The sequence below is a fragment of the Eleutherodactylus coqui genome, chromosome 8, assembly GCF_035609145.1.
Source record: "Eleutherodactylus coqui strain aEleCoq1 chromosome 8, aEleCoq1.hap1, whole genome shotgun sequence".
Lineage (NCBI taxonomy): Eukaryota > Metazoa > Chordata > Amphibia > Anura > Eleutherodactylidae > Eleutherodactylus > Eleutherodactylus coqui.
This window is the reverse complement of record NC_089844.1, coordinates 178,461,950-178,534,038: the sequence shown is the minus strand read 5'-3', so window position 1 is coordinate 178,534,038 and position 72,089 is coordinate 178,461,950. Positions and strand designations below refer to the sequence as shown.

The window sequence follows — 72,089 nt, the reverse complement described above, 5'->3', positions numbered from 1 at the left end:
CATTGCAATAAAAACCTTTCCTGGCACTAACTGCAGCACTGATCATGAACTTGCAGTTAAGATCAAGATCAAATTCCGTAGCATTAGAGATATGGCATATCTACACTTCAGACACCAGGAGCTACAGCCTGGTCTTCTCTCTATAGTTTCCCTATTGGCTGTGCTGGCATGGCAACCTAAATACTCACAGTAGCTATCCAGCATGTGATGCCCCAGCAGTTACTGAAGACTCAAGACTCAAGACATTGAATTTTTTTAAATTTATTTCTGGCGCTATCTTCTGTGCGCAATACCTTATTTATTTTTCCGTTGATGTAGTTGTGCGAGGGCTCATTTTTTGTGAGACGTACTGTAGTTTACATTCGAACCACTTTGAAATGCATACAACTTTTTGATGACTTTTAATTGCATTTTTTCTGGGAGACAGGGTGACTGTAAAGGGCATTCCTGGCGGGTTTTTTTAGTTTTTTTCGGACTACATTCATTGTGTGGGGTAAATAATGCACTACTTTGCTAGATCAGACTTTTATGGATGCGGCAATACCAAATATGTATTATTGTTTTATGTGTTAGATTTTTTTTATTATGGATATGGCAAAAGGCGATACTTTGATCACTCCTGCAGTATTATGTAATGCTACAGCCTTATATCAAACTGCGATCTTACAGGCAGTCTATCAGGCCTCCCAATGGGAATGGCTTGATAGACAGTCTGCTATGGCAGCCCGGGCTGCCATGACACCCACACATCTTCCTGCGATCTCATTGGGGTGGGGGGGGGGGGCATACGGGATCCCAGAACATTGTTCATATTTGACAGTGGCATTTAAAGGGTTAATAGTGCTGTTGAGCCACGTAGCCGATTGCAGTTATTGCCAGCGGGTGTCGGCTGTAAAAAACATCTGGTGCCCGCACTGTATGAAGTGAGGTCGCACCGCAATCTCTCTTCATATATACCCCAATGCTGCAAGACGTAAATGTATGCCCTGGAGAGTAAAAATGGTTAATATATACTCACTTGCAAAATTATCTTAACTCAGGGAACCTAAACGTGGCCAAGAGTAAGTGGGAGGTGGATATGGGATCTATAGAAAACTCGCAGTGGAGCGAAACTGTGCAAATGACCCCCAAATTATTGCTCAGTGAGTCGCACAGACTATCACAATTGTACTTACTGCACAGAGTGTATCATACCCCAGGTTTCCTGCACGAGATAGAGGTGAGGGACAACCCATTATGTATGCAATGTAAAAAGCATACTGTTCTAATGCACATGATATAAAATTAGATAGATATTGGACTGAGGTCCACTCTCTGATCAATGCAGTGTATGCTGTCAACTTGGAACTCACACCACTAGTATGGATCCTGGGATATGTAAGTAATCTACCAGTGGAAGAACAAGAACAAATGGCAATAGCAAAACTCCTATATTGCCAGGAAGCTGATAGCACAGCATTGGTTAGATGAGTCCCTCACATTAGGAGAGTTAATAGATATGGTTAACAGATTATTGCCATGGGAAAAGGGCATATATCCTAAACGGAAAGCAGGACAAAAATATTATAAGTTATGGTTAAAATGGTTGATTACTCCAGGACTTGATTGTCGCAAAATATAAGGCAAATGGGTAATTGGAGGGGAATGCTAAACGACATGGAGAGTGAATTATGGCTATAGAGGGGGGAGGATATAAAAAGATCACAAGTGTCAATATCACATCGTCAAATTGACTGCATTCTGTGAAGCAATTACTACTTCAATCATATGGTGAACTGTAACATGAAATCGGTATTCATGGCAGGGAGATGGTTGGAGCAGAGACAGTCATCGAATTTCCAACAAAACATCTATGAACACCCAAAGAAAGAGGACCGGACTATACCAAAGTGGAGGCCTACATGGATACTGAGCAATATTTCTCCTGTTAAAAACACAAAATGGATAAGACATTAAGGACAAAGACTACATCTAAGGGCACTATGCAATGAGGGAAATATCTGCTGAATACTATGGTTGATGTATATGAAGCAATATGCTGATTTCATTGTTGGGAATGTGAGAGAGAAGGAAGAGGGAGGAGGGAAGGAGGTTAGAAATGTATGTTTATGTTTGAAAAAAACTCAATAAAAATATTGAATTAAGAAAAGAAGCCCTGGTGATGATCATACCAGGTTCCTGTTTCAAGGAGTTTTGCAGGGAAACACTATTGATGACCTATAATCGGGATAGTTCATCAATAGTTGATTGGTCCCATCGCTCTGAAGCCTGACTGATCAGCTGAGTGGGCATATGCTGTCAGTGGCGTGAATGCACGGAGGTTGGAGTGGAAGCCTCCGCGCCGACCTCCATTTAGTGGCCGGCGCTTGTAACTGCCATTCAATGGGAGCCGTGCCTGCAGTCACAAGTGGCGACCACTACACGTAGGTTGGCATGGAGGCTTCCGCTCAGACCTCTGTGTATTTGCGGTGCTGACAGCATGCACCCGATCAGCTGATGAGTCAGGATTCCTAGCAACAAACCCCAGCCGATCAACTATTGATGATCTATCCTGATGATAGGTCATCAATAGTAATTCCGTGGAAAACCCCTTTAATTAAAACATTGGGAGCACCTTTATATTTCCCAGGTTTAAACCTCCCATATATAATTGAACAGGTTGCTCTTTAGTAATGTGTCACTAGATACATGCTCACTACTCCAGGATTAAAAATTGAAGGGATTGGGGGGCACATCTATTTATAATGGGGGCATTGCTAATGGAACTATTCTTCATCACAGTCACACTATCGCGTTCTATGAATAGCACTGGTTCGCAATGCAATCCTCAGTTTGCCAGTGATATATGGTGTAAAGATGCTGCTGTTATGCTTACCCAGAAGAGTTATTTGATGTTAATATTACAGGTTATTTTCAAATTATAGACAGTATATGATTTAGTTGTTTCACTGTTCAAATCCAATATTGTAAATTCTGCCCTCATAACACAGGAATACGAGGCTGGTTCATACAGAAGAGTTACAAATGCCACTGATTGTGGGGAATGGAAATGCATCAATTTATTCTCCATTAGGTCAATCAGTTTAATACCTATATATGCAATCAACAAGATATAAGTTGCATTATGGAAATAAGGATATATATATATATATATATATATATATATATATATATATATATATATATATATATTTATATATATCCCAAAAATAAATGTGCATGACACAATATCAGATAAAGCATGTATTTGACTGGACCTCATTAGGGCCCTTTGGCTCCATATTCTGCAGCTAAAAGTCCATTGGGCCTCTTTTCATAAAATAAGATTGCCTCAATTTCCGCCTGTGATGGTGATACAATGCAGTCTATCATATGAAACTTTAGGGATTTACTATCACCTAATTGGCAGTCATTCACATGTTTCGTCAACGATCTGTTTCTTTTATTTCTAATATCCCCAATGTGATCTCCAACACATCTACAAAATTGATGTATTGTTTTGTTAACATAGTTTTTTGGACAGGGGCACGTAACTTAGTAGACTATGCCTACAGATTCACAATTTGTATAGTGTTATTATTTTCATGCATCTAATTATATTGCTATAAATAAGAACCCAGGATTAGTACAATTATCAAATTGAAAGTTAGGTACTTATATACATCTATTTAATTCATTGTTTGTTTGCTTGTGTTCTTCATTTTTCTACTTCTTATCTCTTATAAATTTCTTTTTTCCCTATCATAAATGTATATTTTATGCAATTACCCCACTATTTATCAAACATATTCCCCATTATATGTACTGTGTGTCCCCAGCTAAAATACTCAGTGGCCCTGAAACGAGTCTATTATGTGCTGGATTAACTAAATTAATAAAAACAGAGGAGTCAATCATGAAAATTTGTCTCTTACCTCTCTGAGTAAAAAGGAATTGCACCTATGACCACATTTTTTTCCTACAGTAATCTCATGTACTTGCACATCTCCCTTTGGAAGGTTTGATGTTTCATTGTCTGGCTGTACCCTCTCAGACTCGTCAATAATTGATCAATCTCACTCCCATTTTTGCCTTCTCATCTTGTATTATACATTTTCTGTTCCCTCCTGTGTGGTATAGCTGGCTGGGAACTGCAGAAATTATATAATATAGTACCTGCAGACGGTGCTGTATACATCCGCTGTTATGATAGATATGTTAATTACAGGTGATGCTGTATATATATATATATATATATATATATATATATATATACACACACACAGTGGGGGGGGGGGAGTATTTAGTCAGATACCAATTGTACAAGTTCTCCCACTTATAAAGATGAGAGAGGCCTGTAATTGACATCATAGGTGGATCTCAACTATGAGAGACAACATGAGAAAACACATCCAGAAAATCACATCGTCTGATTTTTAACAAATTTATTTGCAAATTATGATGGAAAATAAGTATTTGGTCACCTACAAACAAGCAAGATTGGCCACCCCGTCTGCCCAAAATCCTGCATTTAAATGATAGCACCTGCTGACCCGCCTACTAAGTCAGCTGCCCGGCCTACTCAAACATGGTGCTGCCGGGACTGTGCTGATGTGAGCGGTCCCAGCAGCGCAAAGAAGTAAAGAGCACTGATCCAGATGCTGTAGCACACGATCGTGTGCCCTGCACAGCGAATATATGTCACGCGATAGCGAGCGTATATGTGCTTATGCCTGGACGCCCTTAGAAAAAAACAACCATGTAAACAGACCCATTGCAAAAAATGGGATCTATTTTGGGTGTCTCGCAACAAACAAAACTCAGACAATAAAAGCGACCGTGTAAATACAGCCTAAGGGTATGTCTTTATGGGACGAGTCTCCTGTGGATTTATTGTACAGGAAATACCTCACTAAAGGCGTTTTTATTTTTCAGCTGCTGTAGTTTCTGTGGATATCCCGTCCTGTTTGGACACACCCTGGGGAGTGCGCCATTCTGCAGTTCTTACACGTGCTGCTGCAATATCCGTTTCTATAGGAGCAGTAAGCCGCAGTTCTTGGGTACTGCGGTGTGGTGACATTGTATTTTATCCTACAGCCGTTGTTCTCTGTACAGGACATTAATAATAATAATAATAATAATAATAATAATAATCTTTATTTGTATAGCGCCAACATATTCCGCAGCGCTTACATTGACAGGGGGAATACAGTAAGACAAAAATACAAACATTACAGAACCGCGGTTACATATAGTAATCAGTTGATTGATACCATAGGGGTGCGGGTCCTGCTCCAACGAGCTTACATACTACAAGTAATGGGGTGATACAGAAGGTAAAGGGGCTGGAGATGTGCACGGTATGGCGAAGTGGAGTGTGACGGATGCTACACACATAGACAATGGTCAGACATTTGGCCGTGTGATGGCAGAAACGGTATGACTGCAGGAGCGGTTTATGATGGCTAGCAGGGATTGCAGTCAGTAGGTCAGGGAGCATGTTATCAGGCGGAGTACAAAGGGGTTTATTTAGGGAATGCGGTATGCCTCCCTGAAGAGGTGCGTTTTTAGAGCACGCCTGAAGTTCTGTGAGTCCTGGATTGCTTGGGTAGCCTTTGGTAGTGCGTTCCAGAGGACTGGTGCTGCTCTGGAGAAGTCTTGGAGGCCAAAATGAGAAGTTCGAATTAAAGGGGCGCTCAGTCTGGCTTCGTTAGCAGAGCGGAGAGCCCGCGCTGGGAGATGGATTGAGATGAGGGAGGCAATATAGGGGGGCGCTGCGCTGGGGAGGGCTTTGTGGATGAAGGTAGCGAGTTTAAATTGAATTCTGTATTTAACAGGGCAGAGGCGTCCGAGGAAGATGAGCCTGGCTGCCGCATTCAGGATGGATTGGAGAGGGTAGAGTCTGGTGCAGGGGAGGCCAATCAGCAACAAGTTGCAATAATCGAGCCGAGAGTGGATGACGGCAACAATAAACGTTTTTAGTGTGTCCATAGTGAGAAAAGAGTGGATTCTTGCGATATTCTTGAGGTGCAGCTGACATGTTCGGGCCAGAGATTGGATGTAGGGGGTAAAAGAGAGATCAGAGTCAAATATGACCCCAAGGCAGCGGGCATGTTGTCTAGGAGTTATGGTGGCGCCACACACTGAGATGGAGATGTCAGGATGAGGTCGGTTAGTGGAGGGTGGAAATACCAGTAAGTCAGGTTTAGAGAGGTTTAGTTTTAGGTAGAGAGAGGACATAGTGTTATAGACAGTGGACAGTCGGTGATGTTTTGGAGGAAAGGTGCAAAGATATCACGGGAAGAGGTGTATAGCTGGGTGTCATCAGCATACAGGTGGTATTGGAGGCCAAATCTCCTGATGGTTTGTCCAATAGGGGCTGTGTAGATAGAGAAAAGGAGGGGGCGGAGGTCCGAGCCCTCAGGGACCCCAACAACAAGGGGAAGAGGAGGGGAGGTAGAGCCAGCAAAGGAGACACTGAAAGAACGGTCAGATAGGTAGGAGGAGAACCAGGAGAGAGCAGTATCCTTTAGGCCAATGGAGCTAAGCATACTGAGGAGGAGTTTGTGGTCAACAGTGTGAAATGCTGCAGAAAAGTTACATTACATGGATGTCAGCAGAGATTAGCTATGCAGGAAACGGTATCCTTAGCGATGTCATTGATACATCTCACTGGTGATGGCAGCGTCCGTACGGCTCTGGTCGCTGCTGTCAGGGTGTCTGTCCTCACAGATACATCACATCCATACTTATTCTCCTTTATAACTGGTCAGATATCGTGGAGACTCGTCCCATAAAGACATACCCTTAGGTCGTATTTACATGGTCAACTTTATTGTGCGAGTTTTGTTTGTTGCAAGACACCCAAAATAGACCCCGGTTTTTGCAATGGGTCAATTTACATGGTCACTTTTGTTTCTAAGGGCATCCAGGCATAAGCGCATATACGCTTGTTATCGCATGACATATATGTACTATTCAGGGCACACGATCGTCATTGGGTGGAACCGCTGAGCTCTCCTCCAAAGAGCAAGCTGATGAAGAGAACCGACACAATGGTAACAGAGGCTTTATTACACATGACCAGAGTCATTCCGGACCCCACATGACCAGGCCAACCTTCCTGCCCGTCTCATTCCTCATTATCAGCTCCTGATACCTCAAACCTTTTTATAAATCTTCATTATTTCTAGAAAATCGCATAATGTCACTTTCACTTTCACCAAGGTATAACTTCTCCTTCCTTACTCTGTCCGGTAACTGCTGAGTAGCTGCAGATTTCTTTTTCTATTGGAGGAGAGGACACCTACCTACCATTAAGAGCTCAGCTTCCCCTCCAGTGTACAGAGTTACTGACTGATTACCTGCTCCAGTTGTGTTTGTCGTAGAAGAAGTTGTTTATGTTTTCTTTACTCGGGGTCCCCACTATATCAGGAGGAGGAAGAATATGTTTCCCCCTCATTGTGCTTCTCTTTTATTCGTCTTCAGTGTATTGTGGTGAGTACAAAGGGGATCAAGTTATTATATCGCTTATCTTCAGTGTATTCTGGGGAGTATGGAGTAGGCCAAGGACTGCAAGAAGTGTGTCGGAGCTCCGGAAAGCAGCGGGAGGAAGGGATGTGGACCAAGCCTGCTAGGTAATGTATTCTTTTTTATATATAATGCAGCTAGGGCTTTTTTTCAAGGTAGGTCTTATATTTTGAGCCTCCATGAAAATACAAGAAAACAGGGTAGGGCTTATTTTTGGGGAAACATAGTAGATATGATATAGAGAGATAGATAAGAAATACAGAGATAGATATGTTATATCACTTATCTTTGGTGTATTCTGGTCCGTATGGAGGAGGATCAATTATTACATCACTTATCTGCTGTGTATTCTGGGGCGTATGGAGAGGCATCAGTTATTATATCACTTATCTGAGGTGCATACTGCTTAGTACGGAGGAGTATAAGTTATTATATCACTTATCTGAGGTGCATACTGGTCAGTATGTAGGCCATCAGTTATTATATTGTCTGCAGTGTATTCCAATGAGTGTGGAGGGGGATCAGTTTTTAGATCACTTAACTGTGGTATATTCTGGGTCACAGCTTTACGATGGCCACAGGGCTGCAGTGTACCGGCCGCGAGTTGGAAATGGACTGACAGTAATAGGTCAGTCCGAGCCATGTTATGACACTTTGTGATTGTATGTTTGTTATTCCCTTGGGTTTCCCTGTCGTTGATAAAGAGTTATTGAGAGTTGTTTGCTGAAACTCCCCTAGGTGGTTTGTGCTTTGAGTGCAGGTTTATATGTTTCAACCTTTGCTCTCAGCAGTTACTTATATATTATTTCTCTCTTGTGGTGACGTTTGTCTGGTTCATGTCCCCCTTGGAGTTGTCATCCTGATTCCGTAGCTAGTGTATTATTTGTATATGTGAGTTACTCCTGCCATCGTCCCTGCTGCTTAAAGTTGTTATTATCTGTACTTAGATATCCCTGTTCCACCTAGGGAAAGTGCTGATGGCCCCTAGGCTCCAGCGTGGGGCCGCCCCTATTGGGGTGATTGCTCTACTTTAGGGAGGAGTTTTTCCGTCTTCTGGCTGTTAAGACTAGATTTTCCCTTTTTCCCCATTGTTTGTGTTCGGTGTTTTACATAAGACTAGAGATGAGCAAGCATGCTCGTTTAAGGAAATTACATGAGCGAGCATCGTCATTTTCAAGTAACTGCCTACTCGTCCGAAAAGATTTGGGGAGAGAGCAGGGGGAACGGGGGGGGGATCTCTCTCTCTCCACCCCCCCCCCAACCTCTCGCTTACCCCCGCCGCTCTCCGAATCTTTTCGGACGAGTAGGCCGTAGGCAGTTACTTAAAAATGCTGATGCTCGCTTGAGTAATTTCCTTAAACGAGCATGCTCGCTCATCTCTACATGGGACCTGCAGGTGTTTATTTTTCCTGTGTGAACATTGCCATGCTTCCATGTTGGGTGTGGTGCGTGAGCTCTCAGCACGGATGTAACAGCATGGAGGACGATCAGTTATTATACCACATACCACTGGTATATTTTGGGCAGTATGAAGGTGGTCAGTTATACAGTGCTGTGTGTGCGTAGTGTGGTATATGAGGTGTATACATTGTGAGGGGGGGTGTATACAGTGCGGGGTTTGTGTGTCTACATATTGCTGGGTGTGTATATGTATACAGTGCTGGTGTGTGTGTTTATGTAAGTGGCAGCTGCTTGGATGCTCTGAATTGACTCCCTGCCATGTGTGACATAGCCACAGTGGCCTCTTTGTGGGGTTATTTTCTTACTCTCACTTGTCTGACTAACTCCTCTCAACTACAGACATTGTACAGTCACACTGAGCAACTATATGGTTCACTTGTTTAACCCTTTGCAATCCAATTTTGGATTCAGGGTTTCCTAGGGGGCTTTCTCTTTCTGGCATTATACAATCACGCCATCTGCTGGTTAGAGCCAGTACTGCGGTATGGAGCATGCTGGAGAGGCCCCCGACAACAGAGCAGCCAGTAATATACAGTAAGAATACCCTGCCGGATGTCTTCCAACATCAGAGCTGTACAGTCTTCAATCAGAATGTCTTCAGACGTCAGACAGTGGATTGGAAAGGGTTAACAGCCGACTTACTGACAAACTCTCTGCGCACTTACTGGTCTGATCTGACTGAAATCTCACTGACTAACAATCTTCTCACTATTACTACGACATGACTCCTCTCATACCGCGCTCTCTCTCTTCACTCCCCAGACCTGCACGACTAACTGATTCTCAACCATCGCTCCACTAGCTTGTAGCCAATCCGAGTTCAATCTGTCGGCAACCAATGAGAATCATCTGTCCACTTGGCAGATTATTAATAGCTCTTTTGTAGGACAAATTAAGTAGTGGTTAACCCCTGCTGGTTATACATGAACTGAGCGCCACCATTTAAAAGCAAGGCGCTTTTGTAGGACCCATTTAGGCCACTACAACTATGATGCAGTGTGTTTATACTGTGTGTGGGGTTTGTGTGTGTATACAGTGTGGAGTATGTGCATATTCTGGTAGTGTAGTATCAAGAGTTGCCTGTAGGAGGCCTCTGAGCACAGTTATTAAGGCTCTTTAGTTAACCTGCACCTGGAAGGGGGCAGCTACACAGATTAAATTTCCACTCCCTATGTGTATAGACAGTGCATGGGTACTGTTGTGTCTTGTCTCCACCAGCAGCTGGTGGCAGACTGGCCTTAGCTGGAGGTAATGCCCCTGTTACGCCCTTAGCTGCCAATTGGCTCCTGGGCTCTGTTGTCTCCCATCCCCACTGTTAATTGCCGGCCATCCATCGGAGGCCAGCAGTGAGAAAATAGACAGCAAAGTCGGGAGCACAGAATGGCGGCTGGTGAGGACACATGCCAGCGGAGATGGGAGGTGCTGCTGTGCCGAGGACCGGAATGTAAGCCGCTCAGGTGCTGCGGTCCGGCACTTTGCTAGGCGCTTGAGACTAGTTGTGCAGTGAACCCTAACCAACAGCGCTCCTGCGCTGACAGTCCCCCTACCCCCTGTCAGCTGTAATGTGTGCTGTCGTCGCTGAAGATGGCTGCGCTGCTACCTTTCTAGCCCCAATGTCTGTCTTTTTGTCCCCGTCCCGCAGTGGATGTCATCCAGTTTCTTCACCCTCCGTTCTGCATTTACCTTGCCGCCCCTGCTGTCTCAGTTACGGTCCCCCATCGGCTGTCAGATCTCCTCGACCCCGACGGCTGTCAGTCACTTTCTTCACCCTCTGTCCAAGTAGCCAATTGACACATGTGGGCATTGACTATAACTCCACCCCCAAAATCCCAGGTCCCCACCCATAGTTCTAGTGTGTGTACAGTGTGGGAAGTCTGTGCAGTTTGGGGTGCGTGTGTAGACGGGAGGGTCTACAGTGTGGGGGGTGTGGGGGGGTGTGGGGTGTGTGTGTGTGTATATATACTGGGAGGTGTGTTTGTGTGTACAGTGTGAGTGTGTGTGTAGACAGTGCTAGGGGTGTAGATAGGGTGTGTCCAGTGTGGGGGAGTGGGGTAGACAGTGCGCGTGTGTGTGTGTGTGTGTGTGTGTGTAGACACTGCGGGGGTGTATCTCTGTAGATGGGGGTATCTAAAGTGCGGGGGGGGGGGGGAGACAGTGCATGTGTATAGACAGTGCAGGGGGGGGGGGTGTATCTGTGTAGATGGGTGTGTCCAGTGAGGGGGAGTGGGGTAGACCGTGCGTGCGTGTAGACAGTGTGGGGGAGTGCAGTAGACAGTGCATGTGTATAGACAGCGCAGGGGGGGTGTATCTGTGTAGATGGGTGTGTGTACAGTGCGGGGTTGTGTGTGTAGACAGTGCATGTGTATAGACAGTGCTGGGGGTGTAGCTGTGTAGATAGGGGTGTAGTGCGGGGTTATATGTGTAGTGTGTTTTTGGCTAGATCACTCTACTACATGTTAATATTTGAAAAACCCTACGTGAGATTTAGGCTGGGTTCACACGTGGTGAATTGCCATGGAATTTCTGTGCAGATTTTGCAGCATATTACCGTATGGTCGTGTAAGCCCGGCCTAATACAAAATCTAGCTGCTGCAGAACATCTTTTCAATGAAGCAGACAGACTTCTTGTAATTTATTACAGATTGATACAAGAATTTCACAAGAGGTTCTGCAGCAGATCAGTGTGCACTAGACAGTAAATAACAGCAGCTGCTTTAGAGCCTCTTTTAGGTCTCTTTCCACCCTAAATGTGTGTGTCTTATTCTCAGCACTCACCACAGATACATGGTGGGGTGTTACTTTCCTAGCTATATCTGCAGCTGCTGTGGGTGAGGTTCCCAGAAGTGGGAGCTGCGCCGTCCTGCGGATGCGCCATAAATGTTTATGACTGTAATAATCAATTAAGCAAGTGACAGAAAGCTCCTACTTGGGCTAGTTCCACAAGTGCGATATCAGGCTGTGATACACAACCCAATATCGCACTCGCAAACCTGTGATTTCCTCTTATGCTGTGAACCGTGGTAGGGAAACAGCATGGGACTAGGGACAGGCAGGGTAAGGGTTAAGTGTAGCGAACGAAGCAGGGGGTGGGGGGAGGAGCTAAGACAGGAAAAGCAGAGGGAGGGGGAGCGGAAGAAGAAGAAGACCAGAAGACGGGAGACACGTGGAGAGGAAAGAAGTCTGGAGCAGAAAAGAAGAACGAAAGCAGGAAAAGGAGCCATAAAGAGGTGAAAAGAAGAAGAACAAGAGCAGAAGAAGTGACAACAGCACAGCAAGTACAAGCGGTGTACAGAAGAGTCGGTGTGAAGAGAGAAGCCCCAAGAAAGATGGAGGACTTACAGCGGCAGATACGGCAAGCGATCCAGCTTGATGGCGCGGAGTGGCTGCAGGACTTCATCGTCGGCTGCAGGTCGGAATCCGAATCCGGGAGGCCGGCGGAGGAGCCGACACGGAAGACAGGAGAAGCGGAAGAAGCGGCACAGGAGGGGGATGCCGGGCGAGGACGCCCGAAGCGCAGGAAGAATCCACCGGCGAGACTTAGCCCGAGTCCAGCAGCAAAGCGAGGCGGCCAGAAGTCCGGTCGTGGCGCCGAGAAGAGGTCGGGAGCGGGGCGCACAGCAACAAATTTGGCGCCAAATTCAAACCGCGCGGCGGGAAGAGCGCCCGCGGAAGAGACTCGGGCATCACCAGCTGGCAGTCCGCCAGCAAAGAGGGGGCAAGCGGCAGCGTTGAGGGCACGCTCCGGAGCGAAAGACCAGCGCGCGACAGGGCGCACGGAAGCCGAATCGGCCAGGAGAGAGGAGCCACACAGAAGGTTGGAGGCGCGCGGAGGCGCGAGGCAACGGCACAGGCTACAACAAGATGGCGGCGCAGGCGAAGAGCACGCACAGGTAGGCTCTGCAGGGCCAGGCAATAGAGCGCGAGCTAGGCGGGGGGAGGCAGGCCGTAGGGGCACACAGCAGACCCATACCAGGGGGGGGGGAGAGGGGGAGGGAGAGAAACAGCCCAGCAGTTAGTGTAGGCAGCAGCACAGATTGCAGGAGGGGAAGCAGGCAGAGCAGCGGGGACAGGGCCACTTCTTCAAGGGGGAGCTCGAGCCCGTTGTCGGGCAGCTCGTTTGAAAGGCCCCTTCCAAGTCACTACCCGGACCAAGCCCCCATAAGGGGTCAGGGCACTCGATCCCGGCAACCACCACCACCTTCTCGTGCATACAGACACGATATTAGCGAGCACTACTTACGCGGTGCACGCAGTAGATCACCCGCTCAGCAGCAGTTGTACGCGCCCCCAGCACCGCGCAGGCTCTGCTACGTTAACCCACGCTTCGTGGGTCCCCCTTCCTCGGGGGGTGGCGAGTCTTCCTATAGTTACGCTAGTCATGCCAGCAACAACAGACAAGGCAAGGGCGCTAAGCAAAGGCAGAGGGAGAAGGCTAGGAGAGAGCGTTACCAGCGCAAGCGCGACAGAGAACACGCTAGGCTAGCGGCAGAGGCAGATAGAGAGCCAAGGAGTGACAGTGTAGGGAACGTGGGCGACAACGCCAGTGGCACGGAGCATCGGCACCAAAAGGAAAGTTACCGCCATGCGACCGCATCAACAACAGCAGCGGCATACAAGGACTATTTACGCCATGGGAGGCGGGATTTCTCAGAAGAGCGGCCGGAGCGGGGCCACCTTGGAGCAGAACACGAAAGGCGGGCGCTAGAGGCTCCGCAAACAAGTACGCGGCAGCAGTCGCCCAGCTGGGGCAGAAGCCCAGGAGGAAGACCGGTAAGGACCACGACCTTGGCAGAGCCGGAGGACGGTCAAGCCGGTGAGTTGGCGTGTTTAAATGCTTGGAAAAAAGTGATGGATCCCGCCGCGGGGGCGGATAAAAATGATTTGGTTGTGGTTTTAAAGTCACTGTTGAGCAAGGTTGATCAAGGTGATGTTTTTTCGGTGTCCGGCGGACCCCCAAGGGGTGTAGTACCACTTGTGGGGCAGGAGGTTGGAAGCTCAACAGTCGGTGGTGACCCTACGGAAGGGTTGCGATACACTGACTCGTTATTTTGTGGTGTTGCCCCGCTAGGGGTCGGTCTGTCAGACGAGGTGGTTGAGAAGATTCGAAAAGGTATATATGTGGATATATGGTCCTTGCTGTCGGCGGACCACGTAATTGTGGACAAAGAGCGAGTGTCGGAGCGCGGTGCGGATAGGAAGCCGAAAGTCGCTAAGACTTTTGGCAATTGGCTGCAAGCGTATATGGTACTGGCATACATTGCATGCCAGCACCAGCCCAAAAAGGGTCCTGAGCTCATGGTTTACCTCAATACGATTTATAGCGCTTATAAATTGCATGGCGGCGCCGCGTGGTGGCGATATGATGAGGACTTCCGACGACGGGTCTCGGGGATTAGTCATATCAGCTGGGCGTCAAAGGCAACCGACGTCTGGTTGCAACTTATTTTAGCACAGCGCCCACAAAAACCGACATTTCAGGGGGGAGCCGTGGGGGGCGGGCAACAGCCCCCTGCGGCCTCCCCAAGACCGAATGGATCCTGCTGGCTCTACAACGAGGGCCATTGCAAGTTTTATTCAACCTGCAAGTTCAGACATGAGTGCTCTGTCTGCGGGGGTCAACACGCGGCGGTTCGTTGCTTTAGGAAGCAGCGAGCTACAGCCGGGGGCGGCGGTGCCAGTGGAGCACCAAACCCCAGTGAAAAGCCGATACCTCTTCCTGTGGCTCGACAAGTACCACAGGAGGGAGGAAGCAAAAATACTTAGAGAAGGTTTTACCGTCGGTTTCGTTATTCCGTTCACTTTTCAGCCCGCTTTCATGTCTTGTCCTAACCTAAAGTCTGCGACGGACAACATAGAGTTAGTTAAAGAAAAAGTTCAAAAGGAGGTATCAGCGGGCCGCATGGCGGGCCCGTTTGATGAGCCACCGTTCGCCAATCTGCGAGTTTCCCCGTTGGGGCTAGTCCCCAAAAAGGAGGCTGGCAAGTTCCGCCTGATACATCATTTATCATTTCCAAAAGGGGAATCGGTAAATGATGGTATCTCAAAGGAGCAAGCTTCGGTGGTTTACGCTTCATTTGACCAGGCGGTGTCTCTAGTCAGAGCGGCGGGAAAACGCGCGCAATTAGCGAAGGCTGATATTGAGTCAGCTTTCCGGCTGTTGCCAATTCATCCGGAGTGCTTCCACCTTCTCGGTTGCAAGGTGGACAATCAATTCTATTATGACATGTGTTTGCCTATGGGTTGCTCCATTTCATGTTACTATTTTGAGCTTTTCAGCTCCTTTTTGGAGTGGATGGTAAAATATGAGACGGGCATCACATCGGTAACGCATTACCTGGATGATTTTCTGTTCATTGGAACGGAAGCATCGGGTGCGTGCGGGGTTTTGCTAAATACATTTCGGTGCCTTATGCGGCAGGCGGGGGTTCCGTTGGCGGAGGACAAGACGTTGGGTCCGGTCAGTAGGCTGGTTTTCCTTGGAATCGAAATCGATACCGAGGAAATGGTCTTCAGGTTGCCAATAGATAAGATAGCCCGCCTGCGGCAGACGGTAAAAGAAATTGCGAGCGGTAAAAAGGCCACGCTGCGCCAGGTTCAGGTCCTGTCGGGTTTATTGAACTTTGCCTGCAAAGTTATACCCATGGGCCGTGTTTTTGCCAGAAGGCTGTCGCTCGCGACAGTGGGAGTAAAAGAGCCTCACCACTTTATAAGGATCACACAAGGTATCAAAAGTGATTTACATGTGTGGAGAATTTTCTTGGAAACTTTCAACGGGCAAGTGGTGTGCCCTAAGGAAGAGTGGGCAGGACCCGAGCTCAGCTTGTTTGCTGATGCAGCCGGGTCGGCCGGTTTTGGTGTGATTTTCCGGAACCACTGGTGCAGAGAACACTGGCCAGTATCCTGGATGAAAAGAAAGTGGAATAAGGACATAACGCTTCTGGAATTTTTCCCGCTGGTGGTAGCATTGGAGCTATGGGGCGATGAGCTCCGGGACCATAAGTTGTGTTTCTGGTCCGACAATGTGTCGGTGGTTCAGATCATTAACAGACAGTCTTCGGCTTCATTGCCGGTGTTGGCACTGCTGAGGCACACGGTTTTACGATGTCTGTAACTGAATATATACTTGCGTGCAAAGCATGTGCCGGGTTATAAGAACTTAGCAGCTGATGCACTCTCTCGTTCGCAGATGGAGCGTTTCAGGGAGCGGCACCCGCTGGTGGACGCCGAGGGGGTCCGCTGCCCGATTTTCTTGTGGAGTCTGGTCGAGCGGAGCTGCTGAAGCTGGTCGAGACATCAGTAGCGGTCGGGACATGGAACAGTTATAAAGCGGTCTGGCAGACATGGTTGAGTTTCGCCGGAGGTTGTGTGGCAGGGGGCGATAGGGCCCGCTCGGCAACTTTGGACATGCTTGTTTTGTTGCGTAAGAAAGGGTCATCGGCTGATGCGGTTAAAAAGCATTTGGCGGGAGTCGCGTTTTTATTAAAACTACACGGGTTAGTCGATGTCACAAAACAGTTCGTTTTCCGGCAGATCGTGCGGGGCTGGAGGAAGGACAAAGTCCGGACGGACACGCGTCGTCCCATAACGTATTTTGTGTTGTGCAAGTTGTTAGAGGCCTTGGAAGTTGCCTGCAAAAATGGGTCAGAAGTATTGTTGTTTAGGGCGGCTTTTTCAATTGCGTTTTTCGCCGCGTTGAGGATTGGTGAGCTGGTTCCTGCAAGTAAGCGTAAGGCGGGCGGGCTACATTGGAACGATGTTATTATAGTCGATACGTCGTTGCGCGTCAGGATCAGGAAGTCCAAGACCGATGTGTACGGCAGAGGTGAGTGGGTGACTATCAGTCGTCTCGGATCGCGATGGTGCCCAGTTGACACTGTGATACGATACATGGACGACAGGACATCGGGAGAGCAATTTTTCGTACATTCGTCGGGCTCCCCTCTCACGCGGTTCCAATTTGCGGCAGTTTTGCGTTCGGCTTTAAAAGTAGCGGGGTTCAACTCAGCGGAGTTTGGAACACATTCTTTTAGAATCGGCGCGGCCACATCGGCAGATGCGGGTGGTATGAATGAGGACGGGTTAATGAAACTAGGCAGATGGAAGTCGCAGGCATATAAATCTTATGTCAGACCGGATTTGGCGGTGGGCGACTTTAGCAAAACGGCGGCATTGTAGAGGAATTTTGTGTTAGGTGGAGTTAAATAGCCTTGGTTCTTGTATTTTCTTTTCTTTGTTTTCTTTTGTTCTCAACTGCAGAGAAATGGAAGGCGTGCATTGTGGGACATTCCTACGTCTATTGGGCCCAGAGGAGGGCAGCAGTGCGGCCATTGGGATCGGACCTCGGCTTACCCGGAACACCCGTAACCTGGCACGGAGTCCGGGGGCTAAGATGGCCCGACATGCTAAAACTAATAACGGACATAAGCAGGTCCAACCCTCGGAGAGTGATTTTGGTAATTCACGCGGGAGGAAACGACCTTGGTAAAATTAAGACAAGGGACCTTTTGGCTATCATGAAGCAGGACATTTTACGGTTTCGCTCATGTTTTCAGGAGGTGATAATCGTCTGGTCCGATATAGTTGCACGAAGGTATTGGAGAGGTGCAAGAAACGTGGAGGCGATAGAGAAAGTGCGAAAATTAGTGAACATGAAAATGTCGCAGTTCGTGCAGTCCATTGGAGGGGTGGCGGTTCGCCACTGGGAGCTGGAAGGTAAAGAGAGGGGGTCATTGAGGGAGGACGGGGTCCACCTCAATGATCTGGGACTTGACACATTTTTATCTGGCTTGCAGGACGGCGTAGAGGCAGCTCTAGCCAGGGTAGGTGGGGTGGGACGGAATGAGCCGCAGTAATACGGCACATCCCGTGTGGCCCGGAATTATCCATGCTGGTTAGGGATGATTGAGGAGGGTTTGCAAGCCAGAGGATCGTGGGCTTACAAACGTCCTCTGGGACGTTTTATGGACTGAAAAGTTAAACTGCATACAGCATGGATAGGTTTCGTGAAAGTTCAGGATTAACGTTACTAAAAGGTTGTTTAATAAAGCTGTGGCCTACCCCACATTTGTTCAGCAAGAAGTAGTCGAGTATGTTATTTACTAGGTAAGTGAGCTGTTTAGAATTAAGTTATTGTCCCTAGTCTCTTATGCTGTGAACCGTGGTAGGGAAACAGCATGGGACTAGGGACAGGCAGGGTAAGGGTTAAGTGTAGCGAACGAAGCAGGGGGTGGGGGGAGGAGCTAAGACAGGAAAAGCAGAGGGAGGGGGAGCGGAAGAAGAAGAAGACCAGAAGACGGGAGACACGTGGAGAGGAAAGAAGTCTGGAGCAGAAAAGAAGCCCACCCACCCTCCCGGAAGGCCTGGGCAAGGGAGGAGAAAGAACAGGGTTAGGAGTTAGTTGAGTCCACCTTTTTAATTTTAATTTTTCTTTTTTGTTTGAATTTTAATTTTTCTTTTTAGTTTTTCTTTTCGGAAGTTGTCACAGCTAGTGGTTGGCCCGGAATTATCCATGCTGGTTAGGGATGATTGAGGAGGGTTTGCAAGCCAGAGGATCGTGGGCTTACAAACGTCCTCTGGGACGTTTTATGGACTGAAAAGTTAAACTGCATACAGCATGGATAGGTTTTGTGAAAGTTCAGGATTAACGTTACTAAAAGGTTGTTTAATAAAGCTGTGGCCTACCCCACATTTGTTCAGCAAGAAGTAGTCGAGTATGTTATTTACTAGGTAAGTGAGCTGTTTAGAATTAAGTTATTGTCCCTAGTCCCGCAGATGCAAGGCGTTTTTGTATCAAAAACATCTCACATTACTTCAGGGAAGTAGCAGTGCTCCGGCGGAGAACTGTGGAGTGTTTGCCAGTATTTTCAATGGGGAGACCTGTTGTCGTGCACCTATCATGTGGTGCGATGCTTTGCCAGCTCCATGGAAAACAATGGGCGATGCGATGTGAACGCATGCCAAAAGATAGGACCTGCCACGATCCTTTTTTCCACATCATGGTGTGATGGAATGCCCGTCTATGACTCCATTCAAAAAAATATGGCTCACATTTGTGAGTCTCGCAATGCATAAATCTCACATGAGATTCTTGGCCATGTGAAACAGGACTAATTCTTCAAAAGGAGGTTCTGCAGCATCTGAGCCCTGTTGTAATGTATCACCTACTGTAATCAGTAACTACAGTATCCTATATAATACCAAAGTCCCCCTTGAGGTTATTTCCTGTGCAGTGTGATAAGAGACAAGAACTGTTATGATCATGTGGGTAAAACTAACAGGGCCCCCGAGATCGTACCCAAAGGGGAATGGGATGGACGCACACGGTATTCACACGGGTTTCAGGCAAACTTACCCTGAACTACGCGGGAGGATGGCATGGCCCTACCTAAGTGGGGGATTCACCCCAATAAAGGGCAGCCCAGCGGTCTTCGGAACTGGGCCCTAGCTGATCCTAGGAACCACGCCACAGAACAGGAGACATACACATGCCAAATGACAGGGACAGAACAGCAGGACACACGGAGCAGAGAACACAGCATGCAGCAGCCAGAATGCAAACCCTAGTAACAGATGAAAAGCTGAATATTAATACCAGGTATTGGTTGACATTTTGTACTACACTAACCAGGAGTCCAGCAGAACCAGACAGAGTTTACACAGAAAGCTGCAACAGGATAGGGCACAGATCGCAGGTCATACAGCAAGCTGAGACTAAGCTAACAGAATTTAAACGTACAAACAGACATGAACCAACAAGACACAGATCACACAGCAAGCTTGCAACAGGACACAACAGAGCACAGGGCACACAGCAAGCTAACTGAAAACGGACAGGAAATAAACGTACAAACGGGCATGAACCAGCAGGTCACAGATGACACAGCAAGCTTGCAACAGACAACCAGGACATGGACTCTACCGGCTCACATGAACACAGATGAAACTCACAGCAAGTCTATGTGTCCTCATACCAGGGGGGATAGACAGCCAACAGAGCTGACATAGGGGAATGTGTCAGGGATCCACCAACTGACACACTGGAAGAAGAGAGACAACAGACCTACTTGCAAACACAGATCAGAGTGGGAACAAGCTGAACGTAACTGATAACAAGTTACAGACCACAGAAGTAACATGACTGCTCACCCTGGGACCCAGCCAGCGACTGACCAGGAGCTGGGTTTATATGTGAACACAGACTCAGGAGATTGGCTAGGAGGAAGTACCACACCCAGCCAGCTCAATTAACCCTCAACCACCTGTAGCTGTGCTGCTAGGAGTACATAGTACAACACATCCTAGCAGCACATCCTGACAGTACCTCCTTTTTAAAAAAAAAAGGGGCCTCCGGACCCTTTAAGCATAACAAAATTTATGCAACTCCTCCAAAAGACACAGAAGCAGTACAGGACTTATCACTACGGGCCTAGTACTGCCGAACATGTCACCCAGGATAGGCGTAGCACAGGACTTATCCATACGGGCCTAATGCAAACACACAAACACCTGTGAAGGAGGGGGCAAACGTAACACATAGCGTGCACGAAACCAGAGGGGAAACATGGCAACCCTCCCTGCTGACATAACGTGCACAGGAATTATCCATACGGGCCTAGTGCGGACGGCAGCCAGTCAACAGGGGAAGGGAAAAAGCTCAGGTACATACTATACAGGGGTCTACAGAAAACGGAAAGACTGGTCATTCATTACGTCCGCAGGGCGCACCACACCACAGAACGGATACCAGGACAGGAATACAGACTGCATAACGCAAGACAGGTAACAGACAGAGCTGGAACTCAGACAAAACAGGGAAACAGACCAAACAACCCCTAATATCCGCCTACCAACGGACAAGGGGGCAGAATACGGATTGGGCGTTCGTCCACCAACGGACAGGTAGACATACAGGAACAGGAATCAAGCGTCCACAACCAATGGACAGGTGGCTCAGACAGACAAGGCCCTACATCCGCCTACCAACGGACAACGGGACAGGATACAGGTCAGGCATCCGCCCACAAACAGACGGGTAGCTATACAGGAACAGGAATCAGGCGTCCACAACCAATGAGCGGGTGGATCAGGCAGACAGGAAACAGAGACTATCAGAAACAGACACAGGAAACAAAACTGAGCCTACATGCATACCAAGAAGATACCCAACATACTCAGAACATACTAACATATCAACAAACGACATAACATATGCATACAACATACTCAGAACAGAACAAGAACATAGTACAACATACTAAGAACAGAACATACTAACAGATGCTGTACAACATACTCGCATTGCAACATAACATAATGCAGAACATAGTGGCATAGCAACATAATGCACCCCCTTTCGTAAGTGGGGGAGCATTATGTTACGATCATGTGGGTAAAACTAGCAGGGCCCACACGATCATACCCAAAGGGGAATGGGATGGACGCACACAGGTTGCACACGGTATTCACACGGGTTTCAAGCAAATTTACCCTGCACTATGCGGGAGGATGGCATGGCCCTACCAAAGTAAAGGATTCGCCCCAATAAAGGGCGGCCCAGAGGTCTTTGGAACTGGACCCAAGCTGATCCTAGGAACCACGCCACAGAACAGGAGACATACACATGCCAAATGACAGGGACAGAACAGCAGGATACACGGAGCAGAGAACACAGCATGCAGCAGCCAGAATGCAACCACTAGTAACAGATGAAAAGCTAAATAGTAATACCAGGTATTAGTTGACATTTTGTACAAAATGTGGAAGCTAGCGGGCCAACTTCATGGTTTCTGGTTATACCGCTAGTCCCTACACTAACCAAGAGTCCAACAGAACCAGACAGTTCACACAGAACGCTGCAACAGGATAGGGTACAGATCGCAGGTCATACAGCAAGCTGACACTAAGCTGACAGAATTTAAACGTACAAACAGACATGAACCAACAAGACACAGATCACACAGCAAGCTTGCAACAGGACAGAACAGAGCACAGGGCACACAGCAAGCTGACAGAAAATGGACAGGAAATAAACGTACAAACGGGCATGAACCAGCAGGTCACAGATGACACAGCAAGCTTGCAACAGGACAGACAACCAGGGCACAGAGTCTACCGGCACGGACTCTACCGGCTCACATGAACACAGATGAAACTCACAGCAAGTCTATGTGTCCTCATACCAGGGGGAATAGACAGACAGCCAACTGAGCTGACATAGGGGACTGTGTCAGGGATCCACCAACTGACACACTGGAAGCAGAGAGACAACAGACCTACTTGCAAACACAGATCAGAGTGGGAACAAGCTGAACATAACTGATAACAAGTTACAGACCACAGAAGTAACATGACTGCTCACCTGGGACCCAGCCTGCGACTGACCAAGAGTTGGGTTTATATGTGAACACAGACCCAGAAGATTGGCTAGCAGGAAGTACCACACCCAGCCAGCTCAATTAACCTTCAACCACCTGTAGCTGTGCTGCTAGGAGTACATAGTACAACAGATCCCAGCAGCACATCCTGACTAGAACAACATAAAATATACAACAGAGAAGATCAAATCATGTAACATTTTCTGCACTGAACAAACATATGTATACGACTAATGCCCTGTCACCTGGACACTAATATATCTGAGACCTGTCACCTTCACACTGTAGATATATATATATATATATATATATATATATATATATATATATATATATATCTATGTGAAAGCTCTCATTGACTTACTTGCCAGTAATTTTCCAACTTCCCGTTGTTGTACAAACATGAAATTTGGCACAACCATTCTTTAGGCCCGATATATAAAGTAAAGGGGTCACAACTTGATTATTCAATCCTAAGTTCAAGAGTATTGGCACTCCTATGTAATGTAACTTCCCGGTGTCGTACAAACATGAAATTTGGCAGGAGCATTATTTAGAGCTTAAGTAGGAAACGTAAAGGGGTCACAACTCGATTATTCAATGATAATTGCAAAAGTAAGTGCACCACTATGTTATATAACTTCCTGGTGTCATACAAGCGCAAAGTTTGTCGCGAGCATTCTTTAGGTCCTAAGTGAGGAGAGTGGGAGGGGTGCACATTCTGCAGAGGGACATCGTACATGCAGCCTGAGGGGAATCTAACACTCCTCTATGTGTACACCTTGGCTTCTCTAAAGTAAACTTGACTTCATACAATTTTTCGTGCGAACAACAAGTAAACACCTTTATCAAATTAACTGGGTAAAAAAAAAATATATATATATATATATATACTAGATTGACCCAATATTCACTATGCGAACATAAAATGTTTCAAAGTATGGTTGTTGTGAACTTCTAAATCTGCTTGGTTAAGTGATTATTCAGAGTGTTATTTTGTATTTGGAGCAGATATTTAATATAAAAAAGCCTACAGGTCTCTGTTTGTCTTTCTCTTTTTCTGTATCTCTCTCTATGTCTCTCTGTCTCTTTCATTGTCTGTGTCTCTGTCTTTCTATCTGTCTCTCTCTATCTCTTTCTCTCTGTCTATCTCTGTATCGCTCTGTCTCTCTTTTTCTGTCTCTCCCTAGGTATCTGTCCCTCTCTGTCTGTCTCTCTCTCTCTGTCTCTCTATCACTCTCTATATTTCTCACTCTCTGTCTCTGTAGCTCTCACTCTTTGTTCGTCTCTGTATCACTGTCTCTTTTTCTGTCTATCTCTCTGTGTATCTGTCCCTCTCTGTATATTTGTCTCTTTCTGTGTATCTGTCTCTCGCTCTCTCTTTGTCTCTCTATCGCTGTCTATCTCTCTCTGTCTTTCTATCGCACTCGCTTTCTATCTTTCTCTCTATCGCACTCACTCTCTATCTGTCTCTCTACGCTTTCTCTCTGTGTTTCTCTGTCTCTCTATCACTCTCTCTCTCTGTTTCTTTATCTCTCTCTCTGTCTGACTTTAGAGGAATCAAGGAATAAAATATGTATACACAGAGGAGTGTTAGATTATCCTTAGGCTGCATGTACTAATGTCCCTCTGAAGAATGTAGCACCTATTCCACTCTCCTTACTTAGAACCTAAAGAATGCTTGCGCCAAATTCCACACTTGTACAACACTGGGAAGTTGTATTACATGGGTGTGCACTTACTTTTGCAATTATCATTGAATAATCGAGTTTGTGACACCTTTACTTTTCCTGTTTAGGACCTTACTTATCCTATTTAGCGCCTAATGCATGCTCCTGCCAAATTTCACGCTTCTACGACACCGAGAAATTACATTACATAGGGGTGTACTTACTTTTGCAATTATCATTGAATAATCGAATTGTGACCCCTTTACTTTTCCTATTTAGGACCTAAAGAATGGTTGTACCAAATTTCATGTTTGTACAGCACCGGGAAGTTAGAGAATTAGATTAGGTACATTACACAGGGATGTAATGTAATACAATACTTTTGCATTTAGAATTGAATAATCAAGCCCTGAGACTGACAGAGAAAATGACCCTAGACTTTTATCCTGATGGGGTACAAATAAACTGTGTGTTGTATGCTGTACATGTTTGCTGTGACTGGGAATAAAACTGGCAGGCATCAGATTTAAAAGAAATACAAGTTTCTGGACTGTTTCTACATGTGTGGCAGCATTCTTGACTGAAAGGTTGACTATCCAAGAGGAGAATAACCCTGACTTGCTACAGTACATAATAAATAAATAAAAAATAATAATGTGCAGGTAACATTCTGTATCTCTCTCAGACAGTCACTCTCTGCGCTATTGTCTGACTGCGGTCTCTGCTCCAGGCTTCGGGATACCTGAGTATTCTGAAATAGGATATGTAAAATCACAGAGGTGAGGAAAAAGAAAAAAAACACATTATTCACTGAAAAAGCCAAAAATACAACACCTGAAGGTCTGCAAAGCAGACACGGTCGCCATAGGCACGATCGCCACCGGCACAATCGCCGTAGGGCAGGCGCAATGGCCTTAAGCCCTGAAGATATGTAGTCAGCCAGACAATAATGTGTGGAGGAGCAGCTTGTTCCTGGCAGGCTAATATGCAGTCACCCACTCAACCCAGCCCAGATTGGGGAGGAGTGACTGCATATACTAATAGCCTGCACATGTGAACGATACCAAAGATGTCAGCCATAGATGGGTGGTGACCCACCATACAGGATATCAACCCTGGCTGATATGACAGCGGGTTGCCCTGTATCTCCAAGGTGGGCCACACTGGCTGACATCTTGGGCTCCCCCAACAACTAGCAAACTACATACAAAAATACTAATGCATACTAATAAAATGCGGGTGTTGGTACTGCATTTTGGCCAAAACGCATAGGCTGACGGACCGCGTCGAGGTCACACCGTTTCCGTCAGTACCTACGCTAACTCACAATAAATTACATAAAATCACAGAGGGGAGGAAAAAGAAAAAAAACACATTATTCACTGAAAAAGCCAAAAATACAACACCTGAAGGTCTGCAAAGCAGACACGGTCGCCATAGGCACGATCGCCACCGGCACAATCGCCGTAGGGCAGGCGCAATGGCCTTAAGCCCTGAAGATATGTAGTCAGCCAGACAATAATGTGTGGAGGAGCAGCTTGTTCCTGGCAGGCTAATATGCAGTCGCCCACTCAACCCAGCCCAGATTGGGGAGGAGTGACTGCATATACTAATAGCCTGCACATGTGAACGATACCAAAGATGTCAGCCATAGATGGGTGGTGACCCACCATACAGGATATCAACCCTGGCTGATATGACAGTGGGTTGCCCTGTATCTCCAAGGTGGGCCACACTGGCTGACATCTTGGGCTCCCCCAACAACTACATACTAGATTGACCCAATATTCACTATGCGAACATAAAATGTTTCAAAGTATGGTTGTTGTGAACTTCTAAATCTGCTTGGTTAAGTGATTATTCAGAGTGTTATTTTGTATTTGGAGCAGATATTTAATATAAAAAAGCCTACAGGTCTCTGTTTGTCTTTCTCTTTTTCTGTATCTCTCTCTATGTCTCTCTGTCTCTTTCATTGTCTGTGTCTCTGTCTTTCTATCTGTCTCTATCTCTTTCTCTCTGTCTATCTCTGTATCGCTCTGTCTCTCTTTTTCTGTCTCTCCCTAGGTATCTGTCCCTCTCTGTCTGTCTCTCTTTGTCTGTCTCTCTCTCTCTCTCTGTCTCTCTATCACTCTCTATATTTCTCACTCTCTGTCTCTGTAGCTCTCACTCTTTGTTCGTCTCTGTATCACTGTCTCTTTTTCTGTCTATCTCTCTGTGTATCTGTCCCTCTCTGTATATTTGTCTCTTTCTGTGTATCTGTCTCTCGCTCTCTCTTTGTCTCTCTATCGCTGTCCATCTCTCTCTGTCTTTCTATCGCACTCGCTTTCTATCTTTCTCTCTATCGCACTCACTCTCTCTCTGTCTCTCTACGCTTTCTCTCTGTGTTTCTCTGTCTCTCTATCACTCTCTCTCTGTCTGTTTCTTTATATCTCTCTCTGTCTGACTTTAGAGGAATCAAGGAATAAAATATGTATACACGTAGAGGAGTGTTAGATTATCCTTAGGCTGCATGTACTGATGTCCCTCTGAAGAATGTACCACCTCTCCCACTCTCCTTACTTAGAACCTAAAGAATGCTTGCGCCAAATTTCACGCTTGTACAACACTGGGAAGTTGTATTACATGGGTGTGCACTTACTTTTGCAGTTATCACTGAATAATCGAGTTTGTGACACCTTTACTTTTCCTGTTTAGGTCCTTACTTATCCTATTTAGCGCCTAATGCATGCTCCTGCCAAATTTCACGCTTCTACGACACCGAGAAATTACATTACATAGGGGTGTACTTACTTTTGCAATTATCATTGAATAATCGAATTGTGACCCCTTTACTTTTCCTATTTAGGACCTAAAGAATGGTCGTACCAAATTTCATATTTGTACAGCACGGGGAAGTTAGAGAATTAGATTAGGTACATTACACAGGGATGTAATGTAATACAATACTTTTGCATTTAGAATTGAATAATCAAGCCCTGAAACTGACAGAGAAAACGACCCTAGACTTTTATCCTGATGGGGTACAAATAAACTGTGTGTTGTATGCTGTACATGTTTGCTGTGACTGGGAATAAAACTGGCAGGCACCAGATCTAAAAGAAATACAAGTTTCTGGACTGTTTCTACATGTGTGGCAGCATTCTTGACTGAAAGGTTGACTATCCAAGAGGAGAATAACCCTGACTTGCTACAGTACATAATAAATAAATAAAAAATAATAATGTGCAGGTAACACTCTGTATCTCTCTCAGACAGTCACTCTCTGCGCTATTGTCCGACTGCGGTCTCTGCTCCAGGCTTCGGGATACCTGAGTATTCTGAAATAGGATATGTGGACGATCAGGAGATTGTGAACTATAATTCAGTCAGCAGGAGGATGTCACCGAGAGTGGAGTGGATGAAGATGGAGGGAGCAGAATACTGGGAGGACAGCACAAATAGAGCTAGAGGAAATGAGGCTGTATTCAGATTTAGGGCGCCCACCCACTGGCGTTTTTTTACCTGCGTTTTGCGTTTTTCCTGCACAGGCATAGAGATAACATGTGTTCCTGTCCACTGGCGTTTTTTTTACGTTGCGTTTGCGTTTTTAACATAGGAACATGTCAGTTGCATATGTGTCCTTATTTTTCTCCTAATGCACCCATGAAAATCAATGGAAATTAACGGAAAAGCCGCGAAAACGCCGCGAAAAACGCGCGGAAAAATCGCGGGAAACGCGGCGAAAACGCTGCGTTTTTTTCCCGCGGAAAACGCAAATGCCAGTGGGTGCTCGCCCTTAATGTGAAGATACTGATGGAGCGCTTCAACCAGACAGGAGGTGAGAGACAGATATACTGTATACACTGTACTGTATGTGCAGCATCCCGTAGGGTAAGCCCAGACACAGGGCGCAAGTTGAGGAGCAGGAAAGGTAAGATACTGGCTTGTCACGGCGGCACTTACCTTGCTCCCTCCCAGAGGGACGCACGTAGCCTCGGCAAGAGCAGCGCTAGGCCTCTTCCGGACACCCCTAGGAGAGGGATGCCCAATAAACGGTATAATGAAAACAAAGGTTTGGTACCGTGTTAGCCAGTAGAACAAAATGTGATTGTTCCCAGCAAGAGAAACAACGTAATCTTGTAGATATGATACCTTTTAATGGCTAACAAAAATACATGATGTAATAGCGAGCTTCCGAACCAACGCAGGGTTCTTCTTTAGCCTTAAATGGAATAGATCTGAAGAGGCATGAATATTTATACACACTTATAACATACATACTTATGACAAGGCACAGATATGGATGTGATTGGTTCGCACTTAAAAGGAATTCTGCAACAGCAAACAAACTTTTTTTTGTCTAGGCACTGATAGTGGAGTGAAAGTTTTATGGTCCCTAAATTACTGTTGGGAGGGGGGGGGGGGGAGGTCGTCAGGCTAGAAATGCTACAAGAGGTACACAAACATTTTTAACTAGACACTGATAGGGGAGTGAAGGTTTATGGTCCCTGAATTACTGTTGATGGGGGTCTTATCTGTGCAATAAATGTCTCACACCTCCCATTCACCCATAAATCCTGGGGAATAATTTAATCCAGTATTCAGCGTGTCAAAGGTTGTTATCAATTTATATTCCCAAATTCTTCTGTGGTTTTGCGACTTGAAACCACCCTTCAATATCAAAACTCTCATATCTCCTATGTCATGTCCATGGTTAGAGAAGTGCTCGGCCACAGGCAATTCTCTTTTTCTGTGTTTAATTGTGTGGCGATGAGATCTCATCCTTGCTTTCAGTCTTTGCCCTGTTTCTCCGACATAAAGACCCTCAACAGGACATTTACTGCACATGATCAGGTACACAACATTGGACAAGTGCCTAGACAAAAAAAGTTTGTTTTCCATTGCTGAATTCCTTTTAAGTGCAAACCAATCACATCCATGTCTGTGCCTTGTCATAAGTATGTATGTTATAAGTGTGTATAAATATCCATGCCTCTTCAGATCTATTCCATTTTTAGCCTGAAGAAGAACCCTGCGTTGGTTCGGAAGCTCGCTATTACATCATGTATTGTTGTTAGCCATTAAAAGGTATCATATCTACAAGATTACTTGGTTTCTCTTGCTGGGAACAATCACAATAAACGGTAGAATAGGGATAGGTATTGTCACGGGTTATGCCACCATTTTGATACACATTGTAATGACCTTCAGCAAAGTATAAATGAGCCGCAGTCAGATATAACGTACCTCAGGTCCCTGGGAACAGTCAGGGCCTTAAACAACTTTAGTTAAACAAACTCCAGCAGTACAAAGCAAAGTAGACAATCTTCCAAGTGCAGACATTTAGACAGACTTTGTTTAGGAGTATCTCCATACGGTGATCCCAAACTTCAGGAAGCCCGTGCGTGAACAATTGAAGACGCGTACCTCCACTCAATGGTTCCAGACTTCAGGTCGCGTAGGTGGGAACAATTGAAAGAGCAAACCTCCACCTGGTGGTACCAGACTTCAGGACTCTCGAATGTGAACAATTCATAAGAGTACCTATGCACTGGGTCTTGGGGAGAATTGCACTTACTTCTCTCTCATGCGCTCTCTCCAATTGGGGCTCACTCTTCTCTCATTGTAGATCAGGCAATCCCTGGAACCTCTCCTCCTCTTCCATTCTTCACTACATGAGGGTTGAAGGTAACCGCATGTAGCTGGCACTCTTCATCAGGAACCCAGAAGAAATGGACCTCTTCCCGCTCTCAAACACTCCTGTTTATACTCTCACTCATACTACGTGACAGGACATATGCTGATATATTCACATGCAATCTGCAGGCTTTTGCAAACACATACCCATCACATGCTGCAGATGTGCAATACATATAACAGAATGACTAGACAGATTTGCACAGCGCACCAACATAAGACATATATGACATTATGGAGGGGGCCAGGAAAGCATGTACTTTATACAATATAAAGAAAACACTGTATGCACACTAATATACCTCCTACGAGTTACACTTTATACACAATAATATCCACAATAGACGGACTACACTGACAATTGCAGCCACCTGCCAATCACTAGTCTGCACACTTTACAGCACAGTAAATCGTGTGGTGCCAAATGGGTTAATGAGGGGTAAGCTGCTGTCATAAATACAGGTGGCACACTGCTGGCACTAATAATGCAAAGTATTTGTATTCCTCCTCTGTATATAGGAGCACTTTATATTACTGCAGGTTAAGGCCACTTTCACACGGGCGACAAAATAGCGTGATTTTTCTCACAATGCGACAGTGCTACAAATCGCATGTATGTGAAGGCCATACTTTCCAATGGGTTCCTTCACATTAACAATGCTTTGTAGGCTGTTACACAGCGAGGGGAAAAAAAAAACATGACATGCTCTATACAGATGCGATTTGCGATGTTTTGTATTCCATGTTCTCTTGTGGGGCTTTCCTTTGTGTTGCATCACACAGAAACACTGTTTTTGTACAGTGCGATGCAACTTTTACAGTAGGAAAGCCTACTGTTTGAGCCCTAAAATAAACAAAAAATAACAAAAAAACAGAATACATCACCTATCAAGCGCTGTTCACTCCGCCACACTTCTCCTCATTGGTCCCCAACAAACTTGCTTCTAGTTTTTCCCCAGAGCTTCCTGGTCAGGGGTTCAAAAACCCCGCCTCCAGGAAGGGCTGCCTTTGATTGATTCTCGAGCGCCACGGCTCAGCCAATCACTGCAGCGCTCAATAAACCAATCACAGCCATCACATTGAATAGCTGTGATTGGTTCATGGAGCGCTGGCTCGGATTGCTTCTCAAATGTCGCAGCTCAGCCAATCAGAGCCAATGTCTCCTGGAGGCAGGGTTTATGAACCTCTAACCAGGTAGCACTGGCTGAAGACTACAAGAAAATATATCAGGGACCTACGAGGAGAAGTGCGGCTGAGCAAACAGCGATTGTTAGGTGATGTACTGTGTTTTTTTTATGCAGCCAGGGCTAATTTTTGGGGTAGGGTTTATCTTTCCAGCCCTTTTAAAAATCCCAGCAAAAGAGCACTGCAAAGCCGTGCAACTTAGTAGCGACACAAAATCATGATATCACCATGAGAAAACGCTGCAATATCACACAGGTCACATATACGATATCACTGCAATTTTTCTTCTGGTGATATCACTGTCCTGCAGTTCCAGGAGCAGCTTGTTGAGCGCCTTCTGTGTAAGACCGCCACACATCAGCAAGTGTATTGCAGTATATGCTTAATACCTGCATCACACATCCTGTATATTATGTATTACACACATATTACACTATACTAGTCACCTGCATATATTACATACATGTTCTGTAAAACACCCCATGACCTATGTCTATAATATGTGTCATATACCTACAACACATCCTATATATTACATGTCACACACATACTCTACTTGTATGACCTGTACATACATTACATACGTGTTTTGTAAAACATCACAAGTTACCTGTGTATATATGTAAAGTATGTGTAATATACCTGCATCACACTCCCTGCATATTACATATCACATGCATACGCCGCACATATAAAAGATATATACATTATAACATGTCTTATACTGTTTGCAGGTTTCCATTCTCTCCAGTGGATGTACGGCTGTGAGCTGGGAGATGACGGCAGCATCAGAGTATATGATCAGGACGGATATGATGGGGGAGAATTCATGGCTCTGGACACGCAGACCTGGACATACACGGCCACCATGAACCAGGCTCAGATCACCGCACAGAGATGGAACAGTCCAGACGTACAAGTGGGGGAGAGGAACAGGAATTATCTGGAGAATACCTGTATAGAGTGGCTGAAGAAATACGTGGAGTATGGGAGAGAAGATCTGGAGAGGAGAGGTGATATATATGTGTTGGAAGTGTGATATATATTTGTTTTTGGATGATATAACTTTTGTCAGGTATCTGGATGTAGATATACCTTGCCACCCAGCAGTCTGACTTTGGGCTATCTGGGGGGGCATCATCTGGGGAAACCCGCTTTATACCCTTGAGATTTCCAAGCTGGATACAGTCCTTGCTGCGGGGTCCCTTAGGCCACTCTCACACATGCATTTAGAAAATGCAGCTCGAAACCGTGGCATTTTTACCACAATTTTGAGCAGTGTTTTTGAACGCATGTCACAGCACTTTTTACCACACCCCATCATTGTTCTGGGTGTTGAGGTGTGTTAAAAAGCGCTAAAACACATGAAAATAGAGCAGAAAGAGCTTGAAAATCACGGCGTTAGAAACACCGCGTCGAGCGCATGTCTGTGAGGCGCCATTAAAGTCAATAGCGGTGTTGTACCATAGCACTTGGGACACCACACTAATCACAGTAAAAAGTGGCATGTGTGAGAGTGGCCTAAGACGTTACTCATCCAGATAGTATCGGTAGTGCGGTTGCTGACGTTGCACTGGCCCAAGTTGTGGTTTCTGGTAGTCTAAACAGGAGTCTGTCAGTAATATAGGATATAGTCAGAGTTAGCAGCACAGGTGCATCAATTAGGTCCCGGCCGAATATCAGGGCAGGCAGCAAGCAACAATTGGGCCCAGAATACAGAGCCGCCAGGGAGCACAATAGTCAGAATGGTCAGTCACAAGGATCAGAAAGCAAACCGAAGTTGCTAATAATACAAATGCACAAGACAAATATAAAATACATTCTGAAGTGGCCTATAGGACTGGGCCACTACAGCTCCCCCCACCCACTCCTCCGCTACATAAAATAAGCTGACCCCGGCGTCTCTTAAAACAGAGTTACTGCCCCGGAATTGGTCTTCCTCTAGTGCACTTCTCACTAAACCATTTGTACAGAACCATCTGCTCAGTCATGGAGCATGCAAGGAGGAACCTTAACAATTACTTCCCCTCTAGCTACTTCTCCGAGTTTATCCATCTCTGCATTTAGAATTTACCAACAATATCACTTCCCCTATTAAAGATTTATTCTATGACAGTGTGAAGGATTTGTGTGTGTGTGTGTGTGTGGTGTGGCCATACCTATTTTAAGAAGGGTTGCTAGGCTGTACATAATCCAGGTTACACTAGCATTTGCTATGGGGCCTATACATAACTCTTATCCCCAAATACTAAGTTAGAGAGAAACACACTGTGAAATACAAAAGGATAGAGAAGGGTGACTGCCAGGATTTGAGAAAATTAAGGGATAAGTGGAATGACCATCACTTTCCCGAGACACTTTGTGAAGGGTGGCAGTTTAACGTCTATACCCCCATGTTTCCTGGGACAGGTGAAATTACAGGCAAGCACCAGTACACGGCTCAAGCAATTACATGGGACTGGACAAACAATCACTCCTATCATACCTACATTCATGCAGACACAGACACTCCAGGATAATGCAATTTAAACATTTCTTTTACTTGTCACAAACATTCTTTACCCTCCTGGACAATACTTGAACATTTCAACGTTACCTGAACTGAAACGTTAAGCATAAGTAAACATTTTGGGGGGACAAAATAACTTTAGAGTCCTTTTGGGAAGAAAATAAAAGTCCAACAAGGAAAAAACACAAAAGTCTCTAAATGCAAAAGTCTCAATTAGCACCAAACAACTTTGTGTGGAGCTGGAGGCTCTTCAGACTCTGTAGTGAAGCCAGAAGGGGTAGGCATGCTACTCCATGACTGTATGTCGAGAGAAGCATTAGAAGAGGGGCTATCAGGATCTCTCACCCTGTGCAGAAAGTCCTCACAGGCAGTCTTTGAGTCCTGAGTGGGAGCAGTGTCCTTAGACAGGTCAGAAAGTGTCTCTAATGGCGGGTGGATGGCTGACACAGACCAGGCTTTTGCAAGCAGGCCTCAGAAAAATAACCCTGCAAGTCCCGTATATGAGGGTGCAGGCTCTGCGGGATTGCTGCTCTTGCCCCTACACTAAGTTCATGAATGACTATCCACGGCTGATGAGGCTGGTGACAACCCTGTTGATAAGCTAAACAAAAAATCTGCTGTGTAGGCGGAACTCTCCGGAGGTTCCAATTAAGATATCAGAACAATTGAATGAATATCCAATATCTCGTTTTATTTAGAGTATTAAAACTTAAAATTCAGCTAATAAACGCGTTTCGGGGTAAACCCCTTCATCAGTAAGCTGGGATGACTAACAGTACATGGGCAATGGCAAAACACGTATGAATGTAACACAAGGGTACAGTGAAGAAAAAAATAAAGAAAAGGAAGGGAAAAAATAAATAAATAAAGGAAAATAAAATCAAAACAAAAAACATTTCATGGTGGATGAATGGATAAAATAACAGCAATATATACATAGTGATACATGCATACTAGTATGGTCTGCATATAACTTGGATCAATTTAATTAATCTGTGGATGACAGCAGTTTGTAGTATTACTAAGTGATTAGTATGAGCAATAAACATTAAATATGCACACCTGTGTGTCTGGTCAGGTTGTCATCAACCTACACATGTGAGTGCATATGGAATATGCATTAGTTACCATTAGAGATGAGCGAACGTACTCGTCCGAGCTTGATGCTCGGGCGAATATTAGGGTGTCCGGCATGCTCGTTACTCGTAACGAGTACCACGCGATGTTCGGGTTACTTTCACTTTCCTCTCTGAGACGTTAGCGCGCTTTTCTGGCCAATTGAAAGACAGGGAAGGCATTACAACTTCCCCCTGTGATGTTCCAGCCCTATACCACCCCCTGCTGTGAGTGGCTGGGGAGATCAGGTGTCACCCGAGTATAAAAATTGGCCCCTCCCGCGGCTCGCCTCAGATGCGTTGTGACAGAGATCAGGGACAGTGGTATCGTGTTGGAGCTGCTGTAGGGAGAGTGTTAGGAGTTAGTGTAGGCTTCAAGAACCCCAACGGTCCTTCTTAGGGCCACATCTAACCGTGTGCAGTACTGTGGAGGCTGCCTTTTGCAGTGGTGCACATTTTTTTTTTTTGCTATATCGGCCGTGCAGAGCATTGCGCCCTGCAGTAATACTACAGGGACAGAAGTGGTGGTTAGGCAGGGAGAGTGTTAGGAGTTAGTGTAGGCTTCAAGAACCCCAACGGTCTTTCTTAGGGCCACATCTAACCATGTGCAGTACTGTGGAGGCTGCTGTTAGCAGTGTTGCACATTTTTTTTTTTCCAAATCGGCCGTGCAGAGCATTGCGCCCTGCAGTAATACTCCAGGGCCAGAATTGTGTAGGCAGGGCCAGAAGACATATTTTATTGATTGAATATAGTCAGTGGGCCTTTCCTTTAAAAAAAAAAAGGGCAAAAAGTTCTATTTGGCCTGCCTCTGACAGTCCTCAGCGTTCTGGGTACGTGTGTGCTGGGTGGAGAACTTTAAAAAAATCATGCGCAGCCAGCTAAGTTTAACAGCAGGCTTGCGCCAATTTATTTCCTGGCTGGGAAATCACCGCTCTGCTGCAGTTAATAACAGTGCAACACTGCTGTTCTGTGACACACAGCAGGGCCACACAACACATTTATTATTGATTGAATATAGGCAGTGGGCCTTTCCTTTAAAAAAAAAAGGGGAAAAAATTCTATTTGGCCTGCCTCTGACAGTCCTCAGCGTTCTGGGTACGTGTGTGCTGGGTGGAGAACCTAAACAAAAATCATACGCAGCCAGCTAAGTTTAACAGCAGGCTTGCGTGAATTTATTTCCTTGCTGGGAAATCACCGCTCTGCTGCAGTTAATAACAGTGCAAGACTGCAGTTCTGTGACACACTGCAGGGCCACAACACATTTATTATTGATTGGCCTTTCCTTTAAAAAAAAAGGGCAAAAATTCTATTTGGCCTGCAGGCTTGCACCAATTTATTTCCTGGCTGGGAAATCACCGCTCTGCTGCAATTAATAACAGTGCAAGACTGCAGTTCTGTGACACACTGCAGGGCCACAACACATTTATTATTGATTGAATATAGTCAGTGGGCCTTTCCTTTTAAAAAAAAAGGGCAAAAATTCTATTTGGCCTGCAGGCTTGCGCCAATTTATTTCCTGGCTGGGAAATCACCGCTCTGCTGCAGTTAATAACAGTGCAAGGCTGCAGTTCTGTGACACACTGCAGGGCCACAACACATTTATTATTGATTGAATATAGGCAGTGGGCCTTTCCTTTAAAAAAAAAGGGCAAAAATTCTATTTGGCCTGCAGGCTTGCGCCAATTTATTTCCTGGCTGGGAAATCACCGCTCTGCTGCAGTTAATAACAGTGCAACACTGCAGTTCTGTGACACACAGCAGGGCCACACAACACATTTATTATTGATTGAATATAGGCAGTGGGCCTTTCCTTTAAAAAAAAATGGGAAAAAATTCTATTTGGCCTGCCTCTGACAGGCCTCAGCGTTCTGGGTACGTGTGTGCTGGGTGGAGAACTTAAACAAAAATCATACGCAGCCAGCTAAGTTTAACAGCAGGCTTGCGCGAATTTATTTCCTTGCTGGGAAATCACCGCTCTGCTGCAGTTAATAACAGTGCAAGACTGCAGTTCTGTGACACACTGCAGGGCCACAACACATTTATTATTGATTGAATATAGTCAGTGGGCCTTTCCTTTAAAAAAAAAGGGCAAAAATTTTATTTGGCCTGCCTCTGACAGTCCTCAGCGTTCTGGGTACGTGTGTGCTGGGTGGAGAACTTAAACAAAAATCATACGCAGCCAGCTAAGTTTAACAGCAGGCTTGCGCAAATTTATTTCCTTGCTGGGAAATCACCGCTCTGCTGCAGTTAATAACAGTGCAAGACTGCAGTTCTGTGACACACTGCAGGGCCACAACACATTTATTATTGATTGAATATAGGCAGTGGGCCTTTCCTTTAAAAAAAAAAAGGGAAAAAATTCTATTTGGCCTGCAGGCTTGCGCCAATTTATTTCCTGGCTGGGAAATCACCGCTCTGCTGCAGTTAATAACAGTGCAAGACTGCAGTTCTGTGACACACTGCAGGGCCACAACACATTTATTATTGATTGAATATAGTCAGTGGGCCTTTCCTTTAAAAAAAAAGGGCAAAAATTTTATTTGGCCTGCCTCTGACAGTCCTCAGCGTTCTGTGTACGTGTGTGCTGGGTGGAGAACTTAAACAAAAATCATACGCAGCCAGCTAAGTTTAACAGCAGGCTTGCGCCAATTTATTTCCTGGCTGGGAAATCAAATCACTGGTAATACACCATGCTGAGGGGTAGGGGTAGGCCTATAGGACGTGGACGCAGGCGAGGACGCGGAGGCCCAAGTCAGGGTGTGGGCACAGGCCGAGCCAGTGCGGTGGCCAGGGGTAGAGGCAGGGCCAGACCGAATAATCCACCAACTGGTTCCCAAAGCGCCCCCTCGCGCCATGCCACCCTGCAGAGGTCAAGGTGCTCTACGGTGTGACAGTTTTTCACAGAGACGCCTGACGATCGACGAACAGTGGTGTGCAACCTTTGTCGCGCCAAGATCAGCTGGGGAGGCACCACCACCAGCATGCGCAGGCATATGATGGCCAAGCACCCCACAAGGTGGGACAATGCCCGTTCACCGCCTCCGGTTTGCACCACTGCCTCTCCCCCTGTGCCCCAACCTGCCACTGAGATCCAACCCCCCTCTGAGGACACAGGCAGTACCGTCTTCTGGCCTGCACCCACACCCTCACCTCCGCTGTCCTCGGCCCCATCCAGCAATGTCTCTCAGCGTAGCGTCCAGACGTCGCTAGCGCCACAGTTTGAGCACAAGCGCAAGTACGCCGCCACGCACCCACACGCTCAAGCGTTAAACGTGCACATTGCAAAATTGATCAGCCTAGAGATGCTGCCGTATAGGCTTGTGGAAACGGAGGCTTTCAAAAGCATGATAGTGGCGGCGGCCCCGCGCTACTCGGTTCCCAGTCGCCACTACTTTTCCCGATGTGCCGTCCCAGGCCTGCACGACCACGTCTCCCGCAACATTGTACGCGCCCTCACCAACGCGGTTACTGCCACTTAACAACAGACACGTGGACAAGCACAGGCGGGCAGGGCCACTATATCTCCCTGATGGCACATTGGGTGAATTTAGTGGAGGCTGGGACAGAGTCAGAGCCTGGGACCGCTCACGTCCTACCCACCCCCCGAATTGCGTGCCCCAGCTCGGTGGTGGTATCTGCGGGGGTGTATGTTTCCTCCACTAAACCACCCTCCTCCTACGCAACCTCTGTCTCGCAATCAAGATGTGTCAGCAGCAGCAGCACGTCGCCAGCAGTCGGTGTCACGCGGCGTGGCAGCACAGCTGTGGGCAAGCGTCAGCAGGCCGTGCTGAAACTACTCAGCTTAGGAGATAAGAGGCAAACGGCCCACGAACTGCTGCAGGGTCTGACAGAGCAGACCGACCGCTGGCTTGCGCCGCTGAGCCTCCAACCGGGCATGGTCGTGTGTGACAACGGCCGTAACCTGGTGGCGGCTCTGCAGCTCGGCAGCCTCACGCACGTGCCATGCCTGGCCCATGTCTTTAATTTGGTGGTTCAGCACTTTCTGAAAAGCTACCCCGACTTGTCATACCTGCTCGGAAAGGTGCGCCAGCTCTGCGCACATTTCCGCAAATCCCACACGCACGCTGCCACCCTGCGGATCCTGCAACATCGGTTTAATCTGCCAGTGCACCGACTGCTGTGCGACGTGTCCACACAGTGGAACTCTACGCTCCACATGTTGGCCAGACTCTATGAGCAGCGTAGAGCTATAGTGGAATACCAACTCCAACTTGCGCGGCGCAGTGGGAGTCAGCCTCCTCAATTATTTACAGAAGAGTGGGCCTGGTTGGCAGCCATCTGCCAGGTCCTTGGAAAATTTGAGGAGTCTACCCAGATGGTGAGCGGGGATGCTGCAATCATTAGCGTCACCATTCCTCTGCTATGCCTCTTGAGAAGTTCCCTGCAAAGCATAAAGGCAGACGCTTTGGAATCAGAAACGGAGGCGGGGGAAGACAGTATGTCGCTGGATAGTCAGAGCAACCTCATGTCTATATCTCAGCGCGTTGAGGAGGAGGGGGAGGAGCATGAGGAGGAGGGGGAAGAGACAGCTTGGCCCACTGCTGAGGGGACAGATGCTGCTTGCCTGTCATCCTTTCAGTGTGTATGGCCAGAGGAGGAGGAGGAGGAGGAGGAGGAGGAGGAGGAGAGGGAGGAGCATGAGGAGGAGGGGGAAGAGACAGCTTGGCCCACTGCTGAGGGTACAGATGCAGCTTGCCTGTCATCCTTTCAGCATGTATGGCCAGAGGAGGAGGAGGAGGAGGAGGAGGATCCTGAAAGTGATCTTCCGAGTGAGGACAGCCATGTGTTCCGTACAGGTACCCTGGCACACATGGCTGACTTCATGTTAGGATGCCTTTCTCGTGACCCTCGCGTTACACGCATTCTGGCCACTACGGATTACTGGGTGTACACACTGCTCGATCCACGGTATAAGGAGAGCCTTTGCACTCTCATTCCCGAAGAGGAAAGGGGTTCGAGAATGATGCTATACCACAGGGCGCTGGTGGACAAACTGATGGTAAACTTCCCATCCGACAGCGCTAGTGGCCGAAGGCGCATTTCCGCGGCCCAGGTAGCAGGGGAGGCGCAGAGATCAGGCAGCATGTACAGCGCAGGCAGGGGAACACTCTCTAAGGCCTTTGACAGCTTTATGGCTCCCCAGCAAGACTGTGTCACCGGTCCCCAGTCAAGGCTGAGTTGGCGGGAGCACTGTAAAAGGATGGTGAGGGAGTACGTAGCCGATTGCAGCACCGTCCTCGGTGACGCCTCTGCCCCCTACAACTACTGGGTGTTGAAGCTGGACACGTGGCCTGAACTTGCGCTGTATGCCCTGGAGGTGCTTGCTTGTCCTGCGGCTAGCGTCTTGTCAGAGAGTGTGTTTAGTGTGGCTGGGGGAATCATCACGGATAAGCGTACCCACCTGTCAACCGACAGTGCCGACAGGCTTACACTCATCAAGATGAACAAAGCCTGGATTTCACCAGACTTCTCTTCTCCACCAGCGGACAGCAGCGATACCTAAGCAATACGTAGGCTGCACCCGCGGATGGAAGCATCGTTCTCTATCACCATCCAAAACGGGGACCTTTTTGCTTCATCAATCTGTGTATAATATTCATCCTCCTCCTCCTGCTCCTCCTCCTGAAACCTCACGTAATCACGCCGAATGGGCAATTTTTCTTAGGCCCACAAGGCTCAGTCATATAATTTTTCTAAACAATTTTTATACGTTTCAATGCTCATTAAAGCGTTGAAACTTTCACCTGAACCAATTTTTATTTTAACTGGGCTGCCTCCAGGCCTAGTTACCAATTAAGCCACATTAACCAAAGCCATTAATGGGTTTCACCTGCCCTCTCGGTTGGGCATGGGCAATTTTTCTCAGGTACATTAGTACTGTTGGTACACCAATTTTTGTGGGCCCTCGCCTACAGTGTAATCCAATTAATCTTTTGCCCACCTGCATTACAGCTGACATAACATCAGCTGTGATGGGCAATGCAATGGGATTTATTTATGTACCGCAGGTGGCTTCCTAGCACCCACCCATGCTGTGGGTCCACAGGGAGTTGTTACTACATCTGTCCACTTGTAAAGAACCCCAGTCTGACTGGGGCATGCAGTGTGGGCCGAAGCCCACCTGCATTAACCACGACATTACCTCAGGTGTGATGGGCAATGCAATGGGATATTTTTATGTACCACCGGTGGGTTCCAGGGAGCCACCCATGCTGTAGGTGCACACGGAGTTTAACCTACATCTGTCCACTTGTAAAGAACCCCAGTCAGACTGGGGCATGCAGTGTGGGCCGAAGCCCACCTGTATTAAGCACGACATTACCTCAGCTGTGATGGGCAATGCAATGGGATATTTTTATGTACCTCCGGTGGGTTCCAGGGAGCCACCCATGCTGTGGGTGCACACGGAATTCCCATTGCGGAGTTGGACCTGGCTGTGACTATTTATAAAAAACCGCGGTCTGACTGGGGCATGCAGACACCTTGACAGAATGAATAGTGTGTGGCACATAGGTTCCCCATTGCTATGCCCACGTGTGCAGCTCCAGATGGAGGTGGCACAGGATTGGATTTCTCATTGCTTCTGTACAGCATTGTGGACTATCGGCCCGCCCCTTTTATGGGGTAGTCGCTGCCTAGCCATGCCAACCCTCTGCAGTGTGTGCCTGCTTTTCCTGTGGCAGACGCACTTATAAATAGACATGAGGGTGGCGTGGCATGAGGGCAGCTGAAGGCTGGGCAGGGACAATTTGGTGTACGCTGTGGACACTGACGTGCGGGGGGGGGGGGGTTGGGCAGCATGTAACCCAGGAGAAGTGGCAGCGGAGTGTCATGCAGGCAGTGATTGTGCTTTGTTGGAGGTAGTGTGGTGCTTAGCTAAGGTATGCCATGCTAATGAGGGCTTTTCAGAAGTAAAAGTTGTTGGGAGGGGGGGGGGGCACTCTTGCCGGTATTGTGGCTTAATAGTGGGACCTGTGAACTTGAGATGCAGCCCAACATGTAGCCCCTCGCCTGCCCTATCCGTTGCTGTGTCGTTCCCATCACTTTCTTGAATTGCCCAGATTTTCACACATGAAAACCTTAGCGAGCATCGGCGAAATACAAAAATGCTCGGGTCGCCCATTGACTTCAATGGGGTTCGTTACTCGAAACGAACCCTCGAGCATCGCGATAATTTCGTCCCGAGTAACGAGCACCCGAGCATTTTGGTGCTCGCTCATCTCTAACTAAGACCTGTTACCCTACAACCTGGAACACAAGCTTTACTATGGTGCCAAACCAGACCTGGACTACAAGGACAAAATTACCAGGCCTTAGTGGAACCTCTCCATTCTGAAGTTTGGCGACAGTCTCAGCAGGCAGAGTACCTATTTGTTTACTCAATAAGGGTGAAACTCCTGTACAATTGAAAAAATACTACCCAATGGCACAAATCTCCATAGTCAATGTGGAAGACAACCTTACTCCATCAAGTGTAGAATTTCAACAGTCAGCCCAGCAAATTAAAAAGGGAAAGACAGAGATAAACACTTCATAGTAGTCTGATATTGATATTAGCGACACCAACACCCCTACACAAAAGAAAGAGTTCTCCAAGTAGCCCAAAAATGTCATTCCACATTCAGTAAATACACATTAGACTTTGGAAGAGCCTATGATGTTTATCACACTATCCCCACTGATACTCATCCTCAAATCAAGGAAAGATGCTGTCCCATACCACCTGCCATGTATCAACCTGTCAAGAAGATGATTCACAAAATGAAAGAAGCCAACGTTCTCATTTAGCTGTTTTTATAACAATAATTTTCTCCAACTAAATTCCTTTTAAATATGTATTAATTGTGATAATTACATCCTTTCAACCCCAAACAGTTATTTGTGCACTCACAAACCTTTCCCATTTACATTTTTATATATATTTATTTATTCATTGCACCACACACAACCATACATATGTCAATGATACTATATGTTAATATTTACATTCATTTTAATAATACCATCTACTTTATCACACAACATTGTCTAATACCTTTTGAATGCCCTATTTATCAATTTATTTATCTTATGTATTAATCCATCAAAATACTGAGCTCAGATCTCCTACAACTACATGCCAATTAAACCAACTCTTCTGGTTTTAATTGGTTATGGGCTGCTTGTCATTCCCTCTTCCTTCTCTATTAATGCAATAAACATTTTCCTTTTTTATTTAATACATTAAGATTCCTCTCCTCAACTTCGGGAGAAACTGTGGAGTGTGTGTAACCGCGGCATCAACTGTTTGCTTCTTTTTTCCTTAAATTTTACTATAATCTGCTTCATACCCAAATTATGTTCCATTTTCAATCTATTACTTCCTATTCTATTATGCTTTAATAAACGTAATCATATTCTATATCCCCAGTAAGTACTGAGGAAGAGGTCCTCATACCTCGAAACACATTTACAAGCTGGTTCTTATTAATAAACTAATATTTATTTTGGCAAAAAACATACACAACAGTCATCTTTGTTTGACGATTGCACCATATTCACCCCTCCAAAAAAAGTTTTGTTTTTCTTCGTCTGCCCACCCCATGGGCATCTGAGTGGTTAAATATTTTTTAGACAAGGACCCATTCATTTTGTGTCACCAAAGAATGTTTATTTTATATTACAGAATATTTCATTTTTAACAACCAGTTTTCTCTACAGTTATAAGGGACCACTATGGGGACAAAGCTCGCACCAAGTTATGCTAATTTATGCATTGAGGCATTTGAGGAAAAAGGGACCCATGCATTGTTTCTTACAAAAGATTCAACCCTGCATCTGGGTGTCAAACTTGGGAAGGGATGGGGGTGCATGTAAACAATTTAGCAGAATTGTGCAAGAGGCTCCAAGCGTCAAAGAGGAGTCAATAGTAAAGTGACCATTGAGTTGACCTGTGTGCTGTGTTAAAGTACTAACTGTGAGAGGAATAAGGAATATTTCTGATTTGCAACAAGAAGAGTCTGGAATATTCCTGTCGGGCGTAGAGCATCCCTCACAGTGTGAGACAATATAATAAACAGGAGGTGAGATCTTTGCTCTTCCTTTTTCTCCTTTCACTTTCATCGTACCCCACTCTGCAGACATTATATTACCAGCTTCTGGTCAGATTTTTTTTACTTTTCTTCCTCCAGCCATCGTTGTGCCGCGCTGCCTAAGGAGTCTCCGGTAATCACTCTCGTTATCTGCATAAATGTCTTTTCTCTTGCCAGTATTATTCCATATAGACGTGTAGCAGAGCAGAGTCTGGTATTTAAAGTGCCCAGTAAATTTACCTGCAGTGCTATATCACCACAGATACTACTGGGGAATCATTTTACAAGTAGAACTAAATGACAAACTCAGCTCTACTACATCTGCATTTACTATATATTGAATTCCGGCTGGACACGTCCCTCCTGGTGACACTTTACAGGTTTATGGGCAGCGGGACTGACTTCATCTATTGGGCATGGAGGTAAATAACAGGGGGCAGAAATATCACAAAAATGATAAAAGACATGAAACCCCCTGCAGCAGAGGTTGGGCAGCCTTCACTATCTCTGGCGCTGTGCACACAATGGTGGCCGGATCATGATCTCTTCTCTCGCTGAGTTAACTTTGCTTTGCTGAGGACTTAATGTGTAAGGTTTTATTCACTCAGGCTGTCTGTATTTGCAAGTTAGTAAACATGGGCAACACACGGACAGCACACTGACCCATTACAATCAGTTGCACTGTGCAGAGATATGCTTTCCTAGGCTGGGTCCACACAGGGGCTGATTTGCAGTGGTCAGGGGCGTAACTATAGAGGGTGCAGGGGATGCGGTTGCACCCGGGCCCAGGAGCCTTAAGGGCCCATAAGGCCTCTCTTCTCCATATAGGGAGCCCAGTACTATGAATAAAGCATTACAGTTGGGGGCCCTGTTACAGGTTTTGCATTGGGATGCAGGAGCTTCCAGTTACGTCTCTGTCAGCGGACATTCTGCAGCAGATCAGTAGCGGAAAGTCTGCATCCAAACATGCACTATTTGTTGCCGATTTTGAAGCCTCTTTTATCGCATGTTTCTGTGCAAAATTCACCCCTTGTTGAGAAGTGATGAATTCCGCAGCAGAAACGGCAATAAAATTGACATGTTGTGGAATTAAATTCCGCATCATATCTCAATTTTCCCCCCAGGTTTTGTGCAGATTATTTCCACAGCTTTCACTTTGTTGCTACTGTAAAAGTACAGAATTTCCATGCAGAGGGTCGACACGGAAATCACACGGCAAATCCCCCCCATCTGGATCCATCTTACATGAGATAATGATCTGTATTAAAAATAAAATCACAGCATGTCCCATTCTACGTAAAACCAGATAGTGAATTATTTTCCATTTTTCTAATATAGTATTTTCTGATAGTAAATTTTTACTAACTAGTGTTATTGTTGGCACATGATTACAGGGCAACCATCTTGCCTGAGCTGCAGTTAGCAACATTCAGAGATATGACTTACAGCAATCTCATGGGTCATCACAACAGACAAAAAGGTGGCCATTAACTTCTATGAGAAAATGTTGTGGGAATGCTCTGTGACCTGTGCAGGGAGGGGGAGGAGGTGAGCTTTGACTATCACTTATTGATTTCTATAGGAGGGTGTTGTGGACATGCCCTGTTACTTGTGCAGGGATGGAAAGGGGGTGAGCTGTGACATCAGCTATTGGGAATAGCGAATGCTGTGTTATCTACATTTAGGGGTCGCTTCTCATTGTATTTCTGCTTGTGAAGATAATGAGATGATTGTTGAGAAGTTTTCTCTATAGAACAGGAAGTATCAGACTATTATTAGGCTTAGTGGTCAGTCTGCAGGGGGTTGAAGGAGGTGAGCTGTGACATTACCTGTTATCTATATTTAGGTGTCACCTCAGTGCTATTCTGCATGTGATGACAATGAGATGGCTACTGAGAAGTTTTTTCTACAGAACAGGAAGTGGCAGACTATTATTAGGCTCAGTGTGAGAACTGCATGATTTTAGGATAAAGGGCAGATCTATACAAAGAGAAGAAGGCAAAAAATTACAAAAACTAGCCACAGTGTAAATAATGCAATTCATGATTACTGCGTTTAACTCTTTGTTTACTGCATCCTCTGCAGCCATGATGGACAGCCCAGTGTGTCTGATTGAGAACACGAAGAAAGGAAAACTAACTGTGAATGAGGAAGCCATAAAGATCCTTACGAGAATCAAGCAGCCGGTGGTGGTGGTGTCCATAGTTGGCTTGTACCGAACAGGAAAGTCCTACCTGATGAACAAGTTAGCTGGAGCCAAGAAAGGTGCGATATTGGCTACAAAAAGTGGATGAAATGTTATCATATATAAGTTTACACTGTCACTTCAACCAGAAGTCCTTCCTCTCCTATAGATAAAGAGTTGACGTTTTTGTGTTTGTCAGAAAATAACTTTGATTTTCAATATTTTTAGTGTCTGCAGGTTTTAATCTGGGCTACAACGCCCAAGCCGAGACCAAAGGCATCTGGATGTGGTGTGTTCCTCATCCTACTAAACCAAACAACACGCTGGTTCTGCTAGACACGGAAGGTCTTGGGGACGTGGAGAAGGTGATGCAGACATATGAGGCTTCATGTTCAGTTCTTGCGTACCAGAGTATTTCACCCGAACAGGGAGACTCAACCAGGACCTTTTAAGGGATTTGAAAATTAGTATTTCACATCTTGATTAGTCTTATCACTTTTGGCACTCCACATGCAACTTGTGGTAGATTTTAACTAAATCTTTTGAAACGTACTGTAGGAAACAAGTTTTTTCATGTACTATTTTGAGGTACATGAGACTTTTTGATTGCTTTTTATTATTTTGGGGGAAAGGAAACAAAAGAAAAATGACAATTGTGGAGTAATACCTATTATTTTTATTTTGTATTTAATCTATCTAAAATTATTTTTGTGGGGAAAAATATGTATTTTTTTAACAGGATTTTCTTTCTTCAAATTAAGCTTTATTGAACTGTTTCGGATGCTATATTTTTAGTCCCCCAAAGGGACTTGAAGATGTGATTGTTCAAGTGTTAGTATAGTACACCGCATTACTTATGTAGTGCATTCTACTATGCAGCCTTTTAGACTCTGTGAGTGGCTGGCATCCGGCTGCCATGGAAACCCATTAGTAACCTGCATTGCACTGTGGGTTGCTGATGGGAGACATAACGAGTCCTCTCCCCTTGTAATCTGCTTACATGCTGCAGTTGCTATTGGTTGCGGCATGTTAGGGGTTAAACTGCCAGGATCTGAGGCTTCACTGTTCCTGGCTATTAGATCAGGTGCCTGGCTGTCAGTAGTCAGCCAAGCCACCAGCTTAAAAACGTGTATATTCAGATTTATTCCCATTAGTGTTCACTGTAAAAAGGCGCATTGGTCACTATAGGGATCAAGAGTGTACAGTTCGAAGATAAGCAAGTCTTTGTTTGGTTGTATGGGAGGTTAAGAAGTAGATTAGTTTGGCAATTCACAAGTCAGTCAGAAGGATCATGATTTATCAATGACCATGAGAATCCTTAAAACATTTTTTTCTTTGCAGGGGGACAATAAAAATGACAACTGGATCTTCTGCCTCGCCGTCCTCCTGAGTAGTGCCCTGGTGTATAATAGTATGGCCATGATTGACCAAGATACTGTTGACAAGTTGAAGTATCCTTCTAAGACATTATGTTAAAGTTTACATACTTTTCAGTTATCATTGTATAAAAATGAACTTGATACTATTAAAGGAGATCTAGAGTATTTGGCTCCTTATCTAAGGTGAATAGATTTGTGGGGAATATTTCAGAAGAAATCAAGGCAAATTCTCAGGACATTGAGGACGAGGAAGCAGAATTCTCCAAGCATTTTCCCATTTTCACCTGGGCTGGGAGAGATTTCCATTTGAAGCTTAATGTTGATGGAATTGAGATTTCAGAAGATGTCCACCTGGAGAACGCTCTAAAGCTGAGAGAGCGTAAGTATGGAGAAGACACTGAGAGGTCCACATGAGATGATGGTGAATGAGTAGCAACATATCTTACAAGTAACACGGAGGGGAGGGAGATAATGGAAAGTGACGTTATCACTCATACAAATTTGTTTTCTTCACAACAGGGAAAAAAACAAGCAAAGATACACAGTATAATGGATTGAGACAATGTCTCCAAATGTTTTTCTCTAAACGAAAGTGCTTTGTGTTTGACCAACCATCTCTGAATAAAGAAGATCGTCAGAACATGGAGAACATTCCTGATAGTGAAATGAAGTCTGAATTTTTGAGGCAGACAAAGAGATACTATGATTATGTCTTCTGCAAGGCGGAAGTGAAAAAAGTGATGGGAATCACTGCAGTTACAGGAATCCGTGAGTCGATTCAACATTCAAGAGATTAGACTACCATCTTCAACTGAGAGTAACTATGACTCTCACCTGACTGTAGTCTGCTATCCTCACCTGAGAAGTAGCTACTATCCATATCTGAGGGTTGGCTACTATCTCCACCTGACAGTAGACTTACTAACCCTAGAGTACCTATAATTCACACCTAAGTTATGGTAGTTGAGGCAGTTACATCTAGTGTAAAGTTTTTTAGCTTCTCTAGTATTTTTCAATTATAAACCTTGTAAAGATGTAGCCCCTTCTATGAATGACACTTTATCTGTTCATCCATTTTTTTTCTGTCGATATGTGAGAGTAGACAACACCTCAGAGGGGACAACGATGCCCTGCTGAGAGTGGACTACTGTCTCTTACCAAGAATAGTCTAGAAACCTCAGCTAAGAGCTGACTACTATCCCCACATAAGAGTCAACTACTTTCTTTACCTGACTGTAGACAACTACCACTATGTGAATGAAGACTATCATCCCTAGAGTACCTATGTTCCTCACGTGAGTTATGATAGATATGGCAGTTACATCCAGCATAAAATTGTCCAGTTTCTCCAGCATTTTCCAATATCCACCACACTCTATAAAGGACATTTCATCTATTCACACATTGCGTTTTTTGCTTTCAGAACTCAGTGAATTGACAAAAATGTACACAAACATTATATTGACGTCCAGCATGGCCTGCATGGAGGACATAGCCCATCCACTTTCTGACATGAAAAACTAAGTGGCTGTCCAGGAGGCTTCCCAACATTACGAGAATATGATGAAGGAACGCGTCGCCTTCCCCACTGACACTCTGGACCAGTTCCTGCAGTTCCTCACCCAGTATGAGGATGAAGCTCATCAGATATTACTGCAAAGATCATTTAAAGACAACGATCAGAAATTCATGAAAAACTATATGGTGAGTCCAACATCCAAACATGTATTACCCTTATTCAGAAGACATTCTATCCTTCTCCATAACACACGACTTGTTTCATGTCTCACTACTTGAGCGTCAGGAATCATGAGAAGTTTGCATAAGAAATACATCGAGGGAAGCTTTGAGGAAGCGTGGAGTAGAATATTGACATCATCTAAAGCTAGAAATCAAAAAAACTCTCAAATATGACTAATAGAGATGAGCAAGCATGCATGTCCGAGCATTAGCATACTCGATGTACTCGTTACTCGAGCCGAGCACCACGCGGTGCTCGGGTGCTCGAGAAAATCTTGACCCTCTCCTCCCTACCTGTTTTCAATGGAGCAGTGGCTGCTGTCAGCTGCTCCATTGAAAACAATAGTGTGCCGTCACCCCTGCATTGTTTTTCATGGAAGGGCTTTATATATATGCGCTTCCCTGCAAAACAATAATTTTAGTGTAAAAAAAAAAAATAATTACCTCTCCGCCTCTGCCGTGTCCCCTGCGGGGATCAAGAACACATCTGCTACATGCGGCAAATGTTTCCTTCATCCCCGCTAGTAAAAAGAATTCTCTGCTACTATATCTGCCACAATTCTTCAATTCCCTACCGCAGCTGTCACACATCAGAGAATGTGTGACAGTAGAGGATCCTGCTGCCAGCCCCCCAGTAATTGGATTTCAGGGAAGGGCTTCAAATATAAGCCCTTCCCTCAAAAAACATGAAAAATAGTGTAAAAAAAATGGATGCTCACCTGCCTTCAGCTGCCGGGGCTCAGCCACGACTTCTCCACGCTGTCCCCGGCTCTGTAGTCCTGATCTATCAGCAGGCGGCGATTTTAAATCACCGCCTGCTGAAAGAGCTGATTGTAATTGGCTGAGATGCTCAGCCAATCACAATGAACACTTTCAGCAGGTGGGGATTTTAAATCCCAGTGTGCTGATAGATCAATAGTGCAGAGCCGGGGACAGCGCAGAAAAGTCGCATCTGAGCCCTGGCAGCTGAAGGGATTTCAGGGAAGGGCTTTAAATATAAGCCCTTCCCTGAAAAAATAGTGTCCAAAAAAAATGGTTACTCACCTGCCCTTAGCTGCCGAGGCTCAGCCGTGTCTTCTCCGCACTGTCCCTGGCTCTGTAGTCCTGATCTCTCAGCCAAACACAATCAGCTCTTTCAGCAGGCGGGGATTTTAGATCCCCGCATGCTAATAGATCAGCAGCGCTACATAGTCGGGGACAGCGCGGAGAAGATGCGGCTGAGCCCCGGCAGCCGATGGTTTTTCAGGGAAGGGCTTTAAAAAGCCTCTCCCTGAAAAAAGCTGAATTTTAGTGTAAAAAAAATGCACACATTGTCTTCAATAGAGCCGCAGCTGCTGCCGGCAGCTCCATTGAAGACAATGGTCTGCCGACACCTCCAAATCGATTTTCAGGGAAAAGCTTTACATATAAGTTCTTCCCTGAAAAAAAGAATTTTAGTGTAAAAAAAAAAAATACCTGTCCAAAGCTGTCGTGTCCCCGCAGGGATGAAGAGCGCCTTTGCTGCATGCAGCAGATGTTTCCTTTATCCCTGCGAGGAAAAAGAATTCCCTGCTGCACCTGCCACATCTGTGACAGATGCAGCAAATGAATTCTTCATCCCTGCGGGGAACAAAGAATTCCCTACCACAGCTGTTACATATGACAGCTGCGGTATGGGTTCCAGCTGCCAACATCCTGTTTTTCAAGGAAGGGCTTTAAATGAAAAACAAGAAAAATGGTGATAGAAATTTTAAAAAATCTATACTCACCTTTCTTTAGCTGCCGGTGCTCAACCGAGTCCAGCCGGCTCTTCTCCTGCACTGCTGTGAGGAGTATTCAGACTGCTGAATGAGCTGTCTCTGGTTGGCTAAGCACTTTTTCCAATCAGAGGCAGCTATCAGCTATTAAATGACAGCTGAAAGCTGCCTCTGATTGGTCCCAGCACTCAGCCAATCAGAGGCAGCAGTCAGTCACCCATTCATGAATTCATGAATACTTCAAATATAAGCCCTTCCCTGAAAAACAAGAAAAGATGGTGTTAAAAATAAAAAAAAATCTATACTCCCCATTCTTCAGCTGCCGTTGCTCAGGCGAGTCCACCTGACTCTTCTGCACTGCTGTCAGGAGTATTCATGGATTACTCAGGAGTATTCATGAAAAACAATTACAGGATGCCGACAGCTGGATCCCATACCGCAGCTGTCATTTGTAACAGCTGTGGTAGGGAATTCTTTATTCCCCGCAGGGATGAAGATTCCTCTGCTGCATCTGTCACAGATGTGGCAAGTGCAGCAGGGAATTCTTTTTCCTCGCAGGGATGAAGGAAACATCTGCCAAGCCCAGCCGGCAGATCACAATTGGCAACACTGATTGTAATTGGCTGAGGCGCTCAGTCAATCACAATCAAATCTTTCAGTAGGCGGGGATTTTAAATCCCACGTGTTGATAGATCAGCAGTGCAACAGAGCCGGTGACAGCGCGGCTGAGCTCCGGCAGCTGAAAGGAGGTGAGTATCATTTAAAAAATTTTTTTACACTATTTTGTCATAGTTTTTCAGGGAAGGGCTTATATTTAAAGCCCTTCCCTGAAAAACCATCAGCTGCTGGGGCTCAGCCGCATTTTATCCGTGCTGTCCCCGGCTCTGTAGTGCTGATCTATCAATTGCCTTAGCCAATCACAATTAGCTCGAGACTCACATTGACTTCAATGGGGTTCGTTACTCGAGCCGAGCTCTCGAGCATTACAAAAAGCTCGACTTGAGTAACGAGCACCCGAGCATATTGGTGCTTGCTCATCTCTAATGACTACACTTGCTAACCTTAAGAAACCCATGTCAGGGAGAATGCAGAGAATGACGCATAAAGCACATCTCTCCATTACATAACAATGCTCACTTTGTGCCCTTATGAAGTTATTGTGCTTCCTTTTTGCTCCCGTGAGGTAATAGTGTCTGCTTTGCGCCACCATGGGATAATAGTGTTAAATAGCTCATAGTGCCCACTTTGTGTCGCACAAGTCCGACTACAGTTACTTGCTTTATCCACTGCTTCAACCCCTCTGTGCTACATCTTGAAGTGTGACTATATTTTTCAAATGAGAAACCTGGGTCTCCACTGCAGTAATGCGCTGTCATAGATTTTGTACATCCGCTCAAAGGCAGATACAATTTGACTGTAAAGCATCTGTCTTTTCCGTTAACATGGACCAACACTCCGTTATTGCCTTCATAATGTACATAAAAGTCAGAACAGTCATTGGAGCTGTGGTAGCTGCTATAGAAGGAAATCCCTAAGACTCAATAGAGACACCAGGTTGAGGATCTGCAATAATGCTTGACTACACAAATTGATGCTGTTTATTAGTCAGTTTGTTCTGCTTGGTGAGGGCCCTGCAAATGGAAGACACATGCAGAGAATAGGAAGAAGTGGAGTCTGGAGCAGGAGTAATGCCAAGCAGGAGCTATTATAGTATTACATAGTAGTCCTCAGATAAAGAGTTTGGCTTTCATTACATCATAAAACACATGTAGCTACCAGACCATGGTGAGCTACAGAGTCTATAGTGGCGATCTGGTGACAGCAGTAGGAAGAGACAATTAGATAGCAGCCATGGCTTAGTAATTGTTAAGATCTGGTATGTATGCTAGAAGAGTAAAAAAGAGGTAATAATTGTGAAGTTTCTTGCTATGCATTAATAAAATTACTGCCACAATTTGATTATGGCAGAGAAGAGAGAACGCCAACAACTCTGCAGCTCAAACTTTAGTGTAAATAGAACGAGGACCAGTGGAGACAAGCAGAGTCCTCTCCTGTAGTCCCCACAGGACTATAAGCGATATCTTTTAAAATGCCGGGTGATAATGCAGCAGGAAGGAAGAGCACCCAGATTTTATACCTGACCCACAGTGTAGAGGTGACCAGGAGCTTGAGCAGGTATGATCCACATGCAGGCTGCAACTGTCCCGCTGCCTGACTGCAAAGCACCCCCCTCCCCCACAGCATTGAACCGTGGGTACCCACTGAGGAGGCTTCTGTATTCTGGTACCCAGTGGAAAACCCCAAAGTCCTTGGATGAAGGCCCCACCGGCAGTGTTTAGGATTGTCTGATACCTCTCTTCCGCCGTGGTGAATCTAAGATGGTGCCTGTAATCCGGCCTCCGCTCCTCAACACCACCAAGTCCTAAGCGAACTGTGACCACATCACAGCTGCCCAAAACAGCAAGCTGGGACCCGGCAGAGAATATGGATTGCTGATGTACAGCTCTGGCCTGCCGTTCACCTCTGCACAGTGTTACAACCAGAAGGGAGGCAGGTCAGGTCGAGGATCCGGCACTCAAGTAAATAGCAACAGGTGAGGGATGTCCACACACTTTGTTCCATGTAGCAGCTCTCTAAGAGGCCGGGGATAGGAGAGGCCCTTAGTAATGAAAAATCACTGTAGATTAGGGCTAGATAGTGATGGATTAAGCACAATTTTAACGGAGCAAAATTACTCCACGTCTTCTCACTTCAGACCATAATCTATTCCCCCGTGCTACATCTTGAGGTGCATCTTCATGAATCTTCTTCCTCCCTTACTCCGTCTCCTCCTTTCCAATGTTCTAAGTGCTGGAGATAACGATTCATTTAGAGTCACCTGTAGGAAGCTTTAGCTCAAGGATTGTACAGCATTCATGGCGGCTATGAAAGATTCAAGCAAGATTTAAAAGCAATAGCGGACAAGTATAACATGGCACCTGGGAAAGGCATTCAGGTGAGTAGAAGAGATTAAGGTCATGATCTTGGTACACAGAGGCTAAATATTCATCATTTATCCAACTATTGCTATATTTTCAACATGTTTAATTTGTTTAGGCTGACATGGTGCTTCAGAAATACCAGGCATCTAAGGGAAGTATAGGAATCAACATTCTGAAAAGCAATGAAGCCTTGACTAAGAAAGACCTGGAGATAGAAGGTGAGGGAACATTAACACTTATTGGCCTTTAATGGTGTTTGGTCCCATGTTGTGTTGTAACAATGCCGGCTAGACACAAGACAACAGAATTAGACTTCAGCTATAGCAGTCACCTTTCCTGGGTACTAAAGGTGTCTCCATGTATTATGATGCCCCCGGAACCAAGAAAAGGGCTAAATTATGTATCAACTGGATAGTCAAATGAGCAAATATATGACTCATGTATCAACACTAGTAGGTAATGGGCAGGGGTTGGCCTCAACTCTTTCCTGACAAGATTAGCCAGACTGAACATTAAAGGGGTTGTCCCGCCGCCCAAACTGATTTTTTTTTCCCATTAATGCCCTGTGGAGTAAAAGCATCACACACTACAGCTTTATACATAAAAATCCATATTTTGCTCACCTTTTTATTCCTTTTCTTCCCCTTATAAAGCTGGCCTGAAGTATTTTTTAAAGATGGCACCGCTGGGTAGTTCCCATGATGCACTGCTGCCTCTCTCTCCTTAGCGTGTACGCTCCCGATGACGCCGGTCACATGACTGGAGGACCGGCGACATAATAGAGACGCACGCTTCACTGCTTTGAATGGAGCCGGCAGCCCTCCCCCCCCCCCCCCAGTCCACCCTTCACAGTGTCCGCGCACAGTGCACCCCCAAAGTGCCCACACATCGTGCACCCCCCACAATCACCTCCCCACAGTGCGGCCACACAGTGCACACCCCCACAATGACCGCCCCCCCACAGTGCCCTCCACAGTACACCCCCTCAGTGCCCCCACCACACACATGCCCCTCCACAGTGTCACCCCCCACAGTGAACTCCCAACAATTCCCCCACCACAGTTCCCCGCTCCAGTGTCACCCCCCACAATGCCCTCCCACAGTGCCCCACCACAGTCCCCCCCCACAGTGCACTCTTGCACAGTGTCCCCCACAGTGCCAACACACAGTGCGCCCTCCTCAGTACCCAACCCTCAGTGCCCCCCCGCCCCCCCACAGTGCCCTCCACAGCCCCCCTCCTCCACAGTGCCCCCACCACAGTGTCCCCCCCAGTCCCCCCCCGCCCCCCCAGGACCCACCATTAACAATAGACACAGCTCACCTCCTCCCCTCTCTGCACAGGCAGGATTACACCCTGGGATAAATAACTGTGACAGCCCCCTGCCCACCCCCCGCAAGAAGTCTATGTGACAGCACCCAACTGCAGCAAGTCTATGTGACAGCACCCCCAACGCCGCAAGAAGTCTATGTGACAGCACCCAACAGCGACAAGTCTATGTGACAGCACCCCCACCCCTGCAAGAAGTCTATGTGACAGCACCCAACAGCGACAAGTCTATGTGACAGCAAACCCACCCCGCACGAAATCTATGTGACAGCATCCAACGGCAACAAGTCTATGTGACAGCACCCAACAGCGACAAGTCTATGTGACAGCAAACTCCACAGCGACAAGTCTATGTGACAGCACCCCCACAGCGACAAGTCTATGTGACAGCACCCCCACAGTGACAAGTCTATGTGACAGCACCCCCACCCCCGCAAGAAGTCTATGTGACAGCACCCAACAGCGACAAGTCTATGTGACAGCACACCCCACAGCGACAAGTCTATGTGACAGCACACCCCACAGCGACAAGTCTATGTGACAGCACCCCCACAGTGACAAGTCTATGTGACAGCACCCCCACCCCCGCAAGAAGTCTATGTGACAGCACCCAACAGCGACAAGTCTATGTGACAGCACACCCCACAGCGACAAGTCTATGTGACAGCACACCCCACAGCGACAAGTCTATGTGACAGCACCCCCACCCCCGCAAGAAGTCTATGTGACAGCACTCAACAGCAACAAGTCTATGTGACAGCAAACTCCACAGCGACAAGTCTATGTGACAGCACACCCCACAGCGACAAGTCTAAGTGACAGCACACCCACCCCCGCAAGAAGTCTATGTGACAGCACACCCCACAGCGACAAGTCTATGTGACAGCACACCCCACAGCGACAAGTCTATGTGACAGCACACCCCACAGCGACAAGTCTATGTGACAGCACCCCCACCCCCGCAAGAAGTCTGTGACAGCACAAAACAGCAACAAGTCTATGTGACAGCAAACTCCACAGCGACAAGTCTAAGTGACAGCACACCCACCCCCGCAAGAAGTCTATGTGACAGCAAACTCCACAGCGACAAGTGCATGTGACAGCACACCCCACAGTGACAAGTCTATGTGACAGCACACCCCACAGCGACAAGTCTATGTGACAGCACCCCCGCAAGGAGTCTATGTGACAGCACTCAACAGCGACAAGTCTATGTGACAGCAAACAGCACAGTGACAAGTCTATGTGACAGCACACCCCACCGCCGCAAGAAGTCTATGTGACAGCAACCAACAGCGACAAGTCTATGTGACAGCACCCCCACCCTCGAAAGAAGTCTATGTGACAGCACCCAACAGCGACCAGTCTGTGACAGCACCCCCACCGCCGCAAGAAGTCTATGTGACAGCACCCAACAGCGACAAGTCTATGTGACAGCACCCCCACCCCTGCAAGAAGTCTATGTGACAGCACCCAACAGCGACAAGTCTATGTGACAGCACCCCCACCCCGCAAGAAGTCTATGTGACAGCACCCAACGGCAACAAGTCTATGTTACAGCACCCCCACCCCCGCGAGAAGTCTATGTGACAGCACCCAACAGCGACAAGTCTATGTGACAGCAAACTCCACAGCGACAAGTCTATGTGACAGCACCCCCACATCGACAAGTCTATGTGACAGCACCCCCACAGTGACAAGTCTATGTGACAGCACCCCCACCCCTGCAAGAAGTCTATGTGACAGCACCCAACAGCGACAAGTCTATGTGACAGCACCCAACAGCGACAAGTCTATGTGACAGCAAACTCCACAGCGACAAGTCTATGTGACAGCACACCCCACAGCGACAAGTCTATGTGACAGTGCACCCACCCCCGCAAGAAGTCTATGTGACAGCAAACTCCACAGCAACAAGTGTATGTGACAGCACACCCAACAGCGACAAGTCTATGTGACAGCACACCCCACAGCGACAAGTCTATGTGACAGCACCCCCACCCCCGCAAGAAGTCTATGTGACAGCACTCAACAGCGACAAGTCTATGTGACAGCAAACAGCACAGCGACAAGTCTATGTGACAGCACCCCCAGAGCGACAAGTCTATGTTACAGCACCCCAACCAAGTATAATGCGACAGTACACCCCCCCTCGCAGGATCAGTGACAGCCTGACACCCCCACCCATCCCCTGCGGCGACTACTTGTTAGCACCCCTCCGCCCCCACGGTGACAAAGGTCAGCACCCCCCTACAAGTAAAGTGACAGCCTGCCCCCCACCCCCACAATTAAAGTGACAGCCTGCCCCCCCCCCCCCAAGTAAAGTGACAGCCCACCCCCGCAAGTAAAGTGACAGCCCGTGCGCCCCCATTTCCGCAAGTAAATTCACAGCCCCTCCAACCCTGCAAGTAAACTGACGCCCTCCCACCTCCACCACCCCGCAAGTAAAGTGACAGCCCGTGCCCACCCCCAAAAGTAAAGTGACAGCCCCCCCACCCCAACCCCCCCCCCGCTCGTAAAGTGACAGCCCCCCTACCACCCCGTGCCCGTAAAGTGACAGCCCCCCCAAACCCACCACAAGTAAAGTGACAGCCTGCCTCCTCCCAACCCCCGCAAGTAAAGTGACAGCGGGTGGCCCCCCCACACCCTGCCTGTAAAGTGACAGCTCCCCCAACCTCTGCAAGTAAAGTGACAGCCGGCGCCCCCCCCCACACCCTGCCTGTAAAGTGACAACCCCCCCGCAAGTAAAGTGATAGCCTGCGCCCCCCCCCCCTTGCTCCCCACCCGACCACTGCAAGTACAGTGACAGCCGGCGGCTCCCCCCGGCCACCCGCAAGTAAAGTTACAGCCCCCCGTAACCCCCGCAAGTACAGTGACAGTCTGCCCCCCCACACACACACAAGTACAGTACACACCCCCTTCCCCCCCAAGTGTTACTCAAGCTTCCTCTGGATCGCCTTCACCCTCCTGCCGGATCGCCATGCGTTCCAGAGCCCATTGGTGCTACTGCGCATGTGCAAAGGAAGAGGCACACACCCACGGCCCGAGCAACGTTACTACACATGCGCCAAGATCCGAAGACTCGTCCATGGACCTGGGAGCCGATCTGCGCAAGTGCGACTAGAAGAGAAGACAGAAGAAGATCCGTGGTCGGCACCAGGACAACGGAGTCGTCAGCACGGGGGGGACACCCCTGAAGGTAAGTACATAACTTCTGTATGGCACATATCCTATGCACAATGTATATTACAAAGTGCATTGATATGGTCATACAGAAGTGTACACATACACTTCAAACTATGGGACAACCCCTTTAAGGTTATCACTGTCAACTTAGTGGACATTTCTGTGCTACAAAAACGCTTTACGTGAGAAGCCGTAATGAGACATAAAGCAACACATATATAGGAGGATTAAAAGTAGATTCAGTGGAACACATGAAAAAAACCTATAATAATTTTATATTGTACACTCACATATAAAAACACTCATGAAGTTTGGGAGCATTTATACATGTTGGCAGCATGGTGGCTCAGTATTTAGCACTGGCACCCAATAAGGCCTCCAGCACATGGGCAGGTTGAACCCTGCTTGCAGGATTCCCAAAGCGGAGTTCGACCCGGTGCCCGGCCAGTGACCCCTGCATACCTGTTCAATTCCTTCTGTTTAGCACTGCGGATGTGCTGGCCGGAACTCTGTCACACATGTGCAGTAGGCACTGGCGCTCTGCAATGACGCAGATCCCGTGATACTTCTGCAGTGCTCACCGCGGAACCTTCCGCGGGATGGCCGGCTTTCATTGACTTTCATTGGAAGCCAGACATGCGTAACCCTCACAAAATTGTAACATGTTGTAATTTTTTTCCACGAACGGAAAACCTCAATCGATATCCGCTCATGGAGAGGATATGGCGTCTTGCCATTGCATGCTATGGGGCGGTATTTGCTACGGAGTCTGGAGATGGATACCCTCCGTGGACTCCGCAATGCAAATACGCCCGTGTGCAGGAGGCCTAACACTAAGGTTCCAGATTCCAACCTTAAACTAGGTCCACATTTGCATGAAGCCTGCATGTTTCCTTCATGTCTGCATGGCTTCTCCTGGGCACCCTGGCCTCCCAATACACTCCTAAAACATACGCTCATTGTCAAAACCAGAACCTCGGCTAGGGTTGTCAGATGAAATGAAACTTTCTCTGTGTGATTGTAAAGTTAATATAAGTAAGTGATTATAATATCAGTGCAAAAGGATCATTTATTGTGAAGAACTGACCCCTTAATGGGAGACTCTAATACCCTGTTGTACCGCCTCTAGCTTAGATACAAGAGGTGATACGGATGGGCATGGAGTCTGTAGTACCCTATTGTACCGCCTCTAGCTTGCTTTCATGATCTGATATGGGCAAGCATGGAAGCTCTAGGTAAGCTGCCTCAAGCTTGGAAGAAAGTTATGATACGGGCGAGCATTGTGGCTCTAGTAGCTCTAGTAGCTTGGATACAAGATGTGAAATGGGTGGGCATGGAGGCTCTATTACCCTGTTGTGCTGCCTTTAGCTTAGATGTAAGATGTGATATGGGTGAGCACAGAGATTCTAAGACCCTGTTGTACTGCCTCCAACTTGGATACAAGATGTGACATGTCGGCTAGAGGCAATAGTACTCTGTTGTACCTACTCCAGCTTAGATAGAGGATGTTACCCATGTCGACATGGAGGTTCTAGTGTCCAATTGTACTGCTCTAAGACCCTGTTGTAACAAGATGTGATACAGATGGGCATGAAGATTTGAGTACCCTGTTGTACCGCCTCTAGCTTAGATACAAGATATAATACGGCTGGGCATGGAAGCTCTATTACCCTGTATTATCAAATCTAGCTTGGATGCAAGATATGATATGGACGCCTTGGAGGCTCTAATATCCTGTTGGGCCGCTTCTACCTTTGATAAAATATGTGATGTAGATGTCCATGAAGGCTTGAGTACCCTGCAGTACAGCCTCTAGCTTAGATACAAGGTGTGTTACGGGCAGGCATGGAGGCTTGAATACCCTGTTGTAACGCTTTTAACTTGGATACAAGATGTGATACAGATGGGCATAGAGGCTCAAGTACCCTTTTGCACCACTTCTAGCTTAGATACAAGATGTTAAACGGATGCTATGGAGGCTCTATGATCCTGTTGTACCATCTCTAGCTTTCTTATAAGATGTGATACGGGTGGGCACGGAGGCTCTTGTACCCTGTTGTACTGCATCTAGCTTGGATACAAGATGTGACATGGATGGGATTGGAGGCTCTAGCACCCTGTTTTACCACCTTTAGCTTGGAAACAAGACGTGACATGGATGGGCATGGAGGCTCACGTTTTTATTGTAACACCTCTAGCCTGGTTACACAATATTATATGGTTGGGTATGGAGGTTCGAGTATCCTGTTGATCTGCCTCTAACTTGTCTGGAAGATGTGATATAGGTTAATAAGTACACTCTACTGTCCTGTTGTATCACCTCTAGCTTGTATATAGGATGTGATACGTGCCGGTATGGTGGCTATAGTACCTTGTTATACCGCCTCTAGCGTGCATACAGATTGTAATAGAGGCAAGCATGATGGCCCTGTTTTACCGCCACTAGCTTGGATAGAGGATGTGATATGGGTGAGCATGGGAGGCTCTTATACCCTGTTGTACCGCCTCTAGCTTTCATAAAGGATGTGATACGGGCGAGCATGGAGACACTAGAACCCTCTTGTACATCCTCTTGCTTGGATACAAGATGTGAAATGGGGGAGCATTGAGGTTTTTATACCCTGTTATACCATTTCTAGTTTGCATACAAGATGTTATAGGGGTGAGCATAGTGACTCTAGTACCATGTTGTACCACCTCTAGCTTGGATACAATATATGATACAGGTGGGCATGGAGGCACTAGTACCCTGTTGTACCACCTATAGCTTGGATACAACATGCGATACGGGCAGGTAAGCAGGCTCTAGTATGCTGTGGCACCGCCTCTAAGTTGTAGGGAGTGGGGATGGTAAGCTGTGACCATCACCTATTGATTTCTATGGGAAAGTGATATGGACATGCTCCATGACCTGTGCAGGGAAGGGGAGGAAGTGAGCTGTAAAATCACCTACTGTGAATAGTGGATCCTGAGCAATCCATGTATAGGTATCACCATCTTTTATTGTAATTCTGTCTATGAAGATAATGAGATGACAGCTCAGAAGTTCTCTCAATAGATCAGGAGGTATTATACTATTATTAGGCTTAGTGGTCATTGTGAAAATGGTAGGACTTTAGGAATATTTTAAAATAAACATAGTGACTTCAAAAAAATGATACAAAATCACCATAAATTCTGGAAAACAAAAAGGTCCAATCTCTTTTGATACAGGAGGTCACTTTCAGATGACACATCCATTTTAAAGTTAAAACTATCCATCAATACTGATAATCAAAAGAAAGGATATTGGCAAAAAAATAATAAATGAAGAGGCTCTGTAATTATGAAGTTATCAACATTTAAGATATTCTGTACAAAATCTTTATAAATGTGACCTGAAAATTCCCTCCTAAAATGGCCTTTGACCTTGGGGGATAATGAATGCCCAGATGAGATGGCCCTGAGCTCTGAGCCATAGCTGAAGGGCAGATCTACACAAAGAGAAGAAGGCAAACATTTACAAAAACTAGCACAGTGTAAATAATGCAATTCATGATTACCGCGTTTAACTCTTTGTTTACTGTATCCCCTGCAGCCATGATGGACAGCCCAGTGTGTCTGATTGAGAACACGAAGGCACGAAAACTAACTGTGAATGAAGAAGCCATAAAGATCCTTATAACAATCGAGCAGCCGGTGGTGGTCGTGGTTGTGGTGGTGTCCATAGATGTCTTGTATCAAATAGAAAAGTCCTATCTGATGAACAAGTTAGCTGCAGCCAAGAAAGGTGCGATATTGGCTATAAAACGTGGGTGAAGTATTATCTATATATATAAAGGTGAAGGCCCTCACTGACTGACTGACTGACTCACTGACTGACTGACTCACTGACTGTCTCGCCACTAATTCTCCAACTTCCCGATGTCGTAGAAACATGAGATTTGGCACAAGCATAGATTATGTCCAAGATAGAAAAAGTAAAGGGGGCCCAACTCGATTATTCAATTCTAGCGCAGAAGAACTAGTGTCCAAATTTTACGTACGTAATCTAATTCTCTCACTTCTGATGTCATTTTATAAAAAGGAAACATAACATGGTTACCTCCACGTGGTGTTTCCTGGGTAACGCAAAGAACCATGCAAAATGGTGAACATATTTTTTTCCTCAGTATCTCTAAAGTAACCACGACTTCATAAGATTTTCCGTGTGAACACCAGATAAACACGGGTACCAAATTAACTCGGGCGAAGCCGGGTATATCAGCTAGTTATGTCATAAATAGGAAAAGTTAATAGTTCCCAACTCGATTATTTAATTCTAAGCGCAAAAGAATTAGCGTCCAAATTTTACGTACGTAATCTAATTCTCTCACTTCCCGATGTCATAGAAACTTAAAATTTTGCAAAAGTATTGATTATGTCATAAACAGGAAAATTTAATGGGTCCCAACTCGATTATTCAATTCTAGTACAAAAGAATTAGCGTCCAAATTTTACGTACGTAATCTAATTCTCTCACTTCCCGATGTCATAGAAACATGAAATTTGGCATGAGCATTGCTTGTGTCATATATAGGAAAAGTTAATGGGTCCCAACTCGATTATTGAATTCTAAGTGCAAAAGAATTAGCGTCCAAATTTTACGTACGCAATCTAATTCTCTCACTTCCCGATGTCATAGAAACATGAAATTTGGCATGAGCATTGCTTGTGTCATATATAGGAAAGTTAATGGGTCCCAACTCAATTATTGAATTCTAAGTGCAAAAGAATTAGCGTCCAAATTTTACGTACGTAATCTAATTCTCTCACTTCCCGATGTCATAGAAACTTAAAATTTGGCAAAAGTATTGATTATGTCATAAACAGGAAAATTTAATGGGTCCCAACTCGATTATTCAATTCTAGTACAAAAGAATTAGCGTCCAAATTTTACGTACGTAATCTAATTCTCTCACTTCCCGATGTCATAGAAACATGAAATTTGGCATGAGCATTGCTTGTGTCATATATAGGAAAAGTTAATGGGTCCCAACTCGATTATTGAATTCTAAGTGCAAAAGAATTAGCGTCCAAATTTTACGTACGCAATCTAATTCTCTCACTTCCCGATGTCATAGAAACATGAAATTTGGCATGAGCATTGCTTGTGTCATATATAGGAAAGTTAATGGGTCCCAACTCAATTATTGAATTCTAAGTGCAAAAGAATTAGAGTCCAAATTTTACGTACGGAATCTAATTTTCTCCCTTCCCGATGCCATAGAAACTTAAAATTTGGCTTAAGCATTGATTGTGCCATAAATAGGAAAAGTTAATGGGTCCCAAGTCGATTATTCAATTCTATGCGCAAAATAATTAGCATCCAAATTTTACATACAGAATCTAATTCTCTCACTTCCCGATGTCATAGAAACTTGAAATTTGGCACGAGCATTGATTATGTCATGAATAAGAAAAGTTAATGGGTCCCAACTCGATTATGCAATTCTAAGCACAAAAGAATTAGCGTCCAAATTGTATGTGCGTAATCTAATTCTCTCACTTCCTGATGTCATTTTATATAAAGAAAACGTTGCATGGTTACCTTCACGTGGTGTTTCCTGGGTAACGCAAAGAACCATGCAAAATGGTGAACCTTTTTTTTTCCCTCGGTATCTCTAAAGTAACCACGACTTCATTAGATTTTCTGTGTGAACACCAGATAAACACAAGTACCAAATTAACTCGGGCGAAGCCGGGTATATTAGCTAGTCTATATATATAAAAGGTGAACGCCCTCAATGACTGACTCACTGACTGACTGACTTGCCACTAATTTTCTAACTTCCCGGTGTTGTACAAACATGAAATTTGGGAGGAGCATTCTTTAGGTCCTAAATAGGAAAAGTAAAGGGGTCACAACTGGATTATTTAATGCTAAGTGCAAAAGTATTGGCACTCCTGTGTAATTTACACAATCTAATTCTCTAACTTTCCGGTGTGGTGCAAACATGAAATTTCGCATGCCCATTGTTTAGGTCCTAAATAGAAAAATTAAAGGGGTCACAACTTGGTTATTTAATGCTAAGCGCGAACGTTTTAGCCCCCGATTGTGACAACTTCTCCCTATGTTCTTGTCTGTTTCTGCAGCATTTTTCAATGTGATGATGTGGCCCCTTCTATCAAGGACACTTTATCTCTTCATCCATTTTTTGCTGTCGACATTTGAGAGTAGACAACAGTCCCAACCAGATAGTGGACTACATAGCCCTGCTGAGAGTAGACTGCTGTCTCTATCTGAAAGCAGACTACTATACTCACATGAGAGTAGACTACTACCTCCCACATAAGAGTCACCTACTCTACTTCTTGGAGTGTAGACTATTACCAACATGTGAAATTAGACTATTATCCCTAGAGTACCTATGATCCCCATGTGAGTTATGACACATATGGCAGTTACATCCAGCATAAAGTTGTCCAGTTTCTCCAGCATTTTCCAATATCCGCTACTCTCTATGAAGGACATTTTATCCATTCACACATTGCTTGCTTTGCTTTCAGAACTCGATGAACTGGCAAAAATGTACACAAGCGCTATAATGGTGTCCAATATGGCATGCATGGAGGAAATAGCACATTCACTGTCTGACATGGAAAACAAAATAGCTGTCCAGGAGGCTGCCCAACATTACGAGAACATGATGAAGGAGCGAGTCGTCTTCCCCACCGACACACTGGACCAGTTCCTGCAGATCAGCTCCCAGTGTGAGGATGAAGCTCATCAGATATTCCTGAAAAGGTCATTTAGAGACAAAAAACAGAAATTCATGAAAAACTTAATGGTGAGTCCAACATTTAAACATATATTACCTTTATTCAGAGGACATTCTGTCCTTCTTCATGACACATGGCTTGTTTTATGTCTCACTACTCAAGCATCTGGAATCATGAGAAGTTTGCATAAGAAATGCAGTGAGCGAAGCTTTGAGGAAGCACATAGTACATGGACATTGGCTAAAAACTAGAGATGAGCGAACGTACTCGTCCGAGCTTGATAATCGTTCGAGTATTAGCATGTTCGAGATGCTCGTTACTCGAGGCGAGCACCACGCGATGTTCGAGTTACTTTCACTTTCATCTCTGAGACGTTAGCGCGCTTTTCTGGCCAATAGAAAGACAGGGAAGGCATTACAACTCCCCCCTGCGACATTCAAGCCCTATACCACCCCCCTGCAGTGAGTGGCTGGCGAGATCAGGTGTCACCCGAGTATTTAAATCGGCCCCTCCCGCGGCTCGCCACAAATGCATTCTGACATAGATCAGGGAAAGTGCTGCTAATGCTGGAGCTGCTATAGGGAGAGTATTAGGAGTTATTTTAGGCTTCAAGAACCCCAACGGTCCTTCTTAGGGCCACATCTGACCGTGTGCAGTACTGTTGAGGCTGCTGGGAGCTGTGTGGCACATTTTTATTTTTTTTGTATATCGGCCGTGCAGAGCATTGCTTCCTCAGTCTGCAGTCATTGTACATAGTATAGGGCCAGTACTGGTGAGGCAGGGACAGTGAAAAAGGTGAAAGAGATATACTGTCTATATAGGCAGTGGGCTTTTTCAAACAAATTTTGGGAAAAAAACTATATTTGGGCTGCCTGTGACGGTCCTCAGTGTACTGCGTGTCTGCTGGCGGTAGTAGTCCTAATTAATACGCAGCTAAGCGTTACAGCAGGCTTGCACAAAAGTGTTTCCTGGCTCTGCGGTGCCCGTTACATCACCGCCATCATCCTGTCCACATTGAAACAGTATACATATATACGCTGCCTACAGTATCTGTCTACTGTCTCAGCTCTGCCGTTCAAAAAATAGAAGCAAAATACTTAAGGCCTACTACTGGCCTTTGGCCACTTGACTGCTTCTGCGCTGTAAATTCCACTATCTCAGTCATACGCACCTACGTCTCACTGCAGGCGTGCGCAAAAGTGTTTCCTGGCTCTGCTGTGCGTTCCGTAAGCAAAGTCAGCCTCCAACCACAGGCCAATAAGCGGCACATTTTATTACAGCGTTCTGTTTCTGCTCTACTCGTAATACACCATGCTGAGGGGTAGGGGTAGGCCTAGAAGACGTGGACGTGGGCGAGGACGCGGAGGCCCAAGTCAGGGTGTGGGCACAGGCCGAGCTCCTGTTTCGCAGCCGACTGCTGCGGGATTACGAGAGAGGCACATTTCTGGCGTCCCCAGATTCATCTCACAATTAATGGGTCCACGCGGTAGACCTTTATTAGAAAATGAGCAGTGTGAGCAGGTCCTGTCATGGATGGCAGAAAGTGCATCCAGCAATCTATCGACCACCCAGAGTTCTACGCTGTCCACTGCTGCAACTCTGAATTCTCTGGCTGCTGCTCCTCCTTCCTCCCAGCCTCCTCACTCCATGAAAATGACACATTCTGAGGAGCAGGCAGACTCCCAGGAACTGTTCTCGGGCCCCTGCCCAGAATGGGCAGCAATGGTTCCTCTCCCACTGGAGGAGTTTGTCGTGACCGATGCCCAACCTTTGGAAAGTTTCCGGGGTCCGGGGGAGGAGGCTGGGGACTTCCGGCAACTGTCTCAAGAGCTTTCAGTGGGTGAGGAGGACGATGACGATGAGACACAGTTGTCTATCACTCAGGTAGTAGTTGGAGTAAGTCCGAGGGAGGAGCGCACAGAGGATTCGGAGGAAGAGCAGCTGCACGATGAGGTGACTGACCCCACCTGGTTTGCTAAGCCTACTGAGGACAGGTCCTCAGAGGGGGAGGCAAGTGCAGCAGCAGGGCAGGTTGGAAGAGGCAGTGCGGTGGCCAGGGGTAGAGGCAGGGCCAGACCGAATAATCCACCCACTGTTTCCCAAAGCGCCCCCTCGCGCCATGCCACCCTGCAGAGGCCGAGGTGCTCAAAGGTCTGGCAGTTTTTCACTGAGAGTGCAGACGACCGACGAACAGTGGTGTGCAAACTTTGTCGCGCCAAGATCAGCCGGGGAGCCACCACCACCAGCCTCACCACCACCAGCATGCGCAGACATATGATAGCCAAGCACCCTACAAGGTGGCACGAAGGCCGTTCACCGCCTCCGGTTTGCACCACTGCCTCTCCCCCTGTGCCCCAACCTGCCACTGAGATCCAACACCCCTCTCAGGACACAGGCACTACCGTCTCCTGGCCTGCACACACACCCTCACCTCCGCTGTCCTCGGCCCCATCCACCAATGTCTCTCAGCGCACCGTCCAGCCGTCGCAAGCGCAAGTACACCGCCACGCACCCGCACGCTCAAGCGTTAAACGTGCACATAGCCAAATTGATCAGCCTGGAGATGCTGCCGTATAGGCTTGTGGAAACGGAGGCTTTCAAAAGCATGATGGCGGCGGCGGCCCCGCGCTACTCGGTTCCCAGTTACCACTACTTTTCCCGATGTGCCGTCCCAGCCCTGCACGACCACGTCTCCCGCAACATTGTACGCGCCCTCACCAACGTGGTAACTGCCAAGGTCCACTTAACAACGGACACGTGGACAAGCACAGGCGGGCAGGGCCACTATATCTCCCTGACGGCACATTGGGTGAATTTAGTGGAGGCTGGGACCGAGTCAGAGCCTAGGATCGCTCACGTCCTACCCACCCCCAGAATTGCGGGCCCCAGCTCGGTGGTGGTATCTGCGGCGGTGTATGCTTCCTCCAATAAACCACCCTCCTCCTACGCAACCTCTGTCTCGCAATCAAGATGTGTCAGCAGCAGCACGTCGCCAGCAGTCGGTGTCACGCGGCGTGGCAGCACAGCGGTGGGCAAGCGTCAGCAGGCCGTGCTGCAACTACTCAGCTTAGGAGAGAAGAGACACACGGCCAACGAACTGTTGCAGGGTCTGACAGAGCAGACCGACCGCTGGCTTTCGCCGCTGAGCCTCCAACCGGGCATGGTCGTGTGTGACAACGGCCGTAACCTGGTGGCGGCTCGGCAGCCTCACGCACGTGCCATGCCTGGCCCACGTCTTTAATTTGGTGGTTCAGCACTTTCTGAAAAGCTTCCCACGCTTGTCAGACCTGCTCGGGAAGGTGCGCTGGCTCAGCGCATATTTCCGCAAGTCCCACACGGACGCTGCCATTGGTTTAATCTGCCAGTGCACCGACTGCTGTGTGACGTGCCCACACGGTGGAACTCTACACTCCACATGTTGGCCAGGCTCTATGAGCAGCGTAGAGCTATAGTGGAATACCAACTCCAACATGGGCGGCGTAGTGGGAGTCAGCCTCCTCAATTCTTTACAGAAGAGTGGGCCTCGTTGGCAGACATCTGCCAGGTCCTTGGAAACTTTGAGGAGTCTACCCAGATGGTGAGCGGCGATGCTGCAATCATTAGCATCACCATTCCTCTGCTATGCCTCTTGAGAAGTTCCCTGCAAAGCATAAAGGCAGACGCTTTGCGCTCGGAAACGGAGGCGGGGGAAGACAGTATGTTGCTGGATAGTCAGAGCACCCTCATGTCTATATCTCAGAGCGTTGAGGAGGCGGAGGAGGAGCATGAGGAGGATGAGGAGGAGGGGGAAGAGACAGCTTGGCCCATTGCTGAGGGTACCCATGCTGCTTGCCTGTCATCCTTTCAGTGTGTATGGCCTGAGGAGGAGGAGGATCCTGAAAGTGATCTTCCTAGTGAGGACAGCCATGTGTTGCGTACAGGTACCCTGGCACACATGGCTGACTTCATGTTAGGATGCCTTTCCCGTGACCCTCGCGTTACACGCATTCTGGCCACTACGGATTACTGGGTGTACACACTGCTCGACCCACGGTATAAGGAGAACCTTTCCACTCTCATACCCGAAGAGGAAAGGGGTTCGAGAGTGATGCTATACCACAGGACCCTGGCGGACAAGTTGATGGTAAAATTCCCATCCGACAGCGCCAGTGGCAGAAGGCGCAGCTCCGAGGGCCAGGTAGCAGGGGAGGCGCGGAGATCAGGCAGCATGTACAGCGCAGGCAGGGGAACACTCTCTAAGGCCTTTGACAGCTTTATGGCTCCCCAGCAAGACTGTGTCACCGCTCCCCAGTCAAGGCTGAGTCGGCGGGAGCACTGTAAAAGGATGGTGAGGGAGTACGTAGCCGATCGCACGACCGTCCTCCATGATGCCTCTGCCCCCTACAACTACTGGGTGTCGAAGCTGGACACGTGGCCTGAACTCGCGCTGTATGCCCTGGAGGTGCTTGCTTGTCCTGTGGCTAGCGTATTGTCAGAGAGGGTGTTTAGTGCGGCTGGGGGAATCATCACGGATAAGCGTACCCACCTGTTAACCGACAGTGCCGACAGGCTTACACTCATCAAGATGAACAAAGCCTAGATTTCCCCAGACTTCTCTTCTCCACCAGCAGACATCAGCGATACCTAAGCAATACGTAGGCTGCACCCGCGGATGGAAGCATTGTTCTCTATCACCATCAAAAACGGGGACCTTTTAGCTTCATCAATCTGTGTATTATATTCATCCTCCTCCTCCTGCTCCTCCTCCTGAAACCTCACGTAATCACGCCGAATGGGCAATTTTTCTTAGGCCCACAATGCTCAGTCATATAATTTTTGTAAACAATTTTTATACGTTTCAATGCTCATTAAAGCGTTGAAACTTGCACCTGAACCAATTTTTATTTTAACTGGGCTGCCTCCAGGCCTAGTTACAAATTAAGCCACATTAACCAAAGCGATTAATGGGTTTCACCTGCCCTCTTGGTTGGGTATGGGCAATTTTTCTAAAGGTACATTAGTACTGTTGGTACACCAATTTTTGGGGGCCCCCACCTACAGTGTAATCCTATTAATTTTTTGCCCACCTGCATTAAACCTGACATTACCTCAGCTGTGCTGGGCACTGCAATGGGATATATTTATGTACCGCCGGTGGGTTCCAGGGAGCCACCCATGCTGTCGGTCCACACGGAGTTGTAACTGCATGTGTCCACTTCTAAAGAACCCCAGTCTGACTGGGGCATGTAGTGTGGGCCGAAGCCCACCTGCATTAAACATGACATTACCTCAGCTGTGCTGGGCACTGCAATGGGATATATTTATGTACCGCCGGTGGGTTCCAGGGAGCCACCCATGCTGTTGGTCCACACGGACTTCACAATAGGGAGTTGTACCTGCCTGTGTCTATGAATTAAAAACCCCGGTCAGGTTGGGGCATGCAGTGTGGGCTGAAGCCACCTGCATTTAATCTGACGTTAGCTCTGCTGTCCAGTGCACTGCAATGGGATACATTTATGTACAGCCGGTGGGTTCCAGGGAGCCACCCATGCTGTGGGTGCACACGGAATTCCCATTGCGGAGTTGTACCTGCCTGTGACTATTTATAAAAAACCCCGGTCTGACTGGGGCATGCAGACACCTTGACAGAATGAATAGTGTGTGGCACATAGGTTCCCCATTGCTATGCCCACGTGTGCAGCTCTTGATGGCGGTGGCACAGGATTATATTTCTCATTGCTTCTGTACAGCATTGTGGGCTATCGCCCCGCCCCTTTTAAAGAGGGTCGGTGCCTAGCCGTGCCAACCCTCTGCAGTGTGCGCCTGCGGTTCCTCCTCATGGCAGGCGCACTTATAAATAGACATGGGGGTGGTGTGGCATGAGGGCAGCTGAAGGCTGCGCAGGGACACTTTGGTGTGCGCTGTGGACACTGGGTCGTGCGGGGGGGGGGGGGGGCGGCATGTAACCCAGGAGAAGTGGCAGTGGAGTGTCATGCAGGCAGTGATTGTGCTTTGTTGGAGGTAGTGTGGTGCTTAGCTAAGGTATGCATTGCTAATTAGGGCTTTTCAGAAGTAAAAATTGTTGGGGGGGGCCACTCTTGCCTCTATTGTGGCTTAATAGTGGGACCTGGGAACTTGAGATGCAGCCCAACATGTAGCCCCTCGCCTGCCCTATCCGTTGCTGTGTCGTTCCCATCACTTTCTTGAATTGCCCAGATTTTCACAAATGGAAACCTTAGCGAGCATCGGCAATATACAAAAATGCTTGGGTCGCCCATTGACTTCAATGGGGTTCGTTACTCGAAACGAACCCTCGAGCATCGCTTAATTTTCATCCCAAGTAACGAGCACCCGAGCATTTTGGTGCTCGCTCATCTCTACTAAAAACAGAAATCAAATACATCTCTTAAATATGACTATACTTGCTAACCTTAAGAAAATCATGTCAGGGAGACTGCAGAGAATAATGCATAAAGCACATTTCCCCCATTAAATAACAATGCCCACTTTGTGCCCTAATAAAGTAATTGGGCTCCTTTTTTGCCACCGTTAGATAATAGTGTCTACTTTGTGCCACAATGGGACAATAGTCTTTATTAACTCATAGTGAACACTTTGTGTCCCTCAAGTCTGACTACCGTTACTTGCTGTATCCTCTGCTTCAACCCTTCTGAGCTACATTTTGAGGTATGGCTACATATTTCAAATCAGAAACCCGGGTCTCTACCACAGTAGAGCGCTGTCATAAATTCTGTACATCCACTCAATGAAAGCTAAAATTAGGCTGTTATCAGGCCTCTGCTCCTCCACACCACGAAGTCAACAGGGAACTGTGACCACGTCACAGATGGCGAAGCACCAAGTTGGTACCAAGTAGAAGATATGGACCGCTGATGGAGAGCACCGGGCTGTCGTTCACCTCTGCACAGTTTCACAACCGGAAGGGAGGCATGCAGGGTCAAGGATTTGGCACTCAAGTAAATAGAAACTTGTCCACTCACTTTGCTCCACATAAAGAGCCTCTGAAGCAGCTCTCTAAGGGACCATAGGAGAGAAAAGGCCGTTGGCAATGGAAAATGCTATAGATTAGGACTAGATGGCGATGGATTAAGCACAATTTTAATGGAGCAAAAGTACCCCACGTCTTTTCTCTACAGAACATAATCCACTCCTCCATGCTACATCTTGAGGTACATCTTCATGAATCTTCTTCCTCTATGACTCTGTCTCGTCCTCTCTGATGT

At 46.6% G+C, this 72,089-nt stretch overlaps 2 protein-coding genes across 2 annotated transcripts; both read left to right on the top strand.

Annotated features, from left to right (window-relative positions):
• Nucleotides 1-27,279: 27,279 nt before the first annotated feature.
• On the top strand, nucleotides 27,280-53,862 carry LOC136578045 (guanylate-binding protein 3-like). Its single transcript, XM_066577954.1, has 10 exons — nucleotides 27,280-27,486; nucleotides 27,792-27,830; nucleotides 31,609-31,887; nucleotides 45,677-45,856; nucleotides 46,014-46,141; nucleotides 47,118-47,227; nucleotides 47,347-47,534; nucleotides 47,675-47,923; nucleotides 48,681-48,859; nucleotides 53,728-53,862. Exons 1-10 carry the CDS (start codon nucleotides 27,390-27,392, stop codon nucleotides 53,860-53,862), a joined length of 1,584 nt encoding a protein of 527 aa, XP_066434051.1. The 5' UTR covers nucleotides 27,280-27,389.
• Nucleotides 53,863-59,347: 5,485 nt separating this feature from the next.
• Nucleotides 59,348-71,519, top strand: LOC136578044 (guanylate-binding protein 7-like). The gene is made up of 4 exons (XM_066577953.1): nucleotides 59,348-59,360; nucleotides 61,703-61,894; nucleotides 64,654-64,934; nucleotides 71,475-71,519. The coding sequence occupies exons 1-4, from the start codon at nucleotides 59,348-59,350 to the stop codon at nucleotides 71,517-71,519; spliced, it is 531 nt and encodes a 176-aa protein (XP_066434050.1).
• The last annotated feature ends 570 nt before the right edge of the window (nucleotides 71,520-72,089 follow it).

Bases quoted from the DNA above. Each gene is read 5' to 3' on its own strand.
- LOC136578045 (XM_066577954.1), top strand. From the start codon at position 27,390: ATGTCACCGAGAGTGGAGTGGATGAAGATGGAGGGAGCAGAATACTGG. The intron at 27,487-27,791 runs GGGCGCCCACCC...TGCTCGCCCTTA, and splicing joins TGAGGCTGTATTCAGATTTA to ATGTGAAGATACTGATGGAG. The intron at 46,142-47,117 runs GTGATGCAGACA...TTTTCTTTGCAG, and splicing joins GTCTTGGGGACGTGGAGAAG to GGGGACAATAAAAATGACAA.
- LOC136578044 (XM_066577953.1), top strand. The intron at 61,895-64,653 runs GTGCGATATTGG...CTTTGCTTTCAG, and splicing joins GTTAGCTGCAGCCAAGAAAG to AACTCGATGAACTGGCAAAA. The intron at 64,935-71,474 runs GTGAGTCCAACA...GTGTCCCTCAAG, and splicing joins AATTCATGAAAAACTTAATG to TCTGACTACCGTTACTTGCT.